Source organism: Trifolium pratense, linkage group LG6, assembly GCF_020283565.1.
Source record: "Trifolium pratense cultivar HEN17-A07 linkage group LG6, ARS_RC_1.1, whole genome shotgun sequence".
Classification (NCBI taxonomy): domain Eukaryota; kingdom Viridiplantae; phylum Streptophyta; class Magnoliopsida; order Fabales; family Fabaceae; genus Trifolium; species Trifolium pratense.
Genome location: NC_060064.1, coordinates 44,227,936 through 44,280,538, shown reverse-complemented (window position 1 = coordinate 44,280,538; position 52,603 = coordinate 44,227,936). Strand labels below are relative to the sequence as shown.

At 33.1% G+C, this 52,603-nt stretch overlaps 9 protein-coding genes and 1 long non-coding RNA gene across 49 annotated transcripts; 5 read left to right on the top strand and 5 right to left on the bottom strand.

Annotated features, from left to right (window-relative positions):
• Window positions 1-2,367: 2,367 nt before the first annotated feature.
• On the bottom strand, window positions 2,368-4,085 carry LOC123888061 (60S ribosomal protein L13a-4-like). Its single transcript, XM_045937018.1, has 3 exons — window positions 3,742-4,085; window positions 2,980-3,096; window positions 2,368-2,865 (listed from the first exon to the last, which is right to left on the bottom strand). Exons 1-3 carry the CDS (start codon window positions 4,011-4,013, stop codon window positions 2,634-2,636), a joined length of 621 nt encoding a protein of 206 aa, XP_045792974.1. The 5' UTR covers window positions 4,014-4,085; the 3' UTR covers window positions 2,368-2,633.
• A 2,603-nt stretch (window positions 4,086-6,688) lies between these two features.
• On the bottom strand, window positions 6,689-9,858 carry LOC123888060. 3 transcript variants are annotated; one of them, XM_045937015.1, is made up of 5 exons: window positions 9,596-9,858; window positions 8,240-8,411; window positions 8,078-8,131; window positions 7,789-7,840; window positions 6,689-7,110 (listed from the first exon to the last, which is right to left on the bottom strand). In XM_045937015.1, the coding sequence occupies exons 2-5, from the start codon at window positions 8,323-8,325 to the stop codon at window positions 6,928-6,930; spliced, it is 375 nt and encodes a 124-aa protein (XP_045792971.1). In that variant the 5' UTR covers window positions 8,326-8,411; window positions 9,596-9,858; the 3' UTR covers window positions 6,689-6,927. The 3 variants fall into 3 exon arrangements, with proteins under 3 accessions (XP_045792971.1, XP_045792970.1, XP_045792972.1); XM_045937014.1 differs by having other exon boundaries at window positions 8,240-8,417; window positions 9,596-9,857; XM_045937016.1 differs by lacking the exon at window positions 9,596-9,858 and adding an exon at window positions 9,142-9,340.
• A 1,132-nt stretch (window positions 9,859-10,990) lies between these two features.
• LOC123888059 lies at window positions 10,991-13,316 on the top strand. Its single transcript, XM_045937013.1, has 5 exons — window positions 10,991-11,405; window positions 11,900-11,957; window positions 12,103-12,137; window positions 12,674-12,755; window positions 13,109-13,316. The coding sequence occupies exons 1-4, from the start codon at window positions 11,024-11,026 to the stop codon at window positions 12,679-12,681; spliced, it is 483 nt and encodes a 160-aa protein (XP_045792969.1). The 5' UTR covers window positions 10,991-11,023; the 3' UTR covers window positions 12,682-12,755; window positions 13,109-13,316.
• Window positions 13,317-13,796: 480 nt separating this feature from the next.
• On the top strand, window positions 13,797-19,896 carry LOC123888056. 37 transcript variants are annotated; one of them, XR_006801934.1, is made up of 14 exons: window positions 13,807-14,211; window positions 14,546-14,608; window positions 14,706-14,763; window positions 14,909-14,943; window positions 15,480-15,561; window positions 15,916-16,001; window positions 16,129-16,245; window positions 16,878-16,941; window positions 17,024-17,075; window positions 17,171-17,224; window positions 17,339-18,290; window positions 18,762-18,882; window positions 18,975-19,303; window positions 19,395-19,896. XR_006801934.1 is itself a non-coding variant. In XM_045937010.1 (6 exons), exons 1-4 carry the CDS (start codon window positions 13,830-13,832, stop codon window positions 15,485-15,487), a joined length of 483 nt encoding a protein of 160 aa, XP_045792966.1. In that variant the 5' UTR covers window positions 13,797-13,829; the 3' UTR covers window positions 15,488-15,561; window positions 17,024-17,075; window positions 17,171-17,327. The 37 variants fall into 37 exon arrangements, 4 of the variants coding, with proteins under 4 accessions (XP_045792966.1, XP_045792965.1, XP_045792964.1 ...); XR_006801932.1 differs by having other exon boundaries at window positions 17,024-17,093; window positions 17,171-17,228; XR_006801929.1 differs by having other exon boundaries at window positions 13,808-14,211; window positions 17,024-17,093.
• A 1,933-nt stretch (window positions 19,897-21,829) lies between these two features.
• Window positions 21,830-25,403, top strand: LOC123888054. Of its 2 annotated transcripts, none has more exons than XM_045937006.1 (4): window positions 21,830-21,994; window positions 24,284-24,485; window positions 24,653-24,729; window positions 25,143-25,403. In XM_045937006.1, the coding sequence occupies exons 2-3, from the start codon at window positions 24,291-24,293 to the stop codon at window positions 24,707-24,709; spliced, it is 252 nt and encodes an 83-aa protein (XP_045792962.1). In that variant the 5' UTR covers window positions 21,830-21,994; window positions 24,284-24,290; the 3' UTR covers window positions 24,710-24,729; window positions 25,143-25,403. The 2 variants fall into 2 exon arrangements, with proteins under 2 accessions (XP_045792962.1, XP_045792961.1); XM_045937005.1 differs by having other exon boundaries at window positions 24,279-24,485.
• Window positions 25,378-27,855, bottom strand: LOC123888055. The gene is made up of 2 exons (XR_006801919.1): window positions 27,806-27,855; window positions 25,378-25,851 (listed from the first exon to the last, which is right to left on the bottom strand). It is a non-coding gene; the product is annotated as an uncharacterized LOC123888055 (long non-coding RNA).
• Window positions 27,856-34,823: 6,968 nt separating this feature from the next.
• LOC123892335 (F-box/kelch-repeat protein At3g23880-like) lies at window positions 34,824-35,978 on the bottom strand. Its single transcript, XM_045942125.1, has one exon. It carries the CDS (start codon window positions 35,976-35,978, stop codon window positions 34,824-34,826), a length of 1,155 nt encoding a protein of 384 aa, XP_045798081.1.
• A 1,514-nt stretch (window positions 35,979-37,492) lies between these two features.
• LOC123892334 (probable glutathione S-transferase) lies at window positions 37,493-38,779 on the bottom strand. Its single transcript, XM_045942124.1, has 2 exons — window positions 38,596-38,779; window positions 37,493-38,012 (listed from the first exon to the last, which is right to left on the bottom strand). The coding sequence occupies exons 1-2, from the start codon at window positions 38,777-38,779 to the stop codon at window positions 37,669-37,671; spliced, it is 528 nt and encodes a 175-aa protein (XP_045798080.1). The 3' UTR covers window positions 37,493-37,668.
• A 929-nt stretch (window positions 38,780-39,708) lies between these two features.
• Window positions 39,709-43,262, top strand: LOC123888053 (probable serine incorporator). Its single transcript, XM_045937004.1, has 6 exons — window positions 39,709-40,118; window positions 40,798-41,037; window positions 41,244-41,355; window positions 41,454-41,628; window positions 42,093-42,333; window positions 42,673-43,262. The coding sequence occupies exons 1-6, from the start codon at window positions 39,935-39,937 to the stop codon at window positions 42,951-42,953; spliced, it is 1,233 nt and encodes a 410-aa protein (XP_045792960.1). The 5' UTR covers window positions 39,709-39,934; the 3' UTR covers window positions 42,954-43,262.
• Window positions 43,263-48,006: 4,744 nt separating this feature from the next.
• Window positions 48,007-48,753, top strand: LOC123888052. Its single transcript, XM_045937003.1, has one exon. The coding sequence runs from the start codon at window positions 48,007-48,009 to the stop codon at window positions 48,751-48,753; it is 747 nt and encodes a 248-aa protein (XP_045792959.1).
• Window positions 48,754-52,603: the final 3,850 nt, after the last annotated feature.

The following is a 52,603-nucleotide window of genomic DNA, read 5'->3' as shown; positions in this document are numbered from 1 at the left end:
AAATTGTAGTAGAACAACAATAACATCACCGAATTAAAAGTACAAGTTACAAATAAATTGTAGAGAGCATGCCTTAATGTTGGGAAGATGAAAATAATTTGTGTGATAGTGGGGCAAGTGTGAGCATGATGCCCCTTTCAATTAGCAAAACTGGCATAATAGTCATACGTATGCACGGGTCACGGTGTTGCCGTGATATTTTTTATCATAGGATGATATTGTGTGTAGTGTGAAATTAGTCCCGTTAGAAAATATTCGTCATCGTAAAAATTGTTGTCTCTGGTGTATGATAGTTATATAGTAAGGTAAGATTATTTGTGATGGTATAACCGAAAACCATTTTTTTATCATTTGGAAACAGATGGAGTAGTAATAGGGATTCCTACCGACTTGCAGTTATTTTAAGCATCATTAATAAATATATATCTTGTATTCTTTTATTCCATATTTATTTGAATTATAAACATTACTAAGTATTAAAGTTCACATATTTGTTGAAAAAAATATTTTTGTTTATAATTAAAAAATTGATATATTAATTATTTAAATTTTTCATCAGCAAAAATATCCATAAAATCCTCCCTATGCAAATATACATTCGGTAAAAAATTTCAAACCTGCAAACATAACATATTATAGATAAATGTATAGGTTGTGAAAAATTAGACAAAACAAAGATTGCAATACAAATCAGTGTAACTTCATATCTCACAACACTTGTATGCTCCTAAGAAATCTCTTGTATGCTCCTAAGAAATCTCTGTAGCTAAGTTACTATGTTTGGTCTAGTGGTGAGGAATTTGAGTTGTATGTAATAGGTAAAAAAAATAAAAATAATCTTTGTTGCTCCAATCAGGTGCCACATCAGTCAAAGGAGCAATAACATATGCTCAGCAATCTCTTCAGAAACAACTTCAAGTAACATAAGTTACATGACAGAGACATGTTAACCACATCTTTTCCAGCATCATCAGGTACCACGGCATTCAGAGTGGCAATAGCTTGGTGAACAATCTACTTAGAAACCTCTTGGTCATGAACAAACAACTACACGAGCATCATCACGCACCACAACAATCAAGACGGAAAAAGCTCCCTGAAATCTCCAAAATTTTGATATACAAGTTCATAAGAAAAACTCCAAATCTGTATATAGTGTTAGAATTTGAAATTAAATTTTATTAACATCGTTCACATTCTTGTAGTAGGAGTATTGACATAAAAACAATCCAGAAAAATTGTAAGTAATCTGAAAAAATTGTGATTGAATACAATGATTTTTATATATTGATCTTAAACATCTTTTGGATGAGATGATTATTGTCTCTTTCAACATGATTAAAGGTCTGGGGCCAAAACCAACAACAAAAATGTAGCATTGTTTAAATTGATGTAGAGTTTTTTATTCATTGTAACTTATTTAAACCTCTTTATGAAAATTCATAGAATGACATTCTATTTTTTATGTTAGTTTTATTTAAAACAATACTTATAATATGATCTATATTGTCTTCACTATTTCCTGTATAATGCTTTTTTGTTTTTTTTTTATGAAACAGGGAGCAAAAGCTCCCAAGATTAGATTAAAATCCCCTAGGGAAAACAGTACAAGCTAAATCTGCCTTAAAAGGCAAGATTAGGAAATCTGGAACAGAATTAAAAACTTACAATCAACATTGATATCTAAACTATGCTTAGCTAGAGCATCGGCTACTTGATTTGCCTCACGAAAACAATGATTCCATAAAACACGTCTAGTTGCAACAATACAATGGATGGCTTGGACAAGCTGATAGGCAGGATGCTCCTTATTACAACCTTCTTTGACAAGCTTTAAAGCCACCGTCGAATCAGACTCCACCCTAATCAACTCGTCCCCTCTGCAAGAAGCAAGATTCAAGCCATTCATAATACACCATAACTCATCGTGCATAACTGAACAACCGATATTAGCTGCAAAAGCCGCCAGAAAATTGTCATCGCTATTTCGAATAACCCCTCCATAGCCTGCTGAACGTGTCGACTTTATTGGAAGGTTCTTCACCCAGTAAAATACCATATGGTCTCAGTTTCATAAAATCAATGCACTTAAAGGTTTAATCAAGTTATGATCAATCTTTGCTTGTTTTAAAAGAAAAAACTTTCGCAGCTAATTTTCTAAATTTATAACTGGACACAGCATTTTACATTTACATCAGTAGCTCAATTGGTTGAACTTCATGGAGTTAAAAATCAGTAGCACTTAAAATATGGGTGAGGTCAGAAGACAATAACTTAACCAAGAATTTGATTGTGTCACATCCCCAAGCCGAGATACTGAACTTTAATCGAGAACAACGATAAAGTATCCATCTCAAATGCAAGACATTCAGTCACCTAATGGAAGCATCAATCAAATAAATAAAACACAGATTCATAGTATATGTTCTTACCACACACCAACAATATTTGATGTTACACCAAAGGGGAACAGTTTTAGAAAGTAGGTGGAATGACAAAAATTATAATAAGAAAATAACATCGTCCAAGATTTGTCATTTCTAAGCTCCGATAAACATAGAATAACAACCAAAACTGAAATGGAGTTCAATTTGATACACTACAAAATCAAAATTTAAACTGGTGACAACGACTTAGTATTTAACGGGAGCAAGGATTTCGAGTTGTGGAGCAAGCCTCTCGTCTACATTCTTCTCGGCTTTAGCCCTCAACTTATTGAGCAGCTTCTTCTTCTCATAAGCCAAATGTGCACGTTCCTTCCTCTTCTTCTCCAGCTCCTTGATGGTGTCATAGTAGTTCCATCCAACCTCTGATGACAATTGACCAAGCAAGCAGTATTTGTGTCCCTTTTGAAGCCTCAACACCCTAATTTCATTCATTCACTCATGAAAATCAGTATTCAAATTCAATATAAAAACATTTCAATTCAACAATAACAAAAATCAACAACCGTAAATCAAATGATAAAATGAATCTTACTTAAGAGCATCAGGAACAACCATCCTCTTGATCTTATCATATGGAGGAGGAATTCCCTCGTAAACCTTCAATCTGGCAAGTGCAGCTTCTCCACGCTTTGTCTTGTGTGGAATCATTCTACCATAAACACAAAATACTTCTCAAAAACCTCCAAAACATTACACACTCAACAACAACACTTTTTAATAACAAAGAAACAATGACATTCAACTCTAAAACAATTCATTCTATATAGTCAAATTACACTTCTCAAAAACCACAAAAAATAACACATGTATATTTGGAACTGTGGTAGCAAACATTGATTTTGAAAGAATTGATTGTACAAAATGGATTCTGGCAAAAAGTGAGTTGAAAGTAAAGAGATTAATGCTTAAAACATGTTGTCTACAAATCAATTCTAGAATCAAAAGCTCTAAATTCTAGACCAAAAATGAAATCTACTCTAGCTTCAAGTTAGAATCAATTCCAGATGCATAATTAACTATACACTTCTAGCTGCAAAAGTGGAACCAATCATATACTTAATGCCAATGTCATAATTTCTATCAATTAAACAGAGATATAAACTACAAAACTACACAGTCTAAATTAAATCAATATCAAACATATCCAACACATGTAAAAAAATCATAAGATCAAGGAAAAATGTGATTTTTTTTTACAATAATAACAATTAACAACACTAATTAATAACAAATTTCACAGTTCATATTGAATTAAACAAGATCAATAGAAAAACAGAGTAATTAAGTAACTAACCCACGAACAGTGCGCCAAAAGATCTTGGAAGGAGCACGGAAATGAATAGGACCATGAGAAGGTTGAGTGTTCATACGCTTACGACGGAAACGCATATACTTCATCTTCTGTCTAACGAGTCCACCGGAGACTGCAATTTCTTCACATCTAACAAGAACAACCTTTTGACCATTCAGAAGCTCCTTTGCTACAATCGAGGCAAGACGACCGAGCATGTGGTGACGAGCGTCCACCACCACTCTCTTTGCGCACACTCCCGATCCGGACACCATTTTCGCGGCGGCGGCTTGATTTCTTCTCCGGAGATAGATAGATAGATAATTAGGGTTTTATCAGAAACAAGAGAAGAGAATCAATGAAATGAACATGTTATATACTTATTGGGCTCTTTGTAATTTCGTGTAAGCCCAATATCAATTTTTTTTTCATAATAGCCCAACATCAACATTTTTGGGTTTTTTATTTATTTTTAGAAACGACAAATAAAGCCACTGAGTTTGGTCTAGTGGTGAGTTTTAGTGGTGAAAGGTTTTAATAGTATGTTAGAGATCTTGAGTTCTATCCCCAGCTCCATCATAAACCAAAAAAAATCTCACACACAACGGTGAACTTTTTTGAATTTGAATCCGAGTCATGATATCTAACTTAACAACACCACTTGGGGTTGGTCTAGTGGCGTTGGCTTGAGTCCTTGGAGTATGTTCCTCTCAAGGTCTTAGGTTCGATTCCAGCTGGTGTCAATTTCGGTGGGTTAAGTCTATACATAGCAAAAAAATTCTGGCTTTAAATGGGACCCCGCAAGTTTAAAAAAAATATTAGTATCTCTAATTGTGATAGGATTTATTGACGGCCATGTAATTATGAAAGAGTTTAATTGCGGTGCACTGTCAGTATAAAGATTTTTTACACATACATCCAATAATGTGTTGCCACATCATTTAATGAATGTGACACATCATGTGTTTTTAAATACCATATATGATATGTTGATATATTATTGAACGCATGCGTAAAATATCATTCATACGAGTTTTTCTAAAAAAATATACGGAAAGTAAAGGAGAAAAACTCTCCTTGAATTATAGTCTCTCTACTATTTTTTATGAGAGTTTAGCCATCATTTGTATTGGTGATATCGTAATAATAATATTTAAACTCTCATTCATTTTTATAAGAAATTATTATTGTTATTAATTATTATAGTGTAGGAAAAGTACAATCTTAAAATAATTATCCGCTGGCCTTGTATTAGGCGTTTTAAATTATATCGTTTCCAACACAAATATTATGACAAAGCTATTAAAATTGGATCAGTTTGTAAAATTTAGGAGACTACTGCGAGTACAACCACTTGAAAATTAAACTGTATACTCATGAGCTTTTAAGTTTAAGGGGAGGAATTTGTTGGTATATTTACCAAGACTTATCAGTCTTTGTTATAAATAGAAATGTTAATTTAGCTAAGTTTAATAAGTTAGCTTTTAGGAAAGTTGAATAAGTGTTGCTTGTTTCCAATTCTCACAAAACCTGTTGAAATGAGATGTTGCTGAAGAAATAATGGTTGCTCAGAACATTGATACAATCATGATAATTGGCACAAATATAAACCACTCTAAGAATTGTAGGGAAAATTTGTTGCAATTCCCCTTTGTTTAAGTACTATGGCCAAACTAGTAACAACAAGGTCCCAAAATCATTCAACACATCACACACCTTGTCATAACTCATATGTAATTCATGTCAATAACACAGAACATGCCACCAAGACTATCCAAAGAAGAGACATATTGTATTTGAGCCTGTGTAAGCTTAATTGCAGTCCATGTATGCCTTAACGCACCCTGGAGCCATTTCGCAATCTGGTGCAATGCAGCAATAAAACCAAGTTTGGAACCCAAAATCTTGTGCCTAATCTTTTCTATCATTTCAACTTCAACAACGTTGTTGTCATCTATAGTTCCCTCATTATGAAACGTGCATGCTAACAAACATTAAACCAAACAACATGACTGATATAACTATATACTACATGAAGACCAACCTTGTCCTCAATGTTGTAGCAGTCCTTCAGATATTTGAAATTCTTATTGGTGGTGACAGCATGAGTGGAAAACTCATGGTCCTAGAACAAAGCATCTTTAACTAAGACACCATGTGTATAATCTCCAAGCAAGAGAATCCAAGCAAATCGTAGTTCAATGATTCCGCAATGCAAGATGTCAAGAGTGCCACAATCAGATGAAATACCACTCATGGTGAAACAAAGTTGTTTCTAGTTCTTGGAAGAGAATGGTGTTCGCATAGAATGTGGGCATGACTTCCTGGGGTATTTTAACAAACAAGTGGTGGGCAAGAACTGAGAATCCACTTGGTGATTTGAATGGGTCTAGGTCATGTGATTCAGTGTTAGGGATCAACGCAGCCACCGCAGTGTTGGCTCTTGTTGACTCTGACTATGCTAGAAATGAAAACGACACGTGGTTAGCACCATAAGGGTTATATAGTCAGGCAGCTTCGGTGGTGGTGGGAAACTCATACCACCTTTGCGATTTCCATGTCCATCGTCGTGTAGGTTTTCGTTTACTTGTATTATAGCACCAAGGGATTGCAACACAATCTAATTTGTGGGGGTGGAAAACTCGTCAAGTGATGAAAGCATGGGGCATAAACTCGGAAGCTGACTTTTCATTGGACAACATGAGGCTTTCATGACATTTTATGCATCGATCATAACACTTTTCTCCTGAATCATCTATTCTACACTAAGAATGTGTTTGAGTTTGACTACTGTTCAACTTATCTGTGTTTGTATAAATAAGCACATCTTAGTGAGTGGAAGAGCTTAAAGAAATACTCTCTGGTTTCAAATTTTAAACAAAAAACAACTTATTTTCCTTATGAAACTTAAGCAAAAGTTGTTTTTTCCTTATATTTAAAACCGAAGGAGTAACTTATAACATATCCATATCCATAAACTATTTTAGGCTTATTTCAGTAAACGTTCTAACATAGCCTATGTATACATTTCAAACTTTATATCAAAACAATTTAACCACATTATTAAAGTACTTAATTAAGTTGTTTCCCAAACGCATGACAAAAGTACTATCATAATTTAAAGCATTTAACCATAGTTGCACTAGTAAAACACAAACTATTGACTAGAAGCAAATTCTGTGCCTTTCATCATTGGTTGCTTTCTGTATTGAAGTGGGAAGAACTGTTGGAACCATGTGGCAGTCTAGTTTTGTTGAGGATGAAACCTTTACACTTGCGAACACCATCATCTAGAGCACTCTGCAGCATCTGCAAGGAAAACATCTGTGGGTTTTCAGCAGCTTTTATGGCTGAGGAAACTCCAAGATTGATCTGCAAAAAAAGGGTAAAATACCAGTCATTCATATAATAATTAGTTGATTGAAGCAGCATTCTCATATTCTAACATGTACAATTAGTCAGGGTAGAGTAATTTCACCAACTGTACACAATAAATACAAAAAAGAGAGTAAAATAATTTTTAAAAAATTAATGATGCAACAGGCAATTTATCAATTTAGTTATTACTGATATACCTCTGTGATCCTAGCTCATAAGTCATCAACACTAGGAACAAAATTGGATTTTACATATCTCTCTAGCATTTAATCTGACCATACACTAATACAACACCAAACAGCTACATGAAGATTTTTCCTTTGTATTTCCAGAACCTATTTAAGTAATCACCATAATTCATAAGCTACAGAAAAGTAAGTGACCATTTTCCTTTTAAGTTGGAGAAATATTGGACCTCAAAAGGTAGATTTTTATTGTAACACGTGAGATAGCTGAAAAATATATCTAGAACTAATTTAAAGAGAAATTGCTAGTGAAATGAGACTTTTGGCATATTAACTAGTGAAATGACACATGAAAATGAGCCAGCCAAGAACACTATGCAATAAATTGATTGCTACAAAAAAATTATGGAAAAAGAGTAATACATGAGAGTAACCCCTAAGCGAAAATCAAAGTAATACTTCTAACAAATATAAATTGTTATCATACCGATTGTGAGGCCATCTGCACCAAATTTTTGGCAAGTGGGAGTATGCAAAACCTTTTGAAAGGATAAAGAGAAGAATAATTAGCAAGTACAACAGAGTTTTTGTTAGATAGCGGCTTTAGCTTATGCTGAATAAATGCCAAAGAAAGAGAAGTATAATTCTTTTTTTTGTATAATTTCTTTGAGAAGCAGTCCAACCTTAAACAATGTGGTAATTTGTTTTGAATTTACATTACATGTTTAACTCGGGAACCAGATACAAATATTAACAAGAAAAGAAAAACATCTTACATTCCTCGGCCACCCTCAAGTGCTTCCTCCGCTGGTTGTTTCCATTCATCAATTCTGTCAGGCAATAGGTAAGCAATAGTGTATCACAATACTATTTATAAAATATAGTGGAAACAAGGTTAATAGCTATGAGAGAGAGAGAGAGAGAGAGAGAGAGATTACACCCATCCATAGCGTCGGTCAAACAGAAGCCGCTTTGAGGATTGTCTAGAATTTGGAACATTGACTTTGGAGCTTGTGGATTCCATCTATCCTACTTATTTTCTTGACTGACTGCAGGAAGGGCATAAAGAAAAAAGAGACTCCTGTGTTGATAGCCGGAAACGAAGGTTGCCTGAACCTAAAAAGCATTTCCAACTTAGTCTGCTTATTTTCAAAATAAATGTCAATCTGGTAAGACAGTCTTAAATGGTGCAGACATGTTGACAACCACAAAAAGATAAATCCGCAATCTTATTAAAAAGATATCAATTTAAAGTCTCATCGGGCTAACAATTTTCCTGATTCAATCATGTGTGGTTTGAATAAATAACTATGCTTGAATCTCTCACCCTTTTGTTAAACTTTGACACACTATAATTCTTTAAAAGGGTCATGCTAAACAGTGCCCCCGGGCACTTATTAAACATACCAAAAAAGGAAATTAGCGAGAAAATTAATGTTAGGAAGATAACTTTCTACAATTTTAAGGCATTGAATGCACAGATTCCAAGAAGTTTCCTTATTAATATGCTTAACTAGTTCCCCGGCGGCTCTGTTTAGCATTTTCCTTCTTTAAAATAACTATTGGTCCCAAATTCATACTTTAGTTATCTTCAACCAATAATAAGACTTGAAACAAGACAATTGCACAATGACTGACTTAAACAATAAGTTCGCAAACAAAGCATATTAAGATACAAAATAGTTATTCTACATAGGAGCTAAGAAACCAACACACTTCATCTAGAAACACTACAAGCTATTAATAAATATTTTCTCTACCAAGTTTTCTCAACTCAGCCACAGAATATTTAGCAAGAAAATTAGACAATGAAGATAATTTAATATGTTAACAGTCTCACATTGGATATGAGATGTCCTAAACATGTGTTTATAAATAGAGACAATCCCATCTTACAGGCCTGTTTCGTAGGATTGAGTTAGGTCCACCCAAAATTCTAAGACGGTATTATCACTGTATAGAGTTTGATTCAAGATTCGTTCGGCTACCTACTATCAGGGTTCCTCTATCGGGCCACCCATCATTTATATACACGCACCAATCCCAATATTGCAATTGCAGTTTATAACTAGAGGCAGTTTTCATTAGCAATGGTATCTTTGTCATGCAAAGACATGATTTTTCCATAATTTGGTTCAGTTAATTTTACAAACACCTTCTACTCGTTCCTAAAGAAACACCCCATAAATAATTCAATTGTATATTCCAATACTCTTTTCTATCAGACAATATGAATTTAATATGCATGGCAAGAGAGTTGCGAAAATTGGAAATTAAGCAAGAAAAAGAGGTACCTTTGGGTTGGTGAAAGTGTGGTAAGAAAGATATGAGGAAAAGGGAAAATGGCGTGAAGCTACTAAATTTGATTTCGTCAGAGATTTCAGTTTTTGCGAAAGAAATTTGAAAATTGGTTCAGTTTCATAACAACACCGTTTTCAAATAATGCTCCGAGAAAGGATTCTCTCGAGTTGAAAAAAAAATTTGAGAAATAATGTATTTGGATTAAAGTTGATTGATGGTTGAGATCTGAAAATCGTGGGAAAGTGGATTTTCCATAGGGTGCTATCACGGATCTCTATGATTTCTGATCAGCGGTTGAAATTGTTTTACTTTATAGAACTGTGTTTAAAATTGAAATTGACTTATCTCAAATTATCGATAAAAATTGATTATCAGGTGAAACTGCAAGATTAATTTACTATGATGAATCAGAATATTTTAATTTTTTTCAAATAGACAAAATACGATATAAAGGAAGGTTTAATTTCTTTTTTTTTTAAGATAAAAAGGTTTAATTTCTATTAAATGTTAGTGTAAAATTAGTTTACATCGATAAAGCACCTTCGGTGAATTCTTTTAAATAGAGATAATGTTTTAAGGAAAAAGCTAATGCGCTCGGGCACATGTTAATGATATAAATAAAGAAATATTTTATAGTAATCCGTGCATCTAATTTCTTTTTAAATTTTCACAAGTTAATTGAACAAATTTTAACAAAATATTTCTACTTTTAAGCCATATTTTCACAAGTTAGCAAAACTCATATTTCAAAGATCATGTTAACTATGTTTCCAAAACACTAGTTCACGATACAAAAAAGTTATATCCATTGAAAACTACACAAATTTATATTTTGCAAATATTAAGTACGCGAGTTCTAATATATTTTTACTATTATATTATGTTCCTTAACTAGTGTCCTAATGCACTAATTAAAATTTTACTATTTTAAATTATACACTTTGTTTGATTCAAGTTTCAAATTTAATCTTTAAGTTTAAGCATAAATGTAATTTTGATCCTCTTGTTTTTTTATAAAAAGATGAAGTTTTAATCTCCTATTTCAAAATTCGGTTATTTGTGATATGATCACTTTAATTATATATATATATATATATATATATATATATATATATATATATATATTCTAATCAAGTATATTTTTGCTCACATGGATACTCAATATATCTAATTAACAAAATGGTTTGAAAAATCTTATTATACTAAAAGTAAGGCTGTTTTGGAAGCCCTAATTCTTTGGTGATTTGAAACCCTAATTTTTAACCAATTGGGATTTGACATCTTTGTGTATCATCCAATATAATGGTGACACATCTAGGTTTTCATTCATTCTAGGTTTACATGTTTACATGACTTACTAGAAACTAGAAAAGGTTTGGTGTCTATCATACTGATAAAGTGACAAGTGGTAAACTAGAAACATGCATTGGGGCCAGAAGGATATATATTTCTTTTTTCTTAATTTTTTTTCATTTGAGAAGTTTCTTTCTCTCTCTTCTCTCTTTCTCATACGCGCTTTCTCTCTCTCTTTTCTCACCGTTGTTCATGATGAACAACAAGAACACCATGCATGTTCATCCCCATCCCAGATTCCGGCGAGCAACCACCGTCGCCGGAAAGTCCAATCACTTCCATTTTTTTCCTCAACAGTTCTTAATATCTCTCTGCTCTCACCTTCTCTTTCTTCATCACCGCATCCACCACAACCTCCACCACCACCTACAAATCAATCTCCGAATCAGAACGTCCTATCCGCTTCCGGTGATGCCGCCGTCATCAAAATCACGTTATTCTTCCTCTCAGGTAGGCCGAAAATCATCAACCCTAACCCCCAAATTTCAATTCCTCAAATTTTGATCTTGCATGTTTGAAATCCTCCATGAAATTGGATCTTTGAATGTCAATAAACTCGTGTGACTAGAAAAATCTCTTCTCTCTTTCAAACTGTTTTCGTTTTTATTTTATTTTAATTTTTGCAGAAAACATTCCAATGATAAAATTGAATTTTTATCAATTGATTTATGCTTAATCAAACCCCAGATGAATTTTGTGTTATTTTGTGCAAAACAAAGTTAAGTTTTGATTTTTAATGATTTATGTTTTGTGGGGTTTGTTTGTTTGTTTGTGTTGGACACAGGTAGTTGAAGTTTCAACTTCCAAAAAACTTGAAGATATTGTTCCTTCTTCTCCTAACAGTGATGTATGATTTTCATTTTAATATGAGATTATCTTTTGGGTTTGGATTATATTTTTAATTAATTGATTAACTAATGTGTGTTTCTTTGTTGTTACAACAGGTTCCTCGTGTCAGGAACTCTTGCTTTGGCAATTATTGTCACTGCCTTCACTTTACAGGTATATAAATTTGACAGAGAATTTTCAATTGAAGAAAACACCGAATAGTTATGATTTTCATTTTAATTTGAGATTATCTTTTGGGTTTGGATCATATTTTTAATTATTTGATTAACTAAGGTGTGTTTGTTTGTTGTTACAACAGGTTAGAAGCTCATCAAAATGACATTGAACTTGAAGGTACGCACTTCTGATATTTGCCATTATACTATTTCGTCCCTAAATTGATGCTCTTGTGGATGCATCTTTGTTTCTTGATGTGTGGTTTTTGTGTTTGATAGAGCACACAAATATTATTTCATCAATGTAACTACAACGGGAATGAAAATTTACTTCTGCATTAAAATTTATTAGAATGGTGTAAAGAATGAACTGAATTCTTCTTCACTCACTTTATGTTTCAAAATATAGCAAAATAACTACATTTGGTACCCTGCTGATCACTTGATCAGTGGAGGCTTTGTTTACAAGCACTGGTGTTCAAGCATGTTCAAGATTCAATTCATAGAATGGTCTTTATCTTTCTTGAAGCACCGTGGTGTATTTTAAACACAATAACATGGATTCTTTACAAGAAACTTTAGAGAACATTACTTCTAATGATACATATCTAATCTTATCTAATATATTTAGTGTAGAATGTTAATATACACCAATTATTTTGCTTGATTTAATATGGATATTTAATTGTGTTTACATGATCATGCATATTGCAGAGTGGTGACAAGGCTATGATTTTTTGTTTTGTGGAGTTTACTGAACCCAAATGCGCTCTCACCGCCATGGAAGCTCTGCAAGGTAAATGTTTTTTTTTTTTTTTTTTTTTTTTTGTATATATAACTGAGTTTGATGTCTACCCACAGGGTCAATATAACTCAGTTTGATGGTACATTATAGGGATTTGTCTGAAAATTAGGAAATATAGACCTCTGAATTATGAGATCTCATTCTATGATTGATGTGGATCAAAATATAGAACACTAACACCAGAACTAAACACTATATAATAGTGGCCATATGGTTTAATTTTGACGAATTATTGTGCATTTTAAACTTTTTTTCTTCATATTGTTTAGTTCTGGTGTAATTCATAAACTGTACACCATGATAATTTATGTGGTTGTTTGTGTAAATTGAATTTGGCTTCATAGGATATAATGAGGCTGGCCTAGAAAAACCTTATACATTCAAGGCTGATGAGAGGAATGGAAGATAGAAATAATTCTCATATGTTGAAGTGAGTTATTTTCTCATTCTTGGATGCATTTATTATATTATTTTACTACTTTTTGTGTAAATTTTACAGCTTTAATTAATTCTCCTTTTACAAGTTTGATTGATTGCCTCATTGAATTGCACTTTCAGTAGTGATTGTGTGTACTTCTAACTTAAGTACCAAATTGAAGAGAAATAATTACAAATTCTCAGTGGTGACCACAAGTACTACTTCACATTTTCTCAAAAACTTTCCATATTGTCAAGGTTTGTCAAGTAATATTCATAGAATGTTTCAATTATTTTTCTTGTGGTCTCACAAAAACGGATCAAATGAATCTGGTAATTCTAGAGAGTTGGTGTTTGCTTTTGACCAGTCCCTATTCTTAAAGTGCCAGCAAATAAAAGTCACTTTTATTATTTTTGGTAATTAAAAGGAAAAAAGTAAGGCTGTTTTGGAAGCCCTAATTCTTTGGTGATTTGAAACCCTAATTTTTAACCAATTGGGATTTGACATCTTTGTGTATCATCCAATATAATGGTGACACATCTAGGTTTTCATTCATTCTAGGTTTACATGTTTACATGACTTACTAGAAACTAGAAAAGGTTTGATGTCTATCATACTGATAAAGTGACAAGTGGTAAACTAGAAACATGCATTGGGGCCAGAAGGATATATATTTCTTTTTTCTTAATTTTTTTTCATTTGAGAAGTTTCTTTCTCTCTCTTCTCTCTTTCTCATACGCGCTTTCTCTCTCTCTTTTCTCACCGTTGTTCATGATGAACAACAAGAACACCATGCATGTTCATCCCCATCCCAGATTCCGGCGAGCAACCACCGTCGCCGGAAAGTCCAATCACTTCCATTTTTTTCCTCAACAGTTCTTAATATCTCTCTGCTCTCACCTTCTCTTTCTTCATCACCGCATCCACCACAACCTCCACCACCACCTACAAATCAATCTCCGAATCAGAACGTCCTATCCGCTTCCGGTGATGCCGCCGTCATCAAAATCACGTTATTCTTCCTCTCAGGTAGGCCGAAAATCATCAACCCTAACCCCCAAATTTTAATTCCTCAAATTTTGATCTTGCATGTTTGAAATCCTCCATGAAATTGGATCTTTGAATGTCAATAAACTCGTGTGACTAGAAAAATCTCTTCTCTCTTTCAAACTGTTTTCGTTTTTATTTTATTTTAATTTTTGCAGAAAACATTCCAATGATAAAATTGAATTTTTATCAATTGATTTATGCTTAATCAAACCCCAGATGAATTTTGTGTTATTTTGTGCAAAACAAAGTTAAGTTTTGATTTTTAATGATTTATGTTTTGTGGGGTTTGTTTGTTTGTTTGTGTTGGACACAGGTAGTTGAAGTTTCAACTTCCAAAAAACTTGAAGATATTGTTCCTTCTTCTCCTAACAGTGATGTATGATTTTCATTTTAATATGAGATTATCTTTTGGGTTTGGATTATATTTTTAATTAATTGATTAACTAATGTGTGTTTCTTTGTTGTTACAACAGGTTCCTCGTGTCAGGAACTCTTGCTTTGGCAATTATTGTCACTGCCTTCACTTTACAGGTATATAAATTTGACAGAGAATTTTCAATTGAAGAAAACACCGAATAGTTATGATTTTCATTTTAATTTGAGATTATCTTTTGGGTTTGGATCATATTTTTAATTATTTGATTAACTAAGGTGTGTTTGTTTGTTGTTACAACAGGTTAGAAGCTCATCAAAATGACATTGAACTTGAAGGTACGCACTTCTGATATTTGCCATTATACTATTTCGTCCCTAAATTGATGCTCTTGTGGATGCATCTTTGTTTCTTGATGTGTGGTTTTTGTGTTTGATAGAGCACACAAATATTATTTCATCAATGTAACTACAACGGGAATGAAAATTTACTTCTGCATTAAAATTTATTAGAATGGTGTAAAGAATGAACTGAATTCTTCTTCACTCACTTTATGTTTCAAAATATAGCAAAATAACTACATTTGGTACCCTGCTGATCACTTGATCAGTGGAGGCTTTGTTTACAAGCACTGGTGTTCAAGCATGTTCAAGATTCAATTCATAGAATGGTCTTTATCTTTCTTGAAGCACCGTGGTGTATTTTAAACACAATAACATGGATTCTTTACAAGAAACTTTAGAGAACATTACTTCTAATGATACATATCTAATCTTATCTAATATATTTAGTGTAGAATGTTAATATACACCAATTATTTTGCTTGATTTAATATGGATATTTAATTGTGTTTACATGATCATGCATATTGCAGAGTGGTGACAAGGCTATGATTTTTTGTTTTGTGGAGTTTACTGAACCCAAATGCGCTCTCACCGCCATGGAAGCTCTGCAAGGTAAATGTTTTTTTTTTTTTTTTTTTTTTTTTTGTATATATAACTGAGTTTGATGTCTACCCACAGGGTCAATATAACTCAGTTTGATGGTACATTATAGGGATTTGTCTGAAAATTAGGAAATATAGACCTCTGAATTATGAGATCTCATTCTATGATTGATGTGGATCAAAATATAGAACACTAACACCAGAACTAAACACTATATAATAGTGGCCATATGGTTTAATTTTGACGAATTATTGTGCATTTTAAACTTTTTTTCTTCATATTGTTTAGTTCTGGTGTAATTCATAAACTGTACACCATGATAATTTATGTGGTTGTTTGTGTAAATTGAATTTGGCTTCATAGGATATAATGAGGCTGGCCTAGAAAAACCTTATACATTCAAGGCTGATGAGAGGAATGGAAGATAGAAATAATTCTCATATGTTGAAGTGAGTTATTTTCTCATTCTTGGATGCATTTATTATATTATTTTACTACTTTTTGTGTAAATTTTACAGCTTTAATTAATTCTCCTTTTTCAAGTTTGATTGATTGCCTCATTGAATTGACTTTCAGTAGTGATTGTGTGTACTTCTAACTTAAGTACCAAATTGAAGAGAAATAATTACAAATTCTCAGTGGTGACCACAAGTACTACTTCACATTTTCTCAAAAACTTTCCATATTGTCAAGGTTTGTCAAGTAATATTCATAGAATGTTTCAATTATTTTTCTTGTGGTCTCACAAAAACGGATCAAATGAATCTGGTAATTCTAGAGAGTTGGTGTTTGCTTTTGACCAGTCCCTATTCTTAAAGTGCCAGCAAATAAAAGTCACTTTTATTATTTTTGGTAATTAAAAGGAAAAGATCGTTCTACATATGTGATGGTCAGGGCTAAAGGCAGAAACAATAAAGCTTAGTAAAGTAAGATAAAAGTAACTGTAAGTAAAGAAAGGTTGAGTACAAAGGCAGTGTTCTAGGCTAGCAATCCCATATGGTTTCATAACTTCTATTCTAAAATTTTCACTTTAAGTTCTCGTACTGATTTGCAAGGTTTTTTTTTTCTTCTGAAAGTCTCTATTGCAACAAAAAGAATCACATTGTCCTACATTTCTTTAAAAAAATATGTAGTGTCCCTCATGTGTGGTACAGGGTAGACGGTGTCCGTAGGAAGGCAGCCATTAAGGTATACATGGTGCCACCGTAGCAAATTGTTAAACATATCTAAGAGAACACTTTTTTAAGGCTTAAGGCAATAGTTAAAATTTGTTGTATTTTATATTTAGCCAGCCGATACCTAAAACTAATAAGCATCAATCACAGGTATGGTTCATCACCAAATGATTTTGAAGGAGTGTCTGCCCATTTTGATGTTCCTTTTGTTCAAGTAAACAATGTTGAATCATGTACTCTTTTCTCTTTTACTTTGGAGTTTGAGTGGTATTTCTTGATTTCTATCAATTTTGTAGGCTCCCTCATTTCCTACACTTTCCATTAATGTGATGAATCTTTTGAATTCAGGTAGAAACTGAGGATGAGGTATTATTATATGCTTTAACCTGTTTCTTGTGATGTATTCAAGAGGATGCAGACTTATTTTAGTATTCTGCTTGCAGGTAGTACTAAGTTGAAAGTTGAAACTAATAGAATAGCATCCATCTATAACATCAGTAAGTAAGCAAATGCATTATTCTAAACATAAAGTCATTTAGTTTATATGCAAAAAAGAACATGTGTATTGTTCTAATTCTAATACTTGACTTATTCTATTCACATGTGTGTAGCCAATGATGATGTAGCTATGTGTCAGTTTTTTTTTTTGCAATTTTGTAATTTTGAAAATATTGACATGATTTTGGAACTTGGATAGAAATGCCAACAAGTTCTTCATATTAAGCAATCAATTAGTGTTGTCCGCAAACTGGCGTGATCATCCCTTTTGAATTATTTTGAGTGGTGTTCTTTCATATATATGTCCATCGTTTATTGAAATTGTTGATCATTTTGGATTTTATATACGGCAATTTCAGTTTGGTTTCATATTTAAGGTTTTGATTGGTTTTCTTTTGTTCTATTAACCGATTGGTGCTTATGGAAAAACCACTTGAGAGTTTGTTTCGAAAGATTAATTAATTATTCTTTTTGTTTGAGGTTGATCTTGGATAGAATCAACTCTCGTGCAGCAGACTATGTAATGTATATGCCATCATGATATAGATTGTATGATAATTACTTTTGATATAGTTTTGGTTTGTGTTTTTTGTTCAACTTATGGTTTATAATGGTTCTTGGTTTGTGAGCTTAAACCTCTCTGCTTCTTAGATAATGAGATTGGTGCTTGTAAGTTTTGTGATTTGGTTATTGGTTTTCATTGCCATCTGGAAAATGGAGGCAGTGATAGGGATATCACTGTAGCAAGGAATTAACAGGTTTTATAATACATAATGAAAGTGGAACAATTCTTTTTTATGGTTGTGATATTTAGGTTCAAATTTCAAATAAAGTTAACTACCTGCAGCAAAGAATCTCATTCTTGCTGGTGTCAAATCTGTGACCTTGCATGATGTGGGGACTGTTGAGCTATGGGATCTGTCTAGCAATTTTGTGTTTTCGGAAAATGATGTTGGGAAGAACAGAGCATTGGCTTCTGTTGCTAAGTTGCAGGAGCTGAACAATGCAGTTGTTGTGCAAAGCTTAACATCCGAGCTGACAAAAGAGCAACTTGCTGATTTCCAAGTATCTCTCCTTCTTTCTACTCCACACACACACACACACACACACACACACACACACACTGACATACATGTCTAATCCGAGAAGTATCTGTACCTCATAGTGTATAGTTAAGTTTGAAGAGAATTCTATTATCCAACTAATTTGTAATTTGGAGATAGTTTGTATCAGAAAATTGATTACTTATTTGTACATGTCGTTTTGATTATGTAATTGGATATCTTATAATACTTAAATTGGGTCAAGAATATTGTTAATATCGTTATAATTTGCCATATGCTCTATAAGTAATTAGAATGTGAAAGAGTTATAATTTGCCATGGTCTATGAGTATGTGAAATTATGATCACTCCAATTTCATTTATGCAGTATTACTACTATATTTTGAATTCGTGACATTGTGTTTAATTTTTATTTGCAAGTTATTATTCTACTAACTTAACATGTATTTAATATTGCTATTATGCATTTCAGGTACAAGCTTAATCTCCAGGTTATTGACAATACAGGGTCAATAACTTTTGTGATGTTTGACCGTGTTGTTTTCCAAGTTGTTGGATTGACTGCCCAGGATATGCTAGATTCTATGAACAATGTAATATGATTTGTTTACCTATTTCCTGAGTTTTCATGTTTACCATTTGCATTGTTTGTACTCTTGTAATCCCTGGTTGTGTATCTGTATAGGATCCTAACTCAACTACCTATCCAAGAGAGCTTGATGTGTTTATCAACAAGCGGATGCTTTTCAAGGTGGAAGTGACTGATGCTAATTTATACCGGAATTGGCGTGGTTATACTGTGAAAAAGATGACTGCCGATGAGGAAATCATCAAGCAATTCACTACACTCCACAGGATAAATGTAGGCTTCAATCAATGTCAATTTCAATTTCATTCATTTTGTAGTCCATCTTATAACGAGTTATTTTTATGGTTAAGTTTCAGTTAGATGATGATGCTAATGACACCAGCTTCAATCATTTGGAGTGTGAGTTGGGAGACAATGATCATCCGGTAAACTTATGATATTTTTGTATTAGATTAAATTAGTAATCACAGTGATTCAAGCTTTGATAAACATTCCTTTGATCATTGCTGTCTTTAGGCTGCACTTGATGGAGTTGAATCAAGCAATAATGCCCATATACCCGTTCCTCCTTCATCTCAGACTCCAACTAGCAAGCTAAGTGGCAAACAGGGGCCTGCTATTGCTGTGGTCGATGCTTCTTCCTCTGATAAGCCTATTGTGCAGAGGACTATAGATCTTGATGGGGATGATGCGACTCCAGCTGGTACCATTGGTCCATCAACAGACAATCCAATTGATTAAGTCCACATTATCACTCCAAAGGATGACAACTTTCCCTGTGTCAAGACTGGTTGTTCTAAGTGATTGTGGCTGTCATGGTGTTTTCCTTTGTTCATGATAAGTGTATTTGGTCTTAGTTTCCTGTCTATTTGTCTTGGTGTTGCTGTTTGTCTACATGTTTTGTATCTTTTGATGTTTTATGTTCTACTATCTAATGTTTAGTGAATGCTTTATATAAGCATCCTTTTATGTACTATGTACCTGTTCCACATAATAAATGGAATCCATCATGTAGTTATCTATTGCGTTTCAACTTACTTTCATATTTTTATTAGTTAGTAACACAGATGGATAGCCTCAGTGTGTGGGGAGGTCAGATGATGAACATAAATTGGGAATAGAAGAACCAAAAAATAACTTACAGCTCATATAGACCGATCTAATTAAAGAACAAACTCATGTTTCTTTTAAATTAATGTGGAATGTTGTGAGTTATAAAAGCCATGACACTTGAAGAAATTCCTTGTGTATACTTTGAACCTATGTCTCGAGCCACTATCCTTGCCTCAAATAATGGACCTGTAATTACAACATTAGATCGTATGAATTATCACCATGGCTCAGGTCCTCTCTGATCATACTAATTTACCAATGTGCTCTACATTTCTTGCAATTTAAGTTTCAAGTTTTAATGCTTTTATTCAATTTGGGATTTACTTTGTAATGTATGAACCAAGCATAATGCCTTGCAAAAGATTGGTGCTCTTTTAAATACCCTTTTGGTGATATCTTATTATACTTGTGTCTAGCTTAATTTGGTCCATAGCATCCATGGCTGGCAACAACCATGACTGATTAATAAATGAAGTTCATACGAACCCGTGCATCGCACGGGCTGGTCACTAGTTGGGATAAAAAGTATACTTCTGCCTTAAACCAATCTTAACAGATTAAATTTAAAACATATATAATTTAATTTTCAAATGTAAAAGAGAAGATCACAAATTAGGAGCAATATTTCAACAACAATTGATCTTCAACGTAATAATTTTGAGCTTCAGCTCCAAAGACAACAATGAAAAAGGGAATTTGGGTTTACGAGGAAGGTGCAAACAAATATGGTTCAAGGGATGCTCTCTTTGAACTAAGGCTCTATTTGGGTCGATGAAATAGAGTGGAGTGGAGTGAAATAGAATGGAATGGAGCAGAATGGAATAAATCTTCCATTCCATTGTTTAGATATTTTAAAATGGAGATGAAGAAAATCGAATGTAAGTGATGGTATGAGATAAAATTCATTCCATCTCATTCCATTATTATTTTTTAAAGCGAAACAATGGAAGATTATTCTTTTTCATCCCTTTCCATTCATCTCATTCCGTCAATCCAAACATAACTTAAGGGTTTAAGGATCCTTATATAGCAGCTCCCATCTCAACACGATGTTCACCCGTCACCGAGATTCCTCCCCCAAGAACTTGTAAACGAAGTGTTTTTCTTCCTCCATATCAAATTTGTGATGCGAGTAGGGGGTTTGAGTGAGTTAAGGAACTCTTTATTTAGCGACATTGTCTTCGTGAAATTGTACTTTCATCGATCTACACGAAATCCTCACCTTACACTAGTCATTAATAAAAATGAAAATGTCTTATATCTTCCCAATAAACCATTTATTGAGGATGATGTGTTAAGATGGATTGATCTCCTTGAGGATGATGTGTTAGGCTCGCTTTCATTTAAGATTTTCTCGGTACTCAATTTTTTAAAAATGTCATGTTAAATGTCAAATGAGAGTTTAATCTCATTAGTTTATTATTCATTAGTTTATTTAAACATAGTTATAAATACTTATTTAAATATCTTTATATGAAATAAGATCATGCTAAAATGTCATATTAGACTTTTTAAAGGTCGAATTTAGACCTATAAAATAAAAGAAAATGCTAAACAGTGTTATCGGACACTAGTTAAAGATAGTAATATGAAAATTTTATCTTAAAATTTGTGCATTTAATACCTTAAATAACATAATTGTCATTCTAATGTTAACTTTATCTTTAATTAACTTAAAAAAAACTAAAAAATATATTTGAGAAAATAAAAAATAAAAAAATTACTTGACCAAAAAAAATAAAAAAAAATAAAAAAAAATAAAAATAAAAAAATTAAACATCAAAGTTCAGAAGAAATAAAAATAAAATTTGGTATAATTGAAGGTAACAAAAAAAAGTTAAACTCCTTTCAAACTTAGATTTTAGAGACCAAATTAGGTTTGTTTTCACCAATCTTTCGGTTTTGTGGTATCAATCCTCACCAATCCTCGAACAGTTAATCGCGAATCCTCGCCGAACTATCCAACATTCGCCATACAAGCATCAAATTCATTACGCTACATGGTAAATTGCTCTCAATCATTGTCTGATTATGTATCAATATTTGATCTTTTTTTTGTTCAATGTTTTCAACTCTGATAGTAGATTCAGTTTTCTTATGAACTTCAATTGGATGATAGCAAATTTAATTTTTGTATTAAGTTAGTCCTTAAACCCCAAGTTATTTTAATGATTGTATGTCAAAATGATGTTTACAATAATTGTTCTATTCTTTTTTACTCCATTTGATAAGTTTTTGTTCTAAGTTTTGAACTTTGGAAATTTTGCGTGTGTCTTAGGAATGCCAACTAGTTTTGATAAGTTGATAACTTCCATGATTATCGGATTTTCGTGCAAAATTTGGTCTGCTAAAGTTAAATTATTTGCCTTTTGAGTTGTGTTTTTAATGAACCATTAGCTAAGCTCAGGTTTCACTAACTTCGTGTCGGGTTCACTTCAGTTAAATCCTGTTAAAGCAAACCAACAATTAGTTGAACCCTTAGGACGGCAGCGAAATGAACCTTCTAGCTGATTGGGTAAATATAAACTCACTATGTACTCCACGGAATTGATAACCCGGCGAAATTGGTTTTCTCCGGTGGCTCTTTTTCCTATATTCTTTTAGATGGCTCTGCTATATCTCCCCACTACAAACAAAACAAACCTGACTCATGTGAGCAGGTCTGCTGGCTCTTAGTATGGCTTTTGACTTTTCTGATCCGGCATGATAACAGCTCAACCTCAACTTTGATTCTTTCAAGAGCAAGAGAAAGGCACGAGATACCGCCGCCGTCGTTTGCCCTATGCCAATAGGATCGACCTGGGTAGTAAGATTAAATTGTAATGTTAAACAATAGGAAAGCCGGGCCAGGATCAAAGGTTTGTTCTTAAGGACTAAATTCTTGATCCTAGGATCCAATAAGGGGTTTTTGGTTTATAAATTATCAATTACATATCTAACCACTGTACTAGTGTAGTGTCTACTGACTGAGTCGTGAATTAGCTTGGATGGGCCGATGGAGAATCAAATTAGGAGTTGTGGAAAGGACTTAAGAGACCGTGTATCAAGACTCGCGATAGGATTTGAGTACTCAGTCATTCAATATTTTATGGGTTTCTTATAGAAAAAAAGGTAGCTTGTGCTAAGGAATGACTTGGTTGCTTTTTTATTTGCCCATACTATTGTTGATAGATCCTGGGATCAATACAACTAAAAAAAGCCTAGGAATTAGAGTAGAGCAGTTGTCGATTATTTCGAATTTCTTGGTAGAAGAATAGGTGTAGCCAAGAAAATAAAATCGGAGCTAGAAAGGAAAGGTAGGTTGAGTCTGAAAAGTAGCTTTTGTTTTTGAGTGCAGTATTGAGTTTTCTTTGATTCATAGTCTTCAGGTGCCTTAGTTTTAATTTTCTGAATCTGTCTTTCTAGATGAAATTTCTTTATTTATTTCCAGATCTCATTTTTTCTTGATTTCTCGTGTGTGTTGCTTTTTTCTTTGCTTTCCAATTGGTTATGTGTGTATGTTCTGTATCTGTAGAATACAAAGGGTATCAGAATAAGGCAGTGTATACGTTCTGTCTGTATAATAATTAGCTACACGGTTTTATTACAAAGTTAGTTATTTGATATTATATGGTTAACTGTGTCCTGGAATGTCCTTCTCTTGCCCCCACCGCATACTTTGGAGAAATTTGTTAGGATTTCACATGGCATAGAGTGGAATATGAATTGACTTCTGACTTTATGCCAAAACAATTTTTTTTTAACCGGCGAGTCTATTTTTGCTCATGAGGAGGAGGAATAATGAATTGAAGTGTCATTGATTTCTTTATAGCATTATTTGACCTTGATACTATTTCTTTTAATTATAACTGTATAATGTCGATGAGGATACAGAAAAATGAAAAATGAAATCAAAGTAACCACGACCAAAACAAATTAGGAAGCCAGCTTCTGTAGTTGTAGCTGCTTATTGCAACCATGAGTTTTCTCTAGATACATCTTCTGTAGATACGAGTTTTACGATGAATATTTCAGCTTTGCTGGACAAGATGATGACTCATTTTAGTATCTAGTTGCATATATTTTCATGAAAAGTAAGAGTTTCTTTTGGCCAATGGAATAACAATAATTGTTAGGATATATATTGGACTGTTAAGCTTCCATTCTAAAGATACAATAAACTCTTTTCTCGTGATTTATTGAATTGTGGATGTTTGTATATTTTGTTGTGATGGATGCAAGAACTTTGTTTTTCAATGTGCAAACAAGAACTTGATTTCGGTTTATCTACTTTTTATATTTGGTTAGTGCAGTGGAGGAATGGATTCCCTTGATCAAATGATGGATGATGGAACTACTTATCAAGCTGAACCACAAAAACCAGCATGGTGTGAGAGAAAACAGGCTGTAGTACAAGAAGAACTAAGGAGAATGAATCAGCTGCCTGCAAAAAGTACCTATGTTGCACATCGTCTAAAGGTTCTTAATAAAATTCTGCAACTTATGTCGGTTCAAGTAAGCCATTAATCTTTGTCCATCAGCTATGGATTGTTTCTGTCATATATCAGTGTATTACTTTCTAAGTTATTAGAGTTACAAAATAACGTCTTTTCTCCTAGAAGTGGTTTTTTTGGTAAATCCAAAATGATTAATTGCACTAAACTGTTACCCTGTTATGTCAGAGAACTGAATCTCAGGAGAAGGAGCTGGAGTTGCTTTTTGCTGGTCTGTCTTTGTGAAAGAATTATTAATGGCAATGGTAAGTTTTGGGAGATTTGATATTGGTAGTTTTTTTTCTTTCTTTCTATGGTGTGATTTGTGCATGCGAGATCTGCATTCATTTTGCGAAGATGAGTGCTAGCAACAAACTTTTCAACACACTCTCTTTTCTAACAATTTCTTGGCCAAACTTTATTTACCTCGCGGCGGAACTCCGGATCACTAGGGCTCCCTTACCCTAAGAACCGGATGGCGGTCTTCATGAATTTTAACCAGTAAAAAGAGTGTGTTAGAGACTTAGTGTGCTACTAGCATTATTCTTTTTCAAATTTGGCTTTGAGATGCTGCTATTTGACTGTATCACTGCACATTTCTGTTTTTAATATAATTCCTTTAGTACTTTTAGTACCTGCTGATTCTGATGCCATTTATTTTGTTTCAACCCTGGTACAGATTCTGTGGCACATTTAACATCCAGATGCACACCCCTTTTGTTGTTAAATACCATTATCAACAGTAGATCCTGGGAGTATGTTTCATATTTTTGTTTTAGCATGTTGAGCTGTTTTTCGTAGTGGACTGGTTACGTATATATAATATGATGTATATTAGATGCAGCCGTGCTTGGAAGTTATTACTTATTAGCAATTTCAAGCACTATTGGTGCTTATTTTGTACTTGTTTGATATAAGGTTTAAACTTTTCTTTTTGAAATTCCACCTGTTCATTCAGATAGAAATTGGAACAAGGTTACAAGATGTATGACCAAATGGAGGGACATCCCAACCAGGTCTTGGAGACAACAACTTTAGCTAGCTCTTCCAACAAGTTCATGAGCTATAACATTTAAAGTTCTACTGATAAACATTACATTAGTATAATCTAACCTAATAAGCTCCTTACAATCTAAAATAACATGGTTAATAGCAGCTATCACTTGCTTATTGTCAATACATTTTACAACAACCTGTGCATCCATTTGTATGATTACCTTCTTCAATTGTCGAGAAATGGCCAGCTGCAATACGCCCAAAGGCTCAGCCATTAGCGGGTCAGAGCTGATATCCTCCTCGCGACAGGCTAATAGAGGAATAACTTCATATTGGTTTTGTATAACACACCCCCAACATGTTGTTCCATCGCTAAAACAGCCCGCATCAACCTGCAAAATGAACTCAGAACCAGGAACAAAGGTTGTTGCAATAGGAGCTGCAAGTTAGCTTCTACTTGGGTTAGCAGAATTATGTTCTCAAATAAACTTCATTGCTTCCCTAGAGACATGTTCTGGATCAACAAGCTTATTCTCAAAGATGATTTCTAGCTTTCCATACCTTCCACAATGTTTTGCAAAAAACCTGAGCTCCATAGGGTCCTCACAAGTGAACCACTCTAGTATCCACGTATTAATATCAATTTGTACGGGAACTCGGATTCCCATAGGCGATGAGAACTACACTAGTTTGGTGAACTCATAGTACATAAACAAGTGTTCAGGAGATTCTTCGTTCATATTGCAAAGAGGACAAGTTGAGTTAAGAGTCACACCTTTCTTTTTTAGAATAATCAGTGTAGGGAGAATGTTCTTATCCAATCTCCATAGAAAATTCCGAATTATCGGTTTGAAACGGGTGAAAACATGCGCGGACGGTAAGCGCCCGCTTAGACAGTAAAGTCTCCACCGAACTTTATTTATTCACGAAGGAAAAGGAAAATATCGATAAAACCTTGAAAGAATGGAAAAATGGTCGTCGCAATCATTTCCGGGTTCGAGAGTCGATTATGTGAAGGGAAGGTATTAGTACCCCTCATATCCGTCGTACTCAACGGGAACCTTCTCGTTAATTTAGGGTTAAAAGAGTGTTTTAATTTATTTGCTTGTTTTTATTAATTATCGGAATTATTTACAAGTGGGAAAAAAAATAGTTTTTTTATTAGCGGGCTCGACAAGATGTTGAATCCTGCTCCTACGTATTCCCTGATGCGATGGGAAACTCAAAGCCCCGTAGTTCTGGGTAGAAAATGATTGTTGGTTGGTTGATTTTATTTATGAAAATATTTTAGGCCGCGCATGGGCGCAAAATTGTTTGATTGAGAAAACGGACTCGCACTTGGACGAAGATATCCGCTTGAGAAAAAAAATAATTGAACGCACACGGGCGTGGAAATAATGTTTGATGGGTTGAAATTGATTTTATTGCTTTTTAAGAGAATGACGATTATCCGGACTACGAGTCATACGTCAAGAGTCCAGAAAACCGGGAAATGGGGTAGTCATACGTCAATCCACTCCTTTTTCATTCGTTTAGTATTTTTATTTATTTTTAATTATTTTTATTTTGAGTTTGAATTAAATAAAATAAAACAAATTACTTAAATAAATAAATAAATAAAGTATTCACAGGGAGTGCAGAAGGTAAACGGGGGGGGTGCAGAAAACAACAGAAACAAACAGGCCCAATCCAGAGAGGCCTAGGGCGCTGACAGCAAAAAAAAAAAGATTCATCTCTGCCGTCTGATCAATCAGACAGTCTTGATGAGACTTTGCTGAGGGACGTTTGTGGCCGCTTGATGACGATCAACGGCCTGAGATAAGTGTGCTACGGTGGGCGTGCGCGCACATGATCGGGGCGCTATAAATATCATCGGTTACCGATTCTATTTTATTTTCACAATTTTTCTCTTTCTTCCTTCACTTGCTCTCTCTCGGTCCCTCATATCTCTCTGCTAGGGTTCTTATTATTCAAGAACAAGGATGAAGCTTCATCCCTTCCGGTGGAACGCCACCGTGAGTCTCAGATTCCGGCGTGGCGGCTGCCGAACCGTCACAGCGCCGCTGCCGCCGGAAAACCTTTTTCCTCTTATTTTTATTTTATTTTATTTTTTTAATTTGACTAGATCCCCTTTAAACAACTCCAAAAATTCAAACTTCTCATTTAAACACTGATTAGGCCTCGGTCATTTTTATTCAACAAAATCACAAAAGTAAATCCAATCTAAATACACACGGGTTCTACATACATCAATCACATACCAGAGCAAAAAAACTAAATAGAAACTTCAAGAATATTTAACACATATACAAATGGTGCATAATAAGAAAAGTGAGTGGTACTAACCTTCCCTACAGTGATATCTCGGAGTAGCTTTCTTCCCTGTGTATAACTTTTCTCTCTGATTTTTCTCGTGTGTTTTTTTTGCGTGTAATCTTGGGTTTATATAGCAATAGGACTAAGTTTTGGTATTGAATCCTGATTGATTTGATATGAATGATGATTGAGCAAATTTGCAAGTGAATGAAAATTTTCCTTTTTGGTTTGATTTTTTCTCATCTACTATAGGGGTGTCAAAATGGGTCGGGCTACCGGGCCGGCCCATTAGGCCTATATATTTTCACGGGTCGGGCCTTATTGGACCAGACTTTTTTCATGGGTCGTCATGGGCCGGCCCACAGGCTTTTGGGCCGGCCCCTTAAATAATTTTAAAAAAATGTTAAAAAAAAATAAATTGAAATTTTGATTTTGAAACAAAAAGATATTTTTTTTTTAAGAAGAAACAAAAAAAAAATATTTTGACCCCTTAAGTTTGTTATTAGTAGGATAATTATCTTTTAAATTTAAAATAAGTTAGTTTTTATCTTTTTTAAATTTATTTTTCTATTGTAAGCTTATTTAAAGGCAAACATATTTAGAGTCAATTCAAGTTATAGTTTATCATAAAATTTTGACTAAACTCAAACGAATCCTCCATTATTTTTTTGAACTAGTCTAATCCTCCATTGTTAAATCATAAATCTCAATTGAAGGATTGTTTCCATTGTTGAAGACTTGAAGGTAAATTGTTAGGTTAAAAGTTTAGTTTGTGATGTAAGCTTGAAATTTATTAGCTTTGAGGGTGCACTTTGTGAATTTATTATCTCTTGACTTTTGCGATTTATTATCTCATAAAATCATGATACCCATTTTATTTATTAGCTTTGAGGGTGCACTTTGTGTGTCATTCATACATTTTTTTAAAAAAATTATGCTTTTGTCAAAAAAAAAAAAAAAACTGCTAAAAAATAAAATAAAATTAATGGGCCGGCCCATCAGGCCATGTAGACTTTTGTTTATCGGGCCGAACTTAACGGGCCGAGCCATAATGTTAACGGGCCGGGCCAGGCCAAACCCTTTAAATGTTCGGGCCCCACGGGCCGGGCCGGGCCAGACCAGGCCAGGCCGGCCCATTTGACAGCTCTATCTACAACTAATGAGATTCAATGTTGTTTATGAGGGGAATATGAATTTTCCTTTCCTGATGGATTATGCGTACTCACTATTGCCACCCTTATCCTTTGATTTTTTTTTTTTTTTTGTGTTTTTTTTTTAACTAATAATAATAATAAAAAATAAATAAAATGAAATAAAATGTGAAAATGGGACACCACTGGAATTCGAACTCATGATCTTACACTCACAACTCCTCAAACTCTCTTCTCAATACTAAATGAACTAAGTTAAATATTTGAAAAGAAATGCGTTGCAAATAATATAACACTAACCATGAAGTCAAAATTTGGGGTATGACATAGGGGGTGTGTATTATTCAAGATTGATAATGGATACAAGTATGATCAGAGAAAAAAAATTGATTAACTTTACAAGAATGAAAGAATTGTCTCTTTACAAGAAGGAAAGTATGGTGGTTTCTCAGAATGAGAGAGTCTCTGTAGAATCCGTGAAAAATCCTCCCTTCTTCTCTTGAAACAGACCCTATTTATAGGCAAAAAATCTCCTCTTGTTTCTTAAGTAACTGCCTTGCTTGGAGAGGAAGTCATGGGTAGTGGGTGGTTTATTTTCCTTCTTCTCCAAGCTTCTTCCTTCTTCTCCAAGTTTCTTCCTTCTTCTCCAAGTCATGGTGGATCATGCTTATCATGTGTTTTTCATGGTTGTTTTCATGCTTCTCCTTTAGATGCTCCCATTGGGCTTTTTCGTATTGGGCCTTAACAAATCACACCCTGGTCCATGGCCCGGTCCATGGCCCGGTACACAGCCCCCCAAGCACGAGGCTTCAAGAAGGCGAAGTGCTTTTTGAATGAAGTAACTTGGCGATTATTATGTCTCGGCGTGGTTCTATGTCGCCTATTTGTTGCTGACTCATACTCTTTGTTTGCTTGTCGCCTTGTCCTTCCTTTTTTGTTGATATTTCTTAGATAATTTGTACGCCCTTCTATGACTTTTGAATATCTTGATGCACGCCATTTGTGGCTTTGAATATTGTTGTCATTGTTTCTTGGCGACTTTGAGCAAGTTGGCAAGTCGCCCTTCCTTCTTTTCCATCGTATTTGCTTTTTGCGAGCCAGCGTTGTCACCAATCTCGCCTCTTCGTCTTTCGCGGATCGCCTTTCCTTCTTGGAAACGAATTGAAACTTTGAGGCTAGTAACTTTGTTGGTTTGTACTTCTGCTTCTTCTACTCAACATGAGTTTCTTATTTTCTTTGACACTCTATATTTGAGGATTGTAAGTATTCTGGCGTAATCTGTCTCGCCACTTCTTTGTTGTAGTTGATTTTCGTACTGCCAGGCTTGCACACCTTATTTTGTAACTTCTTGGCGATTTAAAAAGAATTGGCGCTGCTCGGAGTCGCCCTTCCACTATACTTTGTGTCTGGTGTTGAAAATAATCTCGCCTTTGAAAATTTTTAACTTTGCACCTGCAATGTCTTTAGCTCTTTAAATATAATTATATATCCTTTATGAATAACTTTATACCTGTTGCCTTTTGGCGGTTGCAAATGATTTGACGTTATAATGAATCGCCTTGTTTTGGCTGTGTATAAGCTTTTTCTGTTGGCGGCGTTGATAATCTCACCTTTCTTCGCTGTATCTTTTCCTGACGCCCCTTATGGGTAACGCCAAAGCATTTCAACTTGTCTTTTTCTGACGCCCCCGCCAAAGCATTTCAACTTGTCTTTTCTGACGCCCCCTACTCGTAAGATTTACAGGTAGCGCCAAGGCCTTGCAACCTTGTTTAATTTTTCTTTTTCTGACGTACCCAACTCGTAAGACTTACAGGTAACGCCAAGACCTTGCAACCTTGTTTTAATTTTTCTTTTTCTGACGTACCCAACTCGTAAGACTTACAGGTAACGCCAAGGCCTTGCAACCTTGTTTAATTTTTCTTTTTCTGACGTACCCAACTCGTAAGACTTACAGGTAACGCCAAGGCCTTGCAACCTTGTTTTAATTTTTCTTTTTCTGACGTACCCAACTCGTAAGACTTACAGGTAACGCCAAGGCCTTGCAACCTTGTTTAATTTTTCTTTTTCTGACGTACCCAACTCGTAAGACTTACAGGTAACGCCAAGGCCTTGCAACCTTGTTTAATTTTTCTTTTTCTGACGTACCCAACTCGTAAGACTTACAGGTAACGCCAAGGCCTTGCAACCTTGTTTTAATTTTTCTTTTTCTGACGTACCCAACTCGTAAGGCTTACAGGTAACGCCAAGGCCTTGCAACCTTGTTTTAATTTTTCTTTTTCTGACGTACCCAACTCGTAAGACTTACAGGTAACGCCAAGGCCTTGCAACCTTGTTTAATTTTTCTTTTTCTGACGTACCCAACTCGTAAGACTTACAGGTAACGCCAAGGCCTTGCAACCTTGTTTAATTTTTCTTTTTCTGACGTACCCAACTCGTAAGACTTACAGGTAACGCCAAGGCCTTGCAACCTTGTTTTAATTTTTCTTTTTCTGACGTACCCAACTCGTAAGACTTACAGGTAACGCCAAGGCCTTGCAACCTTGTTTAATTTTTCTTTTTCTGACGTACCCAACTCGTAAGACTTACAGGTAACGCCAAGGCCTTGCAACCTTGTTTAGTTTTTTGTTTCTTCAGAGCCCGCAACTTAATCATGATTGCTGCAAATAAGCTTTGATACATTAGAAGTTCAACAATAATAATATATGAAAAATAAAACAAACGAAAATGATACCGCCATGGGTGGTTTGTTGCGGCGCTCCTCGCCTAGCAAGAAAAACAATTATGTTTTGGCGTGGCGAGACTGAGTTCCATTGCGGTAGTCATCGCGGAATATGCTTCAACCTGAAATATTAGTTGGCGACTTCTATCTCGCCGAGTGGCATCAATGACCAATTGCTTGTGTTTTGCCTCCTCTTGAGAGTGTTGTATATTCCATATGTTTCGTACCAAACGATTCCATCAAAGAAATTCCACTACTTGCTCAGAGTTGATCTGCTATCACTACCAGCAGCACCGTTGTTAGTAGTCCAGGAATCTGGCTAATAAATGCTTGAAACTTTTGAATTTTTATAAAGAAGTCTCAGAATGATATCATTGTCAAAGAAAATTTTATAGGAAGGAATCAGATAAAAAATCTGTTTCACTGCCAAAAGTTAGTAATAAAAAGGAGTAATCAATCAAGCGAAGAACTCCATAATAGTCTGATTAAACAATACTCTTACTAAGTGTTGAAGTCAACGAGTTCACACATAATAACTAATTAACATATATTTTGTCTTCTTAACTAGAATCTAACAATACTCCAATTTTAAAAACGTTCTACAGGTTACACCTTATGAACAAATATTAATTATAATTATAAATGGTAAAAAAAACAAGTATCCTGTAACCTGACTAATACATTGTGTAATTTTGTATAGCAGATATTTTTTTTTTTAAATTAGGCTATAAATTATGGATGAAGTTCACCAGAGCTTAGATTGATTGATATCATCTTTTATTAAATAAGCATATGACAAATTTTGAAGAAAAAGACAGAGGGAAATAGTCATAAAACCCGGATTTCGTTATGAGAATTCTATGTTGTGCGAAACCAAACAAAAGACTGATTCTTCGGCAACTGTTGGCGACCAAAGATTTTAACGGGCGACAACTTTTGGTAGCAACTTTATGACCGCTTTCATCTACTCACGTCCTTCAGCCCTTCTTTCTTCATTTTTCCTCCCAGTCTTACCAAAGAATCTCTTTAGTGTGGCCAGGATTCATCATGTCTATTGATAGTCCCTGCACTATGATCAACTTGATACTTTCATTAGATAAATGATAATTTGTGCTTACATTATTAGAAGCAACGCCAATATATCAAACTTAGTCAAATAAGAGTCCAACTATACTAGGACATGGATAAGTGTTAGTGAACATGTTAACATCAGCAATACTTTGCAGAAAACTTATAAGACTAAACTTCATTAACTATTGTAAGATTATGAGTAATGACTTGTGGCTGAATATAACCAATTCTTCACCAAATGTGAGTAATTATAGAATGCCGGTAATTATAGTGTTGATGAAAGAGTTTCAAGTTTTAACCAAATGTCATAACTGATGACACTGAATGAATCCTATGTTCTCTTCCAATAATATAGATTCATCTAGGTGGATTTTATATACATTGATTATTGAAAGGAACAGATAAAATGTTAGATTTCATCAAGGAGATTTAGAATGATATCACCTGGGTTATGCTACTGAGCCTGTGACCCTTTGATGATGATTTGTTTCGACGGATCATCGTGTTTTCGCCTAATCCAGTCACTAGACCGGTTCCCACATAATCATGGCGCCGACACGGCGATTCTTCACAAATCTAACGGCGGCAATGACAATTTCTCCCCAGCCGCAAAAGACATGTGAACTGATTTTCTTCCTCGGAAACACTATGTATGAAGATGGTGGCGAGTATTCTCGTGATTTTGTGCAATATGAAGATGATGTCTATACTGTTGTTGATGATAGTTTCCTCAATTGGTCGTGATTATAGCCTTGAATAAGGAACATGAATATCCAGATTTGGAACACGAATCTAACCGGATTGAATGAATGGTCATGGAAGGAATGATGCATCCCTCCGTATCGAAAGTAGGTGTGGCCCAGGAATCGTTTTACCGGGCCCCACGGTGGGCGCCAAAATGTTCTGGTGAAGAACATAGGGGGTGTGTATTATTCAAGATTGATAATGGATACAAGTATGATCAGAGAAAAAAAATTGATTAACTTTACAAGAATGAAAGAATTGTCTCTTTACAAGAAGGAAAGTATGGTGGTTTCTCAGAATGAGAGAGTCTCCTATTCTCTTGATGAAGATCTTATTTATAGGCAAAACATCTCTCTCTTGTTGCTTGATAACCGCCTTGCTTGTGGAGGAATTCATGGGTAGTGGGCGGTTTCTTCTCCTTCTTCTCCAAGCTTCTTTTCCTTCTTCTCCAAGCTATGGTAGATCATGGAGGTGGTGGTAATCTTTACGTGTCATCATCATGGTGAGAAACATAAGATATTTTGGTGTGAACCTTATGGACTATAATTGATTGGGCTTTTTTGTATTGGGCCTTAACAAATCACACCCTGGTCCATGGCACGGTACAGACAGTTTTGAACTCTTCTCGATTTTGTCGTCCAAGTTAGAGGATTATTATACTAATTGAAAAATAAGTAATCAATATACAGAGTTGAACCCTTTCAAAATAACAGAAATATAACAATTGCAGTTTGATTTATTGACAGTTTTGAACTCTTCCCGATTTTCTCGTCCAAGTTAGAGGATTATTATACTAATTGAAAAATAAGTAATCAATATATAGCAAGATATTTATATATATGTTTGAATCATGGAATGACATTGCTGTCATCCAGAGATTAACTGATTAAAGATTACATATCTAACAAAAAACCAATAAACATGGAATTAAAGTTTTGGGTGGAGAAGTGACGTCTACTTCTCTTGTAATCATGGAACATTTGACCCAATGTTTCTCTCGAGCTCCCCCGAACTTCACAACAAAATGTTCAGTATACAACTAAGTTTGAGTTTGTGTCCACAAATGCCAAAAGAAAAATACTAATTAACATACACACAAAATTTCCAAAGTAAACTACATTAAACCGTAAATAAAATAGAATCAAATGTCTTATAAAAAAAAGATCAAATGTAAATGCAGAAATAGAGGAGTTTGCATTTTATAAAGAATAACAAAGAATCATCAATTGACATTGATCAAATAAGCAATCATTACATGACAATAGAGGAGTATGCAAATGTGTAAAGGTCAAAGAAAACAAATGCTTTAGTATTTGATACGGTAGTTCCAGCATTCACACTATTTAGCACATTCAGTAGCTGATCAAACAGTAGAAACCAAGCTTTCGACGTAGTTCATGGCAGTAAACCAATACATTTTGTGGGAAATTCTAATTTTCTTGACTCTCATATCTCTCTTACTATAGATAATTGCCGGGCAATTTATATATTCAGCAAATATCAGTGTATCTTCATCCTTAGAAAGGTACATTGGCCGCAATGGACAAATACTGAATCCCAACAAATATGAACGACGATGGTTGATTTTGCAGTAGTCAATTCTAAATAATTGAGTCCAAGATTCTTGAACTCCAAACTCCTTCATAAGCCATATAACATATTGGGTTGCTTTCCAATCGTGCAAAAAACAAAGGCAGTCCGTTAGCACCCCAAGAGTTGGCGGAAATGACATCGACACCTCATCCAAACCCGAAGGAAGCAAAATTTGTGTGTATGTCTCCGTTGATAGATTAAGTGAAAAAATCACAGATTGTTTAGCATTAACAATAATATGATTCGAGATCCAACCATGTTGATTAAATTGTTGCATGTATTTGGAAAGAGCCAACCAGTTAATAGTACCACTCAAATGTACACCATCATTAATTTCTTGATCTTTTATAGGGAAACTTTGAATATTTTTCCAATCACTACCACCGAAACTGAAAACTCTAACCTCAAGTTCTTTACACTTTTTTGCAAGGGCTACCACCTTGTAAGTTCCGGTTGAAATATCAAAACCAAAAGTGAACTTGAAAGGGCTTCCAGCGTAAGAGTCTTTAAAAGTCCCTACTTTTAAAGATATTGTTCCAGTGGCAGGGTTCCATAAAACGAACTGGTACTCCGTGTACTTCCACCTGTTTTCCTTGAAAAGCAAGCAAAGCAATCCGTTGTAGGAACCAATGACCTGAGAGTTGTTCATTGAACCGCGGAAATGGCAAGAATCCGTGCTTGATGGGTTCTGAAGTAAACGATGCATCGGGAAGGAAACGACGCCACTCGAAGGATTGGAGATTAATATAAGTTGTGGGTTTTGTAATGACTTCTTAAGGTGTTGTTCGATGAAGCATGGATCGGAGATGATAGTGTTCCATGACTTGCTCACAGATTTGAGTCGCATCATGGTTTTAACACTAAGCAGAAGTAGGATCTCGGTTATGAGATCGTATGTAATACATGACGGCGACGGTATATCCATCGGAACACAAACTAACTGAACACAGATCAGTTGTGCAACAAATATTAAAATTGAAGAAGGAATTTAGAACTTGCTACAAAAAACTATAGAACTTGCGGCCAGACCTTTCTAATGTGATGCTATTGTTATGCTATAAACACCTATTTACAAACACACAGTATATATATTGGGTGTGAATAGGTTAATCTTAGACGGGCTTTTCTACAAAAAGAATCAAGAGCTTATCAAAAAAAAAAAAAAATCAAGATTAAGTTGTTACTATTTATTATTTTTTTTAAAAAAAAGTGTTACTATTTGTCAAGTGTACTTATCTTTTTAAATACTTAACTAAGCATAAATTAACAATTAAATATCAAAAGTAAAATAATGAGGTTAATCTTAGATGGGCTTTTCTACAAAAAGAATCAAGATTAAGTTGTTTCTATTTATTTATTATTTTTTTTAAAAAAAGTGTTACTATTTGTCAAGTGTACTTATCTTTTTAAATACTTAACTAAGCATAAATTAACAACGAAATATCAAATTAAATACCAAAAGTATAATGAGGTTGCAGCTTGTAAAATAATTTGTGTCCACCTACAAAAAGAATCAAGAGCTTATCAAATAAAAAAAAAAATCAAGAGCTTATCAGAAAAAAAAAAAATCAAGATTAAGTTGTTACTATATATTATTTTTTTTTTAAAAAAGTGTTACTATTTGTCAAGTGTACTTATCTTTTTAAATACTTAACTAAGCATAAATTAACAATGAAATATCAAGAGCTTATCAAAAAAAAAAAAAATCAAGATTAAGTTGTTACTATTTATTATTTTTTTATTTTTAAAAAGTGTTACTATTTGTCAAGTGTACTTATCTTTTTAAATACTTAAGGCTTTAATGCGGTTTTGATCCCCCTATTTTGAAAAACCTGAACTTTTGATCCCCTATTTTAAAACTCAGCACTTTTGATCCCCCTATTTTAGTTTTTTGTTAGTTTTAGTCCCTCACCTCAATTTGGTCAAACTTTTGCTAATGTGTCATGCTCACTGATGACGTGACATTGTACATATGGACAACTTGCTATGATGATGTCAGAAAAATTGGTGACACACAATATTTGACCTATAGAGATGCATGTTTTGCAATGGGATTCCTTAAAGATGATCGTGTTTACATTACTGCAATCAAAGAAGCAAAAGATTGGGGCTCGGGACACTATCTAAGGAAATTGTTTGTCCACATGTACAATGTCACGTCATCAGTGAGCATAACACATAAGCAAAAGTTTGACCAAATTGAGGTGGGGGACTAAAACTAACAAAAAACTAAAATAGGGGATCAAAAGTGCTGAGTTTTAAAATAGGGGGATCAAAAATTCAGGTTTTTCAAAATAGAGGGATCAAAACTGCATTAAAGCCAAAACTTAACTAAGCATAAATTAACAACGAAATATCAAATTAAATATCAAAAGTAAAATAATTTGTGTCCACCTAAATTCAAAAGTTCAAGACATAAAATAAAATGACTATTTTGCATATCAAGACATAAAAATTCAGGAATTATTCTTTCAACCATATTATTGTGTTACAAAATGGAATGGGGGAATCATATAGTATATTCCATTTGAAACGAAATTAAAACACTCAAAAACTCAACAAAAACAAGTACTTAAACAAATTTCATTACAAGTTCAAACAAAGTCTCACTCACTCTATTTTGATGGAGCAGCAAGGCTTGCAGCGCGGGCTTTAAAATACGCAAATTGTTGTTCTTTTGAAGGCATAGTTTCTTTGACGACTGGATGGTTGTAAAAATCTTGACTCCATTTGTGTAGCTTGGGAAATTTATCACTTGTAAATAACTGCTTCTCTGCCACTTCTTGAAATAAAGGGATGAAAAGAGCAGCAATATCCACAAAGCCAATCTTGTCTCCTCCAAAAAACTTATCCTTCAACTCATTCTCAAGAAACTGTAAAGCCTCGTATAATTCTTCAATAGCCTTCTCGCGTTCTTTCTCATCAGGAATAAAAATAGTTTTCGCCCAGGAACCACACACTGATTTCACAGGTTAAAATATATGTATTAGAAAATAAATTAGGACTGACAAATTTTACAACTATCACATAAGTACCAAACAAAAGTTCAGTGCTAATCAACAATGAATTTAACTATTGATTGCTACAGAATGTTTAGCTAATTTTTTACTAAACCATACCCAATTATGGTACATTTTCTATATATATTTTTTACCCTTGGAACCTCATAGCATAAACAAAATGAAATCCACTCGTGCCAACGATCTTGTCTTGTTTTATGAAGATTTGTGTTCTGAGTTTCAGGATTGGGAAAAATCTTAAATCGAATTATTCTTTTGAAAACCATGATGCCAAAATGAAATACATACATATACATGATAACAATAACAGTATAGTTTAAACTTTAAAGTAGTTCATAACTGACTCTGATCAGTCACTAATAATAATAATATGTTTCTAAATAAAGCTCATAAATTAATGAATCAAATTTCACCAAAAGTTTTAATGGTTGACAATTTACGAAGTCTATATGTTAAGTTGGTTTCTCAAACTCATAGTTCTAAATTGTGGTACCCAACTACAAGGCCAAGAAGGGGAACTACCTATCGCAAGATACCTCAAGCGAGGGGTACAACATGAGGGTTCTATCCCACTTCTGTTAATGGTGGTGATTGCAATTCGGGTCAGAATTGCATAGGTAAGATTCTGATGAATATAAATCCAAGGTGATTGCCAAGACCACGCGGTGATGTTGATGATTTCAAGTTTTATCGTCTTTGTTTTCATTGGACTGAGAAATATGTCTTTTAATCCATTATCTGTGTGCTATTTTGCTCTTTTTATTAATTGCTTCCCACAATCCAGATTTATCAAGACCTGCTTCGGCCTGTTATTGCACAATAGGTTGAACTTTATTACTAAACATCATTTGTTCATTGTCTGTGCTTATCCTTTCTTTATTCTTTCGAGCCGGAGTTACGGTTCTAACACTTAGCGTTCTAACACTTAGCATACAAAGATCGACACAAATGATGTATTGGGGACACATCAATCTTGCTTTGATGGTTAAAGAAACATATTACCTATAAGCATAAATAACCTATTTGGCAGGGGAGTGCCAAATCTCTTACCACAATGCTCTTTTGGCATTGGAAGAAGTGACAGCTTGGTTAGGTGCATTCTTTAGTGTATACAATGTGTAATGTCAAGTTGGATTTTATTAATATTTTAAAATTTGCAAGTTAGTCCATATTGTTTAAAATTTAAAATTGACCCCTAAAGTTCCAAAAATGGAAAATTAGCACCTATTTTTTTTTTTAAATTATAAATTGGTCCCTAAAATATATTTAGAAAATTGTAAATTGATTTCAGTTTTTAAAATTTCAGATTTGACCCATTTTTTTTTCTAAATTATTGTAATAGCCAAAAATAATTATAAAAAGGACAAAAATATTTAACAACAAAGAAAAGTAGCTCTGAAGAAATTAACATTTTAATAATTTTTTCATGTTTAAATATGAATTTTAAATTTTATTTCTTTATTTATTTTCAATCATAAGTATATCTTATATCGTAAAATAAAATCATAAATTTAAAATTTTTAAAAATCATACTACAATTACGAATAAATGAACAAAAGGGCTTTTGTCAAAAAATATAAAAATAAAATAAAGATGTAGTTTCGCTGAAATTATCCTTAGTGGAACTAGTAGTACTGTATAAAAGGATCGCATGACACGAATGGCGCGTACTTAAAGGGAAGAAAGAGTCAAAGACACGTCAGAAATCCAAAACTCTTAAAACAAAAAATATTCTTCTCTTCTCTTTTCACTTCGTCGTCTTCATCTGCGACCTAACAAAAAAAAATCCCCAATTTTACTCTTCCAATTCCCAATTCAAAACCCTAATTCAATCCCCTAAAATCAACAACAACATCAATCGATGTGGGCTGCTTCATGCTTAGCGTCATGCTGCGCAGCTTGCGCATGCGACGCTTGCAGGACCGTCGTTTCAGGGATCAGCCGTCGTTCAGCCAGGATCGCTTATTGTGGTCTCTTTGCTCTTTCTCTTGTTGTTGCTTGGATCCTTCGTGAAGTCGCTGCTCCTCTCATGGAATCTATTCCTTGTAATTATTTATTCCCTCCTTCAAACCCTAATTCAATTTTTTCTTCTTTCTAATTTTGCGGTTTGAAATTTAATTCGAAAATTGTTAATCTTTTTGTTTAATTTTTTAATTGTTTGATCATTGAGTCGAATTTATTATTAATTTTGTATTGTTTTTGGTAATAATTGTTTTGTACTAGAATTCATATATGAAAAACAACTAAATTTGTTGATAACTTTGTAGGTGCTCTCAAAAAGATTGATTCTGTCAAATTTTTACTCATGTTAGTCTTTCTGAGAGTATGCTAGACTAAATTGATAATAAATGGGTAAATTTAGGGATCAAATTGAAATTAAGTTGTTAAAATACAGGGACTTTATTGATAGTACACCGGTTAAATATAGGGACCAACTTGAAATTCTCATAATATCTTGGACCTATTTGATTGCACCCTACAGATTGATTTAGTGGTTTACTCTATGGAAAATACATGTAAATAGTTTTCTTTTTTATCCCTGAGTTCATTTTTTATTGCAAGTTAAATACTAGTATGTTTTATATGGATTACAAGTTTATGTAGTGAATTTAATTCTTAGATGTTATGTAGTGAATTTAATTCTTAAATGAGGATGTAATAAGTTAATAATGTTCTTATTATGGACTTGAGGATGGAGCTAATGTATTTTGTAAAATGTTGCAGGGATTAATCACTTCAAACAAACTCCGAGCCGGGAGTGGTTTGAGACAGATGCAGTTCTTCGTGTTAGCTTTGGAAACTTTCTATTTTTTACTATTCTGGCTACTATGATGGTTGGCGTCAAAACACAGAAGGATCCTCGTGATGGTTTGCATCATGGGGGTTGGATGATGAAAGTTATCTGTTGGTGTCTTATGATAATCTTTACATTTTTCCTTCCAAACGAGATCATCAACTTTTATGGTGAGAGTTTTTTTTTTTTTTTTTTATGTTATTTTAGTTTGCATATTGAAATGCATTTGTTTTAGTTAACTGCTATGCATGTTGAGCTTGCTGTTGTTGACAAAAAATCAAATTTGATTCGAAGAGAAATACTGTAGACATGTGTTTTCATATGGCATCTGACATGTAAATTTGTTTATGACTGATGAATTTTGTTTTACTTGCAGAGACAATATCAAAGTTTGGCTCCGGCATGTTTCTTCTTGTTCAAGTTGTGCTCTTATTGGATTTTGTTCATAGATGGAATGACACATGGGTTGGATATGATGAACAATTCTGGTCAGTTTTTGGCTTTGCTATATTATTTTACTTCTGTAGCATAGTTTCCTTTCTTTGATATATATTAATCAGTATTGAATTGTTTTTTATTGTTACAGGTATATTGCTTTATTTGTTGTTTCACTTGTTTGTTACGTGGCCACACTTGTTTTCTCGGGAGTTCTCTTTCACTTCTTCACACCATCTGGACAGGACTGTGGAATCAATGTCTTCTTTATTTCTATGACCCTGATGCTCGCATTTGTTTTTGCCATAGTAGCTTTACATCCTGCAGTAAGTTCATTTATTTAATTACACTGTATCTAACTACTATATTTTGGTTTCCTTGTTTTTCATATGTTGAATTTCACCAATGTTGTATCATATGAAATGGAATTGTTATTGCTTGGAAGATGTAAATGATGCATTTTCCATTTGTTTTAACTTATGCACTTGATGAAAATATGGTTGTATTGATGTTCATATATAACCTGTTAGATATTAAATATAGTTTCTTATCTGTTTTGTTTTGGTTTTATGCTTCTTTCTTACATAATTTGAAAATATGAATGTATTACATTCCAAAATATATTATATTATTGTTTTCTTCTTACAAAATATATAGAAGTTTATATATTTTGCTAACCTTGGCGTGAAGTATTAATTGCTGGATCTTATTTTGTTTGGTTAGGAATTGGTTCTATTTTGTACAGTATATGTAGACATTGATGACCCATTGAATCCATTCTCGTTTACAGGTAAATGGAAGCATTTTGCCTGCTTCAGCAATATCATTATACTGCACTTATCTCTGCTATAGTGCAATGGCTAGTGAACCCAGAGATTATGAGTGCAATGGTCTTCACAAACACTCAAAAGCTGTTTCCACTGGCTCTCTTACTTTGGGATTAGTCACAACAGTTTTATCAGTTGTGTATTCTGCCGTGCGTGCTGGATCTTCCGCCGCAGTGCTTTCCCCACCAAGCTCACCTCGTGCTGGTAAATAATCAAAACCTAATATATTTTTTTTTATCATGATATGCTAAATTCATATTTCTAGCTATCCAATATCTGAACTTGAAATCTAAGAATGCTTTTGTTGGTCATAAAGAGCTGAGATAAATAATCAAACCCAATTTTTTTATGTCGCGATATGCTAAATCAAATGTCTAGCTATCCAATATCTGAACTTGAAATCTAAGAATGCTTTTGTTGGCCATAAAGAGCTGAGTGTGATTTTGTATTTTAGTGGTATGAAGGATAATGGTTGGTCATTATTATTAGTTGATCACATGCTAGTATAATACTGACAGTCTGCCATTTCTGGTTATGCTGCAGGGAAGCCTTTGCTTCCATTGGATACTAAGGAGGAAGAAAGTAATGAGAAAGCGAAGCCAGTTACATATTCATATGCCTTCTTCCACTTGATTTTCTCTCTTGCTAGCATGTATTCTGCAATGCTTCTGACAGGTTGGTCTACCTCTGTTGGAGAGAGTGGTAAGTTGGTTGATGTGGGGTGGCCTTCAGTTTGGGTTCGGATTATCACTTGCTGGGCAACTGCTCTACTATACTTATGGTCTCTCGTAGCTCCTGTCATGTTCCCAGAGCGGGAGTTCTGAGTGGTTTTCTACTCAATTTCTCATGCATGGCTCTGAGAAAGGTTGTGTGTAACCTTGACTAATATGTATTTGTTTGCAGTTGTGCAGCGTTTATCATAATATGCATCTATATCCACAAACATGGTAAAAAGTATGATATGAATGGCAATTCCAATTGTCATGTTTTCAATTGTATAGTGAAACTGAAATTTGTACCCTGAATAAATATAATGCCCATATAGTTTATGTTTGCATCCTCCATCACACAATTACATGCACCAAGCAAACAAAAGCTTATATCAGAATGTTTTAAAGAGTTTATTAGAAAAATTTTCATTTTGTAATGTGGCCATGGAGTATATGATGTATAGATGGTTTATAGTGTGAAGAAGCAAAGGGGTTGGATGTGAAACATGTTAGGTTATTGATTTAATCTTGTGGGATAATAAATTCTTAGATGTCTAACAATTGTTGTTGTAATGATCTCAAATAAGATTGTCTCAAATGCGAATAACAATGAATTAAAAAATACCAACATTCAATAGAAAGTAGTTTATCTTGAGAATTTTGAGGTTAAGATTGTTAAGTAATAAAGGTGGCATTTTCTTGGACTTGCCACTATTATTATTATTATTATTATTATTATTATTATTATTATTATTATTATTATTATTTCTTGTTTTGGTTAAAAAAAAGTAATAATACTGGTTGCATTTATTTATTTATTTTTCTTTGGATACATAGATGAAATGACATTATTGGAAACTCACATACACAAAGTGGAGGGTCGGGGTTCAAATCGCTGTCATGACGTTCAACACTAGCAATTTTGACATTTTTGTTGGTAGAGCTAGAATTTGTTTATGGTTGCATTTATTTTAAATAAATAAATAATTTCCTAAATAATTATTTATATATATATGAAGAATATAAATTTATTAAAAGAAGCATTATAATTTATTTTTTTTTGTTTATAACCCTCTGGTTCCTAGGGAAAAGGGGCCCAAGTAGTTCAGAGTTCGGTCACGAGGTAAGTAAAGTCTGGCCAAGGAACTCTTCCACCCAAGAATCGAACGGAGATTCTCTTGAAATTCGTCCTTTTTGGTGAAGCTGATTAACCACTTGAGCTTAATGACTAGATTCATTATAATTTTACATATAAAAGATGTTTTTTAATACCGGCAATGACATGATGGTAAGTTCCTTAAAGTAGGTGGTTAAAAACTTCTTTGTGGCTATTGTAAACTTAAAAACACGGGGATATATGTGAAGGAAGAAGACCAGTACAGTGTTTTTATTCTACGCCAATTACAAGGGAAGTATCAGGCATGATACGCACACGCTAAAAAAATTAATGGTTAATTAAGGCAGTCAGATTAAATAAATTAGACGGCTTTGATTTGGAGCCTCATCTAATTTTAATACTTTTAATAAGGTTTTTTTTAAGGATACTTCTAATAATGTATTATAAAACATTCAGGATTCACATTTTATTTTATTTTATTTTTTATAAAATTCACATTTGACCTCTCTAAGATTAGATAAGATTTAAAAATTAGATTTTTTTCACATTGATTCATGATCTACTTTTTGGGAATAACTGAAAAGATTAGATTTTTTCTTTATGAAAAATCAAATCTTTTAGAAGAAGATTTGATAATAAAAAACGAGACTTGTTGCCCAAGATAAAATAGATTTCCAAACCCCTCTCTCTATATATATTAAACACACCTTACTCAATTATTCAATTATTTCTCTCATATTCATAAACCTTCTTCTCCTTCAAAATAGTGAAGTGATATCAACATCTATATTTTTCTTTCACTCTTGAATTAATTGAGCCAATTAACATCATCTAGCTGAAACAATATGGTTCCATCGATTTGCCTTAATAATGGATGTGGCTTGTATGATGCTGCTGGTATCAAAAATATTTGTGGAAAGTGTTTCATGGAAAGCATCAAACAAAACACCACTAAATCACAAATTAATGAAGTTCATCATGTTTCGGAGAGCCTCAATGTGTGTGCTGCTATTGCTTCTATAACTCTCAAAGACTCTACAAGCATCAACAAAGGTTTGGACTAAAAGGGTTTCAATGTTACTATGGGAATGTACCCTAGCCTGTAGGATGTATTTCTATTCTTAATGATAAATATTTCTCAGTTATCAAAGTTTATCTTGTTTTTCTATCTTTTTTTGTTTTGTTTTTGAAACACGTGGACTGGAGTACTATCTTAATGCTTCAATTATGTTGAATTATTTTGGGTATTGATATTTTTCTTTTAGGTCACATGTTAAATTAGTTTTTTGCTTTTTAAATAATGACTTCCAAAACTATTTAATGGATGAAATAAAACAGGGTTTTAACACCGTTGCATGCGTACCCAAACCCGTAATCGAACTCATGACCATGATTAAGTTAGAAGAAACACAATCCATGTCATTTAAATTTACTCGATCTGTTTCATCTTTGGCGATCTCGTTGTCTCGCCTTTTCTTCACCTTCAAGCTGCCTTGATAAGACTTGTGGGCTACTCTGCTTGATCGCTATTTACCATGTCCGCCGTTTTCCGGAGGATATTTGATTGATAAGTATAATGTTGAAATCACCGCCCCCAAATCATTGAATCACCGCCCTTTGTATGTATTGATATTTTTTATTCAGGTCACAAGTTTTTATTTTGGTGAAGTAATCCATGTCTAGAAATTCACCTTTTAAAGTGAATTTAGGTTACAAGTTAAACTAGTTGTTTGCTTTTTAAAATATTACTCTCTCCGTTTTCTTAAAAGTGTTCAGTTAGAATGATAACACAAAATTAAGAAAGTGAATTTTTGCACCTTGTCTTCCTATTATACCATCATATTAATTCGCCAATAAATTCTTATTATTTACACCTAGTACTCATCTTATTTAAATCTTCAATGAACCATTATTATAAATAACAAATTCTGTTTAAATCTGAATATAACAAGGAAGCAAAAAACTTTCCTGTCGTAAAAAAAAAAAAACAAACTTTCTTTCTTTTTTTTTTAAAAAAAAAAAAATTAGTTTTTCAAATATATATGTATAAAAAAATATATTGAAAAAGATAACAATAATTGACAAATGGTATAATTGACAAATCTTATCCTTAAAACACAAACTGAACGGTTCATAAAAAAATGCCAAATATGATAAAACTGGACACTTAAAAAAAAAACGGAGAATGTAACTTCCAAAACCAATTAATTGATGAAATAAAATAGGGTTTTTATTTTATTTTACACCCCTGCTTGATTATCCAAAGATTAAATATTTTGATATTAAATGGTTACTTTTTTTTAAAGCCAAATTGAATGAATTTTAAACTGTTATCAAATAGCAATCATTACTACACTTCACTTTAATTAAAATATTGGATGACGGTGTAAATTTAAATTACACCAATAGTTGGCATTTTCGGGTGGAGGTTGTTGCTTGAAAAATTACCAACTAGGGAGGCTTTATTTCGCAAAGGAGTACTCACTAATCATCATGACAGGTGCTGCGTTTTATGTTTCAAAGAGGAAGAGGATACTCATCATGTTTTTCTTAATTGTTGCATATCAATTCAAATTTGGCAACATATTTTCAAGTGGATGAATACTAGCTCTATACCATTATTACAGGTTCAGCAACATTTTTTAAAGTTTGGTGAAATAGCAAAAGGCCATAAAAGCAAGCACTTTCGTCATATTATTTGGTTGGCAACAACGTGGTGTATTTGGCGTATGCGAAATAACATATTGTTTAGAGGGGAATGTGTTAATGTACGATCTTTAGTGGAAAAAATTATTTACATAGCGTGGTTTTGGTTTGTAGGTCGACTAAGTAGCAAGGCTAATCTAGCTTTTTCAGATTGGTGTAGTAATCCGTTAGCCTGTTTCCAATGTATCTAATGTGTTTGTTCTTGAATTGTAAGGGTTGAGTACCCCTTGTACTCCTTATAATTCAATATTTGCTTATCAAAAAAAAAAAAAAAATTACACCAATAGTATATCCAAATAATTAGGATTTTTTTATGCTAGCTGGAAATTAGAAAACAGAACATTAATCATAACAATTTTTTTTTTTAAAGTGAAAAAAAAAATCCAGCACTAATAAACCTATAGAAGTTTTTTTTTTTTTTTTTTACAAACCTACAGAGGTCTTTGCTAATAAATCTTTTTTTCATAAGACGGTAATAAATTAGTCTTTCTAGAATTTATTGATAAAATAGATTTTTTTTAAAAAATTTTGAATAGGTTTAAACCAATTATCTCTGCACACAACTACAAAAATTTATCCCTCAAACTTTGTAGTATTCAAATGAGTGGAAAATTCTCCAAAGAGATTTAACACTGCTTCATGTCCAAATCCATAATTGAACTCATGACCTATCGAATTTTCTCCATATACATAATATCAAGACCCTTAGTTAAACCAATTTCTTAGTTGTACTTGTACATCCAATACTCTTTATACTTCGGTCTTATAACCTTTTTTAGATATACTCTAATTGATCTCCTAAAAAAAATACTAATTCGATTAATTATTTTCTATATTTAAAAAAAAAACCAATAGTTATCTTTTTCATGAAGATTAGATTGAAAAGATAATTTTTCTTTTTACTGAAATAGATTTAAAATTAATCAAAGTGCGATTATAAAAAAGAGTTTGTTATGAATATTATTTTTTTTGGTACAAATTTGTTATGAATATTTTATCTTAACTATTTGATACATAAAAAAAAACTTTTCAAAACAAATTCTTTATCGAATTAATAGATGATAATGATGATAACAATGATTTAGTATCCATGCTTATCAAAAAAAAAAATTAGTAACCATCAACATTTAAATGTTATCTAATTAATTTTGTCAAAAAAAAAAAATACTATCTAATTAATAGCTAGACCGTTAAGAATTCGATCTTTTTTTTATCTATATATATATATATATATAAGACTCTCACTCTCATAAAACCCATCTTTAACTAGATAGATATAGATACTATTGCTTCTAATTAGAAACCTAACTAGTTATTGCTATTCCATTCTAGCATTACCAAACAATGAGTTCTTCATTAACTACTTGTAATGAACATCATAAGCGTCTTATAATAAAGATTTCTTATCGTCAAAAACATGTTGACGATTCTGTGGATGATGATCATTCTCAAAAGAGGAGAAAGATGGAATATGGAAAACCAATTATTTCAACTTATTGGTTGGATTCAACAATAAGTTTGTCTCAACATAAGAAGAACAATGTTGTTGCACATACCGACCAAAACAAGAAGGAACCTACCACAACAACCGTTTCGACCAAAACAAAGGATTATGTTGGTGATTTTGGCTGCAAGATGATGAACAAGAATTTGGGCCCTAAAACAACTTGTGTACTCAAAGATCACCCAAGGTATGGTGATGGTGAAGAAGAAGTTATCATCAAGAAGGTGAAGAAACCAATGGAACGATACAAGAAGATGCAATGTTGGGTGATTTTGAAGAGGATGCTAGAAGGAAGAGATGGTTGGGCTCTAAAATATCCTCTTGATCACAAGTATTCGGAGGGTTTATCGAAGACAAATCGTTTAGTGAACAAGTCAAAGTTGAAGGCAATTGGTTTGAAAGATATTGAAACCAAGTTGAAATTATATTCAACACCTGAAGAATTTGCTGATGATATGAGGTTTGTTTTCTCTCAAGGATTGCTTTACCATCCAAGGCATATTGTTCACAGAATTGCAATGAAATTTAGTGAAACTTTTGAGAATAAATGGAAAAGTTTGAATGAAGAATGGAAGAAAGGAAAGTGAAAAGGATTCATAAGAGGAAGAGGGGATAAGCTGTTTATGATAATGAGAGGAAAGGTCTCAACTTCCAACCGTAGGCCTAGGGTTATATTTTGTCATGCAAAATGTTCATATATTTTATAAATTGTATCCAAATTCCATTGAATTATTATGACCACTTCATTAAATGTGTAGTTTATTTAGTTTTTATTATGAAACACAAATTTACTAGCTAGCATTATTACTTTTTCCCCAAGCATTTGAATGTTATATCTAATTAATTAAACACTTGTTTAACATTCTTATCTCTTTAAAAATATAAAAAATTATTTGGAACAAAACATCATGAATTAATTAGTTAGTTGGTAATGTCAAGCTATCTCTTTGAAAGGTTAATTAAATCTTACTGACTTTGAGTTTTGGTGAGTTTGATGGGTTATAGAGAAATGGGTGTTGGGATTTACAAGAGGGAGGGACATTAGACTATATGAGAATTATGGTTATTATGCTCTTTGCATCCAATATGTTTTCAAAGGAAAGCTTTTAGTCGCTAACAAAAAGGAAAGCTTTCATATTTGAACCCCCTTAATTATTTGGTCTTCGGTTCTTTTCAGATCGGTACGTACGGAAATACATTTTTTAAGAAAAGTTAACTCTTTAAATATATCTCATTTATCTCGAGTGAATTAGTCTATGCAGTTGCACTCAGAGCATACCTTCAAGAAAAACTTTTATTAAAAAAAATTAAATAAAAGTTAAAGTATATGTATTTTATATTGCTTTACCTTCAATTTACCAAAAACCGAACCGCAACAAAACAACTGGTAACGGATAAAGGAATGACAAGGGAAGAAGTAGAAGGAGAAGACCACTCACATAGTAGAGTCATCAACACCCAATACGAGCATCCCACCAACCCCTATCGACTCTAGCACAAGACAGGTTGCACCTATCACTCATTGAAGGAGTAGGGGATACCTGCATTTTTGGCCAAGAACCACTTTCAGGATGAAAGTTTCACATTCTCGGCCTACATGTCGACATAAATAGTTCCCCTAGCAAATATTATATCATTCCGACAGTTTCAAAAGGACCACACAACAAAATGCTAAAGTAACATCTAACCTAACCTAAACTTCCTGTATATTCACGCTTAGACCTAGAACTCCTCGAACAGACTTGTAATACTATTGGGTGAAACGGGGGTTTCCTCCATTTGTTATCCCTCCATTTATTGTCCATTTATAGAGATAGACAAATTAAAGATTAGTGGGCCGATTAAAGTGGATCCCACTAATCTTCACTTGTGTATATCTCTCTCTAAATAGACAATAAATGAAGGAATAACAAATAGAGGAAACTCAAACTCGAGTGAAACAAACTGAAAACATAACCACCTGACGAGCTTCTACAAAATAGGAAAGATGGAGTCACAATCAGTGAAAAAAATGAAATAAATTACACAAGTTCCAAGAATTTTTTATTTTATCATTTATAACACTAGTTAGCATTTTCTTATATTTTATCTTACTTTTAATAAGTCTTTTTTGAAGGATACTTTCACTAACGTACTATAAAAAATTCATTCAGGATTCACGTTTTTTTTTTTGTTGATAAAATTCACATTTGACCTTTCTAAGAATAGATAAGATTTAAAAATTAGATTTTTTTTGTCAAAAAAAAAAAAGATTAGATATTTAAAAATTATATATTTTTATTCACATTGATTCATGATTTACTTTACCGAAAAGATTAGATTTTTACTTTATGAAAAATCAAATCTTGTATAAGAAGATTTGATAATAAAAAACGAGACTTGATGCCCAAGATAAAATAGATTTCCAATCCTCTCTATACATATATTAAACACACCTTATTCAATTATTTCTCTCATATTAATTCATAAACCTTCTTGTTCTTTATCACCGTCTATTTTTCACTCTTGAATTAATTGAGCCAACATCATCTAGTTGAAACAATATGGTTCCACAGATTTGCCCTAATAATGGATGTGGCTTTTATGATGCTGCTGGTATCAAAAATATTTGTGGAAAGTGTTTCATGGAAAGCATCAAACAAAACACCACTAAATCACAAATTAATGAAGTTCATCATGTTTCGGAGAGCCTCAATGTATGTGCTGATATTGCTACTATCACTCTCAAAGACTCTACAAGCATATCAAGAAAGGTTTGGAATAAAAGGGTTTGAATTTAATTCTATGGGAATGTATTTTGTGGCAAAAAACACACTCATGTTTGTAATGTGGATTTGAAAAGTATTGGTTACCAATTTTCATGAATTAGAATGTAGAGTAAATTTAGCTTATAGGATGTATCATAGCTAGATATGGATTATCAATGTTTTCTATTTTTAATGATCAATATTGCACTGTTATTAAAATTTATCTTGTTTTTCTAAAATTTACTATTAATGCTTCAATTATGTTGAATTATTTTATTTACTGATATTTTCTTTTAGGTCACAAGTGTTTCTTTTAGACACCTTAGGTACCGTTTGGCCCAGCTTATTTCAGACTTTTTACTTAATATAAGGAGAAGTCGGGCCAAACAATATTTTTTAAAAGTACTTAATTAAAAAAGTAGCTTAATTTATGTGTGTAAAATTAACAAATAATGAGCTTTCAACAAAGTTGATATATGGAGCTTTTTTTCCCTAAAGCAGCTTCTCGGCTATGTTCTCTCTTCGAATCCCACTCACGCTGTTTAAATTATTTTATTTTATTTTATTTCTTCTAACTGTTTGGCACACAAACAATCATCCATGTACTCACCAATTTACAAAATTCTACCCCAACCAATGAAAGTCTCACACGTCCTACTACTATCTCTCAAATGTTGACCAACTTTCTACCCCAACCAACCAAAGGCTCACACGTCACACTAATACCTCAAATGTAGACCAAAACAGTTTGACCAAATTTCTACCCCAACCAACCAAAGGCTCTTTCACAAAGGTGTCTATCCTATAAGATAATTTGTATTTTGCACAATTTTTTTTTCCGGCAGTTTTATGTGGTTCGGACGATTGGCATCAAGTGGTTCCAGCTCCCTCCCGATCGCAATTGCGGGATCAAACCGCGGTCCTTTCTACTAAGTTCAATGCCAATCACCACTGAACTAACTAACGATTGGTAGTACCAATTCTTTTGTACATTCATATTTTGAAAATTCGTAGTATATATTGATACTAGTTTAAATTTTATATTTCGAAATATTTCAAATTCTATATTAACACAAAAAAATAATTTATTTTTCTTATTTACATTTCTTTTTATGTTTTTTAAATATTAAAAACAAATACAATTTCATTAAAAAAATTACATAAAAAGAATAATACAAAAAAAATATATTATAATTTTTTATTTTGTATACAAAATTAATTTCTTCAGTTGACATACTTCTTAAAAATATTTCACTTAATACACCAAAAAATAATCTCACGTGTGTTAAATATTTTAGAAGATATTTTAAATAAAATAATATTTTTTTTAGAAATATTTTATCAAATTCAAAAATTGTTTTCAAAGTAGCTTTTATATTAAAAAAAATTAAAAATCCAAACAACTTTTACTTTAGCTTTAAAGTTATACTTTTTAACTTTAAGCTAAAAGTAACTTATAGGTTGAAAAAAAGCCCGGCCAAACAGAACCTAATATGACTAAAAATTCACCTCTTGAAGTGAATTTAGGTTACAAGTTAAACTGGTTGTTTGCTTTTTTAAATAATGATGACTTCTAAAACCATAATTTTTTAGGTTACAAGTTACAAACCTATCGAAGTCTTTGCTCATAATTTTTTTTCTAATAAATTAGTCTTTCTAGAATTTTTTTGGTTACATGAGTCAAAAAATA

Bases quoted from the DNA above. Each gene is read 5' to 3' on its own strand.
- LOC123888061 (XM_045937018.1), bottom strand. From the start codon at position 4,013: ATGGTGTCCGGATCGGGAGTGTGCGCAAAGAGAGTGGTGGTGGACGCT. The intron at 3,097-3,741 runs GTTAGTTACTTA...TGTTTATGGTAG, and splicing joins TTTTGGCGCACTGTTCGTGG to AATGATTCCACACAAGACAA. The intron at 2,866-2,979 runs GTAAGATTCATT...GAATGAAATTAG, and splicing joins GTTGTTCCTGATGCTCTTAA to GGTGTTGAGGCTTCAAAAGG.
- LOC123888060 (XM_045937015.1), bottom strand. From the start codon at position 8,325: ATGGAATCCACAAGCTCCAAAGTCAATGTTCCAAATTCTAGACAATCC. The intron at 8,132-8,239 runs GTAATCTCTCTC...ATTGCCTGACAG, and splicing joins GACCGACGCTATGGATGGGT to AATTGATGAATGGAAACAAC. The intron at 7,841-8,077 runs GTAAGATGTTTT...TCCTTTCAAAAG, and splicing joins CTTGAGGGTGGCCGAGGAAT to GTTTTGCATACTCCCACTTG.
- LOC123888056 (XM_045937007.1), top strand. From the start codon at position 13,830: ATGCATTGGGGCCAGAAGGATATATATTTCTTTTTTCTTAATTTTTTT. The intron at 14,212-14,705 runs GTAGGCCGAAAA...TTGTTACAACAG, and splicing joins CACGTTATTCTTCCTCTCAG to GTTCCTCGTGTCAGGAACTC. The intron at 14,764-14,908 runs GTATATAAATTT...TTGTTACAACAG, and splicing joins TCACTGCCTTCACTTTACAG to GTTAGAAGCTCATCAAAATG.
- LOC123888054 (XM_045937005.1), top strand. The intron at 24,486-24,652 runs GTAAGCCATTAA...CTGTTATGTCAG, and splicing joins TGCAACTTATGTCGGTTCAA to AGAACTGAATCTCAGGAGAA.
- LOC123888053 (XM_045937004.1), top strand. From the start codon at position 39,935: ATGTGGGCTGCTTCATGCTTAGCGTCATGCTGCGCAGCTTGCGCATGC. The intron at 41,038-41,243 runs GTGAGAGTTTTT...TTTTACTTGCAG, and splicing joins CGAGATCATCAACTTTTATG to AGACAATATCAAAGTTTGGC. The intron at 42,334-42,672 runs GTAAATAATCAA...GTTATGCTGCAG, and splicing joins ACCAAGCTCACCTCGTGCTG to GGAAGCCTTTGCTTCCATTG.
- LOC123892334 (XM_045942124.1), bottom strand. From the start codon at position 38,779: ATGAAAACAAAGACGATAAAACTTGAAATCATCAACATCACCGCGTGG. The intron at 38,013-38,595 runs GTAGTTCCCCTT...CTGTGAAATCAG, and splicing joins CTTGAGGTATCTTGCGATAG to TGTGTGGTTCCTGGGCGAAA.
- LOC123888052 (XM_045937003.1), top strand. From the start codon at position 48,007: ATGAGTTCTTCATTAACTACTTGTAATGAACATCATAAGCGTCTTATA.
- LOC123892335 (XM_045942125.1), bottom strand. From the start codon at position 35,978: ATGGATATACCGTCGCCGTCATGTATTACATACGATCTCATAACCGAG.
- LOC123888059 (XM_045937013.1), top strand. From the start codon at position 11,024: ATGCATTGGGGCCAGAAGGATATATATTTCTTTTTTCTTAATTTTTTT. The intron at 11,406-11,899 runs GTAGGCCGAAAA...TTGTTACAACAG, and splicing joins CACGTTATTCTTCCTCTCAG to GTTCCTCGTGTCAGGAACTC. The intron at 11,958-12,102 runs GTATATAAATTT...TTGTTACAACAG, and splicing joins TCACTGCCTTCACTTTACAG to GTTAGAAGCTCATCAAAATG.